Raw genomic sequence first — 70,741 nt, 5'->3', positions numbered from 1 at the left:
TTTGTTTTCTTGCTTTTTGCCATTGTTTAAAAGTTTTGACTTTTCCTTAATTTATCATCTTCGTTTTTCTTCTTCGTATATATTTGCTCCGTCCTCAATTTAAATATTTTAGTTTAAGTAGGCACAAAATTTAAAAATAGAAGGAAATGTTTGAATCTTATAGTCCTAAATTAAAGATGTATATAATATAGTCATGTACTAAAATATCATTTAAATTTTGTGTTTTTAACCTTGGTAGATATGATATTTGAATTGTCAACTTACTAAATATAAAAAGTGACACTCTTTTTTGGATAACCAAAAAGAAAAGTAAGACACTTAGATTGAGACGGAGGGAGTACTACTTTTGAGTCCATTTCATTTTCTTTTGTATATTTATTTTTATATATATAAATGTTCAAAAGGGACTAACACAACAATGAATGTTTGTACCAAAAGCTATATAAATTGTACACTTTAACCAACTACTTTCTTATTCCACGTGGACATATGTCATAGTACTGAATATTTATTCTTTTCTCATGTATACACGTATGCACTTCAATTTTAATTCTCCGACACATATTTATTTTCTCCGTGCACTTTCACTTGTTCACTTTTGACTTTTTACATTATTTAAGAATTAATAAATGAAATACTCTCTCCGTCCCTTATTACTTGGCCACATTATAAAAATATATGTCCAAATTACTTATTCATTTACAAAATCAAGATAAAATTAATTAAATATTTCCCATCTTACCGTCTTCGTCCCATATTACTTGGCCACATTACTAAAAATATATGTCCAAATTACTTGTTTATTTACAAAACTAAGATAAATTTAATTAAATCTTTCCCATTTTATCCGTAGTAATAAATGTTCTTGAAATAGTCAATTGTGATTAGAATGTATTTATTGGAGGGAGATAGGGTTAAAATAGTAAAATACATATTTTATTTATGGTTTCTTAAGGGGCGTGTAAAAGGGAAAGTGACAAGTAATATGGGACGAACGGAGTATATATTTTACCATAATATTTATATTTATTGATGTAAGTCTCAATAGCCTTGGAAAATGATATGAAAATGAGTAATTAATGTGAAGGGTAAAATTAATAATAAGAACAAAAATTTCTTTCTCTCGATATGTTAACATGGACAAGTAAAAGTGAATGGAGGTAGTGACTTTTATCCCCGTTTTCCTTCTTTGTCAATACTTTAAACGTGAAGAGAGGACGACCAATAACAATGCAAAAATTTGTACTAAAAGTTATATACATTGTACACTTTAACCAACTACTTTTTTATCCCACGTGGACATATGTCATAGTATTGAGTATTTATTCTCTTCTCATGTATATACATATGCACTTCAATTTTAATTCTCCTGCACATATTTATTCCCTCCGTGCACTTTTACTTGTCCACTTTTGACTTTTCTCGCTCTTTAAGAATTAATAAATGAAGTATATATTTTATCATAATATGCATATTTATTGGTGTATAGTCTCAATAGCCTTAGAAAATAGTTTGAAAATGAGTAATTCATGTGAAGGGTAAAATAAGAAGAAGAAAAAAAGTTTTCTCTTGATATGTCAACGTGGACAAGTAAAAGTGAAGGTAGGGAGTGACTTTTATCCTCATTTTCCTTCTTTGTCAATACTTCACTTATTTTACCCTCCTTTGCATTCTCTGATTATTGTTTCTTTACATTTATAAAATGTATTACTTTATATTTTCATTTCATAATTAAAATTTGGTGATTTACGATATATCATATATCTTTCTAATTTTAATTTCTTTGTAACAATTCTTTTTATCTATAATTGTTAATATAAAAAATTATAATATATTTTTAATTAATTTAATAAAAATATTTTATTAGTTTTGCTTTTGAAAATTCAATATATACAACAATGGTTCTTATGTTTGGATATGAACAATTAGTTAATTGAGGTGGATATCAACCTATCGGTATACATATAAGATATTAAAGAATTTAAAAGAAAAAAAATCTAGAATCAAAATATTAATTTTCCCTGATATTCTTGCTAATTTTCTTTTTCACATCGATGAACAACTTTCATTGTCATGACAATGAAAAAAAAGTCCGACTCTTTTCATCTCAAAAACTTAATTCCATAATATGTTTTTGATGGTACATAAAATACATTTTGTATATGTTGCTATATATAATAACAATTAGAATATTTTTAAAAGTTATTGTCAAAATACAAACCTTAAAAATTGGCTAATTAAAGTGAATAAACATGAGCACGGGCATATATCGCTAGTCTACGAATAAAAGAGAATAGAGGAGCTTCTGGTTATCGAGAATTGACGAAAAAGCCCTTGGGTTTTTTCCTTTTTGGTTCTTTTGATTATCCTCACTTACACACGTCTTCTCGGGTTTCTGCCGCGTGGTTATACAAAACATAATTTAAATATTTGGCTGCTCTTCCTGCTGTCACTCTCATCCTCATTTATGCTTCTCACCAAAAAAAAAATTCACACCCTCAATTTCTTCTTCCTTCTTCCTCCGTCTCTTCTGTTGTTTTCTACCACTGCTGAGTTTTGCTGTGAATCTATCCGTTGAGTCCTATTTTTTGCTCCTTCCTTTTCTTTTTGTGGTAGTTTCAGTTCGTGTAGTACCAATTTCAATTTATCCCGCTAAATTATTTCATCGTGCAAGTAATTGGAGTAAAGATTTTTAAGTGTGTCTTCTTCGTGCGAATTTACTGCCTAGCATATTTTGAAACGCTGGGATGCTTCTTCGCCTAACTTAAAATTGGAGTATGTTTTTTGATAAATAAGCAGTAATACTCTTCTTCCTATGTTGAAACCAATACTTAAATTTAATGATTAATTCCATCTGTTACATGACTTGAACATGTATGTAGTTCAAATACTTTATTGAATATGCCTTAGCAGTTCTTACCTAACCTTGAATAACTTATTTTATTCTGTGCTTGTTTATTTTAGCCTAGGTTCCTTTAGAGATATTGTTTGTGTAAAAATTACATACTCGATGTTTATATTAAATTATTATTCCATGAGTATCTTCTGCTATTTGTTAAAAAACTATATTTATAACTGATGTAGGTTGTACGTTCACCAAACAGTATATGGGGAACCTGATTGTGTACCAGTTCCCTTATGCAATGTAGTATGTAAAGGACACAAGATGTTATCGTGGAAAACTCCTTGCTCAAGAGATTAAAAAATCAAGACCTACCCCAGTAGGATTTCAACTCCACTACGCGAGCAACTTCAGATTATAATCGATTGTAAGCTAGGAATTAACTCCCATAACCCCTCACCCTTACAATGACTCTTTTGTAACCTAGGAATTAACCCCCGTAGTCCCTCAACACTAGCAATACTCCGATTGCAAGCAACTCCACTTGACTAACTCTAGCCAAGGACCCCTAATACACCTAGACTAACTCTAGCCTAGTGTACCACTCAAAAGCTCGTGGAAGTACACTTCCAGCAAGTACACTTTGAGACTTTTCAAAACACCTACAAATAGCTTCTTAACACAGAAGAGTAGGTTTACAATTTAAGCACAAACGAACAAAGACTTACAACAACATAAAGAACTTTAGACTAAATCTGTGTCTGGATCGGGTTCTTCAATTTTGCAAGTGACTTGTTCTTGAGAGAACTTGAGAACTTGTGATGGCAAGGATTTGCTCGATTTTGATTAGGTTTTCACGTCTACTCAATGTGTTGTCATCATGTTGTATATATAGTGGAAATATGTGGGATGGATAGAGACCACTCATTCACTTTGACCTAAAGAATGGGCTAACTCACAGCTGTACTTGTGTGCAGCAAGTGGCTCGGCTTTACAACCGTTCTCTACTGACGGTGCGAGGTTCATAGAGAGCAGGTTACAAACGAGGTCTCTATCTGGTTCTGAAATAGTTTGACAATCATCAAAACAAAAGACACTTCGACTCATCAATTTCCCCCTTTTTGATGATGACAAACTAATAGACTATGTTCCCTCTGAGAACTAGCTTCCCACTTGTTCCCCTTGTGAAGTAGACCATCATTGTTAAGGCACCTGCAACATGTTAGCAACATAATAGCATTTTCAACTGGAAGACTAAAATTTCCACAATATCATCACATATCAATCTTCCAGTTCTTCCCTCTTGCTCAGCACATCTTCCCACCAGTTCAGTTCACTTTCACCTTATGTTCAGTTCAGTTCACTTTGTCACTTCACAATTATATCTTCCCCCTTTTGGCATCATCAAAAAGATTAAAGCACAACCAATAAGAAGTTCAGATATATTAACTCAGGGCCACAGAGGCAACATAATCATGAGTCAGACAGAGGAAAGCAAGCTAGCAATAATGCACAGGAACACAACAATATGCCAATAGATAGATCAGCACAAGTGCAGATCACATTTTCTTGACTTTTGGCAGATTTGCAGTTTAACTATCATTTGTGTATACTGAAAGAATTACTGACCTGAGATATAGAGACCTGGTCTCTGATCAGAATTTTTTGAAGTATTAGGCCATCACTGTGAGTTGTGTAGAATTGCTTATGCTTGAATTCTCCTGATCCTTCCATGCATGTATACCTGTAATGGTACAAAAGTGAGTTAGATATAGCTAAAAAACACTTGTCAGCAGTGTACTTTGCACTTATTGTAGCCATTTTGAGTGATGCCTTTCTGCAGCCTTGTTCATCAGAGATCCTTCCTTTTATCATCACAACATGCACATCCTGCTATAAGGGCTTTGAGGGGAGACTTCTTAACCATAGTTGCACATTGGAGCTGTCACAGTTCATCAATTTATGCTGACTGCTCCTTCTTTCTCCCACCCTGTTAAGCGATGCTAGTGATTGGATTTGGGAACCCAAATCAGCTTGGGTCCTTTGTAGTTATAGAAGGGGTGAATCAGACTCTTTTTAGCCCATACGGGCAGCACATTCCTTCTCTTCTTCAAATGTCCTTTCTTTTGAGGACCTGCTCCTTTCACTCTGGTTCCCTTCTTGACAACACTCCTATTCTTTTGAACAACGTTAGCCTTTATCTTATAGGACTCTTGGTGACGACTTGTTTGCCTGCAAAGAGGAAATGGCTGATCTTTAGTTGTGGGAACATGTTTGCTGTGGAGATCATAGGGCATCTTCTCCTTCTCACAGCCAAGTCCTCTTCTGCAATTTCCATTTTTCTCATTTTTGGAGGAGATTGCGTCAGAAGACTAGGTCCACTTGAGAGTTTTGTCAAGGTCGAACTTAGCCCTTTTCAGATCTTTTCTTAGCAGTTCATTCTTCTCAATTTCAGCAGTAAGACTTTACTTTCTTTAGTTCATCTTCAAGCTTTAAGGAAGTCTCACTTGCTATTCCTCTTCTTTTGGAAGAGGTTTCCATCTCTTTTCTCACTTGACATTCCAACAAGATATTTTGTTGGTTTGTCTCAAACACCTATTTCTCCATTTCTTTTGTTATCACGCACAGACCCTCTTTATCCAGTTCTATTTCATCAAGAGCAAGATTCAGCTTCTTTCTCTCAGCAACCAGAGCATGATAAGCGTCAATTAACACACTTGACAGTGATATGAGTTTTTTCTTAGAGTAATCTCTTGGGTGTTTCTTTACATCGAAGAAATTTACCTCTTTGTTCTCATCATCAACATCATCTGTGTCATATTCAGCCGTGAGTGCAAGGTCTGACTATGCTCAATTGCTCCATCGTCAATTGCCATTATGGACAAGTCCCCTTTGTCATTTTCATCCTCAGACTCACTTGAGGAGTTTCCCCAGGCTGCAAGTGCTTGCTTCACAATCTCATCAGCGGCCTCTTTTCTTCTGAAACTCCTGTAGGGGACTCGGTTCCTCTTTTCAGTCCTGTTATAACTGTCCTGCCTGTTTTGAGGACAATCCTGCCTGTTTTGAGGACAATCCTTCATGAAATGACCAGGCTTCCCACACTTGTGACAGAAGTAGTCGTTTCTGCTGAGGTTTCCTGTTTTGGGGAACATGCCATTTTTCTTTATCATCTTGTGAAACCTCTGTGTGAGATAAGCTATTTTGGAGTCATCATCACTGGACTGCCCTTTTGCAGCTTTGAGAACCAGGCTCTTCTCCCTCTTTACCTCATTCTTTTCTGTCTTCTTCATGGTCATGTTCATCTCATACGTCTTGAGGTTTCCAATAAGCCCATCGACAATCAACGTATCTAAATCTTTGGCTTCAGAGATAGCATTTACCTTGCTATCGCAAGAGTTAGGTAATACACCAAGCATCTTCCTTACCATCTTGGTAGTGGTGATGACTTCTCCAAGAGAGTGGAGCTCATTGATTATGAAGGTGGTGTGCATCTCATGAATGGATTCACTCTTTTTCATCTTGAACATCTCATACTTAGTGGTGAGCATGTCGATCTTGGAGTTTTTTTACCTGAGTTGTTCCTTCATAAGCAGTTTAGAGAGCTTCCCAGATCTCTTTTACTGATGAACAAGCTGAGACTCGATTGTACTCATCCGGTCCTATTCCACACACAAGAATCTTCTTGGCTTTATAGTTCATCCACTTTCTTCCTGTCAGCTTCATTGTATTTTTTTCTTGTTTTAGCAGTGGTCTTTTTACCGTCTTCACTTGTGTGAACTGGGATATAGGGACCATCACAGATGATATCCCAAAGCTCTGAATCTTCAGCCATGATGAAGTCGTGCATTCTTGTCTTCCACCACCCATAATATTTTCCATTAATTCTGGGTGGCCTGGTGAAAGACGGTCCTTCTTCCATATTTAGTGGGGCTGCCATTTTACAGATTCTTTCTAAATGTTAACCTTTTAGAAAACACCTGCTCTGATACCAATTGATGTAGGTTGTGCGTCCACCAAACAGTATATGGGGAACCTGGTTGTGTACCAGTTCCCTTATGCAATGCAGTATGTAAAGGACACAGGATGCTACCGTGAAAAACTCCTTGCTCAAGAGATTAAAAAACCACGACCCACCCCAATAGGATTTCAGCTCCACTACACGAGCAACTTCATATTACAATTGATTGTAAGCTAGGAATTAACTCCCATAATTCCTCACCCTTACAATGACTCTTTTGTAACCTAGGAACTAACCCCCGTAGTCCCTCAACACTTGCAATACTCCGATTGCAAGCAACTCCACTTGACTAACTTTAGCCGAGGACCCCTAATACACCTAGACTAACTCTAGTCTAGTGTACCACTCAAAAGCTTGTGGAAACACACTTCCAGCAAGTACACTTTGAGACTTTTCAAAACACCTACAAACAACTTCTTAACACAGAAGAATAGGTTTACAATTTAAGCACAAACAAACAAAGACTTACAACAACATAAAAAACTTTAGACTAAATCTGTGTCTGGATCGGGTTCTTCCGTTTTGCAAGTGACTTGTTCTTGAGAGAACTTGAAAACTTATGACGGCAAGGATTTGCTCGATTTTGATTAGGTTTTCACGTCTACTCAATATGTGTTCATAATGTTGTATATATAGTGGGAGCATATGGGATGGATAGAGACCACTCATTCACTTTTACCTAAAGCATGGGCTAACTCACAGTTGTACTTGTGTGCAGCAAGTGGCTTGGCTTTGCAGCCGTTCTCTACTGACGGTGCGAGGTGCACAGAAAGCAGCAGGTTACAAACCAAGTCTCTATATGGTTCTGAAATAGTTTGATAATCATAAAAATGTCGTGTAGGACAACTATTGTGACAAAAATGTCGTGTAGGACAAAAATGTCGTGTAGGACAACTATTGTACCAACAGTTGTGACTAAAAACACATTATTAGATCTTCCCAAATCAAAAAGAGGTGCTCGGTCAGTGACAAAAGCTCATGCCAACAATACCAAACATCGTAAACTAGACAACTGTTTAGCAATGACTCCGAAAGGAAAAATGTTGTTGGAAAGACGCCTAAAAAATCGACAGGAAACAACTAATCTCCTTCGTGCAAACACAAATGATGTCAACTGCAATGGAACAACATCTCATATACGAGATGACCTTACAATTCCTATCTTTGCTTCAACAACATGTTAGAATATCAAATCCGTTATTCATTTCTTTACTTCTGCACACACATATTTATGAATCTAACATCTCTATGGTTACACCAATAATTCTAGTTAGGCAGTTACTGAGCATGGAGGTTTGTTCCCATTAAATCCGCTTGACAAAGGAAAAAATGTGATTCATCCTTTTTATGCTTTTGAAAAAGGTAAGCCCACGAAGATGCAGTGTCTCTTTACGTTTATGTGTTTGCTATCCATATTTATTCATCAAAAACTATTATGAACTAGGCTCAACATTGGGTGCCGCAAATGATTCGCATACTCCAGCCTTTGAAACAGTTACAACTAAAGGTTAGTGTGGCTATTACCCCTCACCAATTTTGCCGTTTCCTCTACTTTGTTGCTTAGAGTTGTTTGTAATATGCAGGCTTTGTAAAGAATAGAAAAACTACCACTAATATTAACCGACTACGCTCTTATTATGTTCCGTTACATAATATTGCAGATTTTAAGTTTTTCTCCGCCAAAAAATTTGAATATGAATCCCTGGATTTTGTTATGGCAAAGGTACGATCAGGTTAACCTCTCATCGTATGCCAGCTAACTTGAGAAATTTATATATGGGAAACAACGCAGAATCCAAGAATTTCCAAACGTATATTAGAACGTATAACAATTTGTTTGCCTTCACGTGGCTTGGTGTTAGTTATGACAAAGATTTAGCCAAGAGAAACCATGGCATCTGTACATTCAAAGTTTAGGGACAGATGTATCACCTGATAGATGCCTTTATCCCAGAGAAAGAAAGTTGAGAAATTTACAACTGTACTTTTATGATAACACAAATGAGCTTGGAAACAGAATGGCTTGCTCTGAGAAATTACATGAATCAATAGTATGCAACTGATGGATATACTAAAAGATAATCCATACTCAATGTTTCTCCGATCTTTAGCGAACATTCTGAACTTGCAAAACTTTCATAGAGCACTTAAATGTGATGCTGGATTGGATCAAGGAGTATATAATCTGCCTACTGCTACTGAGATTGCAGCAATATAGGTTGATGAAAACGATAATGGTACTACTCATGCACTGCATGTTCAAATTTATACTCACCGCGACATGACACAAAGAGTGAACTATTATTTCGGGTGTTATGATCCCTTGCAGTACCTGTTGTTATTTCCACACGGTCAAGGTGGTGGCATTCTGGTATTAAAAAGTTTCAAGGGGAAAAAAGGGTTCCTCTAAATCCTACTTTGTTTAAATTTGAACATTTGCCAAATATAAAAAAATTTGCCACTGTTGATGGATACCTTGATATGGAAGCTGAGAATTTGCAAAAAGGAAAACGCAAAAGAAATGCAGTTTCGGTTCGTGAGTAGTATTGTTATAAATTTTAGATGAGAAACGATGATGAAGATGAAATTTTGCATACAGAAAGATTATTGCAGCAGTATTCAGTTAATGAATATATAAAATTAGATACGCAAAGATTAGATTTTGTTTCATTCAATCAAGATTTATTCAGAATGGGTGTATTGCAAGGACTTATTGACATTTTAAGACTTGGTGAAAGAGATGCTTCCAATGTTGGAAAACAAACATTTCTTCCAAATTCCTTTACAGGAGGACCTACAGATATGCGCCAACGTTATATGGATGCTATTGCATTAGTGCAACACTTTGGAAAGCCTGATCTATTCATAACTATAACATGTAACCCATCTGGGCCACAAATAAAAGAACATCATCATCAAGTAATGAGGCACAAAATAGACCTGATTTAACAAGTCGAGTGCTTACAGCTAAAATAGAAGAGCTGAAGACAGATATACTAAAACGAAATATCTATGGAAAAGTTGTGGCTTTTATGTACACTATGGAGTTTCAGAAACGAGGTCTACCCCATGCTCATTTTCTTATTATACTAAGTAACGAGCACAAACTGTTGACAGTAGAGGCGTACAATGATATAATTAGAGCAGAATTATCAGTTGGTAAAGCAGAACCAGATTTGCGTAAGCTTGTCGCTAAGCATATGATGCACGGTCCTTGCGGTAGTTTAGACCTGATTAATTCTTGTACGAAAAAAAGGGTTATTGCAAGTTCAAATATCCAAAAATGTTTGTCGATCAAATATCGAAAGAAAGCGATTCTTATCCGGTGTATAAAAAAAATATAGGGGAAGTTGTGAAAGTAAGAGAACAATCTTTAGATAACTCTTGGTTGGTTCCATACAATCCATATTTGCTTGGCAAATTCAACTGTCATATAAATGTTGAAATTTGCTTCGACATCAAAGTCGTGAAATATCTCTACAAGTACATTTGTAAAGGACATGACAAAATTGCATTCTCTGTACAAAATAACGATACAAACATAGAGATAGATGAAGTAAAAGAATATTGGTCTGCTAGATGGGTATCACCTCTGGAATCAGTTTGACGTTTCTTTAGTTTTCCTATAAGTGAAATGTCTCCCAACGTTTATCGTCTTCAGCTACATCTTAAAGGCCAACAATTTGTTTCTTTTAAGAGCAATGCAAATATAAATATGATTGTGAACAATCCGATGATTAGAAAAACGATGTTAACAGAATTCTTCTATATGAACAAAATTGACAAATATGCTATAGAACTCAATTTATTGTACAAAGAATTCCCGGAACATTTTGAGTGGTCATCCAATGAGAAATTTTGGGCACGCAGACAAAAATGTTGTGCTGTTGGACACGTTGTCACAATTCATCCCACAGAAGGAGAACGATATTATCTTAGATTACTACTAATGCAAGTACGAGGACCGACATCGTATGCAGATCTTCTGACAGTGAATGGAGAGCCTTGTAGCACCTTCAGAGAATCTGTGGAGAAAAGAGGATTGTTACACTGTGATAACAGTTTAATAGAGTGTATGTATGAAGTTGCAGATTATCAGATGCCATATAGTTTAAGGTGTTTATTTGCTACATTATTGGTCTATTGCAGTCCCGCCAACCCAAGAAAATTATGGGAACAATTTGAAGAATCGATGACCGGAGACTATAAAGTGTTGCAAACTACTGAAAGAAGGGAAATTCGATATCAAGCTTTAAATCATATAAACAACATTTTACATTACATGGGTCATGATGTAAATGAATATGAACTCATCCCAGAAAATATCAGGTCTTCTGCTGTAGCAAAAGAGGCAAAAGTTGTTCATTTTGAAAGATCTATTACTGTCAGCGAATATGATGTACTCTTACATAAGATATTAAACAAGAATAAAATGATTGCATATAATGTGATTACCGACAGAATATTTTCAAATAAAGGAGGTGCATTTTTTGTAGATGGTCCAGGAGGAACCGGGATTTTTTTTTATATCGTGCTTTATAACTGTGTGATCTATGGGATATATAGCTTTAATGATAGCTACCTGTGGTGTTTCTGCTTCCATTCTCCCAGGTAGACATACTGCACATTCCGTTTTAAAATTCCTATTGACCTTGATGAAAATACAAGTTGTAACAATAGCAAGGAGAGCTCGCTTGCAGGTCTAATCCGAGATGCAAAATTGATTGTGTGGGATGAGGTATCTATGGCCAAAAAAAGAATGTTAGAAGTTCTTGATCATTTGTTAAAAGATCTGATGGATACAAGTGCATTATTTGGTGGCAAAGTTGTAGTTTTAGGAGTTGATTTCAGACAAACTCTTCCTTTTGTGCGATATGGGAAAAAGGAAGATTTCATTGCCGAAAGCTTGTTATATTCTAGCATTTGGAACGAACTTGAAAAATTGCAGTTATTTGAGAATATGAGAGAGAAAACAGATCTTGCGTTTTGTGATTATCTACTAAGAATTGGAAATGGACAAGAACAAGCCAGCTCAACAAACAAAATTGAAATTCTAGAGTCTTTGATTATCCCTTACACAACTGAAAGAGAATCGCTAGATAAGCTATTAGCAGCAACATATTCAAATTTGAATTCACCATACTCTAATCCATCTCCCACAGATTCCTGTATGATCTTGACAACAAAAAATTATTTTATCAATGAACTTAATGACATGCTTATCGATCGATTTACAGGAAAGTCAAAAACATTTATTGGCACTGACGAGGCTCTTGAATTTAACAATCAGACACAATTTAAAGATCTGCTGCACACTTTAAATCCTGCAGGTTTGCCTCCTTACATATTACATTTAAAATAGAATTGTCCAATTATATCTGTTGATACCTAATTTTTGACCTCCCATAATTTATTTTAATTACTCAGAGTCCTTGGATGATAAAGGGAGTGGACCATGCATTTTTAGAGGTCGAAATGATTTTATAAAATTATTTAGGTTAATATTTTGCCATTCTTATTTGGTAAAATAATTTCTATAATATTCTAAACCATTTAGGAATTAATTGGCATATTTTACAACAATTATGAGTTATTTGCTAGTTTAACCAAAGAGAAAGTAATTTTTAAATAATTGTTTATTTGATTGTTCAAATTGCCAAAAAATCAATTAGCAAATATTTTATTCCATTTAATCCAAGGAATTTGATTAATTAAAATAATTGACCATTTTACCCCTCAATCCTTAATTATGTATATTTATTGTGCATTTGCATAAATTGTTAGAATTGATCATGGTTAATCCAGTGTTTAATTGTGATTAAATTCCACAATAATTAGCTGATTAGTTAATTATGGTCTTGATTGAAAGAACCAAATTTATTGGTTCAAATCAATTAAGGTCACTATTACAAATTGGCCTTTAATTGTTTAATTGTTTTTGTTATGGCCACAATTGAAATAACCAATTCATGGTTTAAGGAAATTGGGGTCATTTTTACAAAATTAGCCTCTTAGTGGATTAATTGACTTGATTATGACCTTAATTGAATAACCAAATTCATTGGCTCAAATTAATTAAAGTCATTATTGTAATTTAACTTTAAATTGGTTAATAAGGCCAAATAGGGCCATAATTGAAATAACCAATTAGATTAAAATCAATTAAGGTTGTATTCGCAAAGTTAAGCCCATTTACATAATTAGCCGATTTTAAATCAATTAATCAGAATTATGTCTTGATTAGGTTGTAATTGGAATAATATGGTTAATAATCAACCATTTTAAACTTTACCTGCTTATTCCATTAACCCACCTTATCATTTATACGCGTATATACATTAAATGTACATATACATATACATTATATAAACATGTAAAAGGGCCATTTTCATTTCTTCATAATCTGGACCTAGTCTAGTCCATAAATGGACTAAGACCCGGCCCAAATCCTTTTAGTTTAAGGAGGATACCCCCTTTAACATTTCATTTCATACCAAACACACCCCGACCCCCTCATCTCCTTCCCCTTTTCACCTAAAAACCCAAGTAGCCGCCCTCATTTTATCTCTCTCTCTCTGTTACACCGCGGAAAAATTCATGTCAGTGCACAGTGAATGGATTAACGCAGGAAAAGAAGTATAGGATGTTTCCACAAGTAAGAAGTAGTACTTAACAGTTCCTATTAAGATCCCAAAGACGTTTGAGGCAAGAGAAGAAAGTTCGTTAGGAAAGGCGAAGTATACGTTGTGTTTCAGAAAAGATTTACGAAGTACCGAATTAATGTTGACTTAACGATGTCTTAAAAAAAGTTATCACACCCCTTATATTGTTAATGAAGTGTTAAACAAGTGTTAAGAAGGTTCCATAAGGATTAGAGGCAAAACGAGTCGATGAGGACAAGCTTCGGAAAACTATGGGTTGTACGGCTCACTATACGGACCGTACAAAAGACACGGACCGTATATATGACCGTATAACCTGCCCAGAATTGGGATATCCATTGGAACCATTATACGGTCACACATACGGACCGTATAAATTGTACAGACCGTATGTGTATCCGTATAATTGTATCAGGGCAGATTTTTAAGTCGATATAAGGGACCCCAAGTTCACTTATTTCATTTCATTTTTCTCTCCACACTTCATCTACAAGAATCCAAGGGAAATCAAGGATCAACTTCATCAAACCAAGGGAATTAAGTGCAAGAAGCTCACTAGGGTTCATCCAAGACAAGAAATCTCTTTGGAAGTGGAACTAGGGTTTTGCTGAAGTGAATTGTTTCCATCCAAAGATCATTCCCACACTATCAAAGGTAAGTTTTATGATCAGTTTATGTTGTTTAGGGTATTGAGGGGTTAAAAGACTTGGATTATGGAATGAGATAGAAAATGGGTTATAAGTATGAGAATAGTGACATTGTTGAGTAGTAGCTTAATATGAATCATGATTCTTGATATGTCGTGAATATAATTATGTTATAAATGATATTAAGAACATGGGAGAAACATTATATAAGGATGAATATAATGTTGTATTGAGACCAAGGTTATGGGTAATTTGAAATGGAATTGAGAGACATGAATAATGTGGGATGAAGGAAGATTGTTGGTTATGATACGATGAATGTTATTATTCACGTTTGGGAGTTGATATATGATATGGAGAAAGTTGTATAAACAAAGGAGATGCTGCCCAATTTTCTCTAGCTGTAGTTCAAGCATGCTTATGTTATCGATTATCTAATATTAGCACGGACTCTCTTGAGGGTAGAAACGTGAATATTGGAGGGGAATGCTCAAGCGATAGCGTAGCTAAACGAAAAGGTATGTAAGGATAGTCCCTTCTTTCTAAGGCATGATACTTATGATATGATTTTCCCTATCTTTCCATGACTTTCTTACATTCCGAACACTATGAGTCAATGTTGAAAAAGAGCTTCTTATGAGATAAAGATAAGAGATACGTTATGAGTACGATAATGATGATGAAGAGCCTAAGTTTAAAGATCCTTATGCGACCCTTTGATGTGGCTTATTGTTGTTACACTCACCTTATCATGTTAGTTCCTTCAAGGTGAGGCAGAATGCTTATGAATACTCCATAATGGGATCGGGGGTTCACGACCTTAAATCACCCCGATAGAGTATAGTTGTATTTGTGTTTTTATGCATACATTATGATAAGTATATAATGATGAGATTACACCGCGCCTATAGGTCCAGGCAGACACCGCTAAGGCGGGCAGCGTATACACCATGTCTAGATGGCATGGGCAGACACCACTAGTGGGCGGCATGAGTTGTTTACCCCAGACGCGGGAGGCTTGGACGCGGGCTAATGATGATCACACCGTACCTATATGGTCGGACAGCTTATATATATATATATATATGCATACATGATATGATGATGTTTATGAAGTAAGTTAGCATGCACTATTTCAATCTTAAGTGACAGTCAGTTACAGGTTGTTCCTTACTTGATGTCTCTTTATTTCATCGATATATTATTGTTGTTCATGCCTTATATACTCAGTATAATGTTCATACTGACGTCCTTTCTCTTTGGACGCTGTGTTCATGCCCACAGGTAAACAGGGAGGCGACCCAGATTCATAGGAGCTGATCAGCGGGATTACGAGAGCGCTCCATTATTCCGGAGGTGCTATTTGATTTATTGTTTTGTGTACATATTTGGGCACGACGGGGTCCTGTCCCGTCCTTATGTCTAGTACTCTAGTAGAGACTCGTAGATACGTATGTGTGGGTAGTATGGTCTCATGATTTCCTCATTGTATATATATATATATATATATATATATTATTTTGATAGCCCGAGAGGCTCATGTACATAAAGGTAGATATGTTTGAAAGTGAAAATGGTTTCCCTATGGTTAGAAGTGTGAGAATGATAAGTGAATGCAGGATGAGTATGATGAGTAGTAGAATGAGTGGTGCTCGGTAGTTAGCTCCGGGTACCCGTCATAGCCCCTAGTTGGGTCGTGACAAAAGTGGTATCAGAGCAGTTCAGTCCTAGGTTGTGTCTACGAGCCGTGTCGAACAGAGTCTCATTTGTGGGTGTGAAGCGCGCCACTTATAAACAAGAGGCTGCGGGGCATTTAGGAAAAATGACCATTCTTCTTCTTACTAGATCGTGCGACAGAGCCATGTTATAAGATTTTCTCCTCCCTAATTGTGCGTTATGATTTTAGTGATGCCGCCAAAGAGAAAAGCCGCAGCCGCCCCGAAGGGCAAGGCTACGATAGAAAGGCGGATAGAAAGGGAGCCGCTAACTAATGCAGAAGAAGGTGAATCACATAATGAGGCTCCATCTAACACCTCTCCTACTCCACCTATTATAGAAGAACATGAGGGGGCTTCAGTTCCAGCTCCTATGCCTACCGTTCCTCCACCGGCTGCTTCGGGTCAACAAATGACCGAAGCTATCCATTTATTGACACAGCTAGTTGCCGCTCAGGCACAACGGCAGGGTACAGGTTCAGGTGACAGGGCGAGTAGTACTCGAGCCCGGGATTTTATGAGTTTAAACCCTCCAGAGTTTTTCGGGTCAAAGCTGGATGAAGACCCGTAAGGTTTTATTGATGAGATGTTGAGGACATTGAAAATTATCCATGCCTCCGATACGGAATCTGTAGAATTGACATCATACAGACTCCGGGATGTAGCAGTCCTATGGTACAACAATTGGGTATCCTCAAGAAAGGAAAATGCACCTCCCCGGGTTTGACAATAATTTGTAGATGCCTTCATCCGTCACTATTTGCCACCCGAGGTTCGTCGGGCCAGAGCGGATAAATTCTTAAATTTGAAGCAGGGAAATATGAGTGCCCAGGAGTATAGCCTTCACTTTAACTCATTGTCTAGATATGCTCCGACTATGGTGGCCGATATAGGAGATCGAGTGCATAGATTTGTGAGTGGCCTACGACCATATTTATTCAAAGATTGCTTGACAGTTTCGTTGGAAGAGGGGATGGATATTTCCCGTATTCAGGCCCATGCCCAGAACTTAGAGGAGCAGCAGCACCCGCAAAGGGGTGAGCGTGATATTGATAGAGGGAAGAGTAAGAGGGCCAAATCTGTGGGTGCCGGTAGTGACTATAGTGGGGGATCGAGACAGTCACATTCTAGATATTCCGGCCAGTCGGAGACTAGTGCACCTCCCCGGTTTGCAGGCAGGAGATTTTACTGCTCCATTCATTCAGGACAGGGTCAGAGTTCGAGGGTCTCAGGTTCCCAGTTTGGAGGCGATTATAGCCAGAGGAGACCACCAGTACCACGATGCAGCCAGTTCTGTAGATTACATTCCGATCAGTGTCGTCGAGGTTCAGATGCTTGCTATGCTCGTGGTCAGGTTGGGCACATGATGCGAGACTGTCTATCGATGAGTGGTAAAGTTGGGGTTCAGCCCACAAGATCAGCAGCTGGTTCTTCTTCCGTACGCCCGATAGGGCAGACTCCCCAGATTCTAGCAGGTCGAGGTAGAGGCAGAGGGGGAGCGTCCAGTTCAGGTGGTACCCAGCCCCGAATCTATGATCTAGCCGGACGACAGGATCTTGAGTCCTTCCCGAATGTGGTTACAGGTATGCTATCTATATTATCTCATGAGGCCTATGCATTGATAGATTTGGGTTCTATGTTATCTTATATTACCCCATATATTGCTAGTCGTATTGAGGTGGAACCTGAGCCAATTAAACCTTTTGAGGTATCTACTCCAGTTGGTGATCCCGTGATAGCTAGACAAGTATACAAGAATTGTGTAATTGTAGTATGTGATCGTCAAACTAAAATTGATTTAGTTGAGCTGGAGATGTTAGATTTTGATGCGATTATGAGCATGGATTGGTTGGCCTCATGTTATGCCAGTGTCGATTGCCGAATGAAAGTAGTTCGATTTCAATTTCCGGGAGAACCCGTGCTTGAATGGAAAGGTAATACAGCATCTCCAAGAGGTAGGTTTATTTCCTACCTTAAGGTAAGAAAAATGATAGCTAAAGGCTATATTTATCACCTAGTCCGAGTTCATGACACCGAAGCAAAGCCACCAATTTTTGAATCCGTCCCGGTAGTGAATGAGTTTCCGGATGTATTTCCAGATGAACTCCCAGGCCTTCCTCCGAAAAGAGAGATTGACTTTGTTATTGATGTGTTACCGGATACTCAACCAATTTCTATTCCTCCTTACTGAATGGCTCCTGCAGAATTGAAAGAGCTGAAGGCTCAATTGAAAATTTGCTTGAGAAGGGGTTTATTAGGCCCAGTTCATCGCCGTGGGGAGCACCAGTCCTATTTGTGAGGAAGAAAGATGGTTCCCTACAGATGTGCATTGATTATAGGCAACTGAACTAGGTGAAGATAAAGAATAAATATCCACTACTAAGAATTGATGATCTGTTTGACTAGTTACAGGGCGCCAAGTGGTTTTCCTAAATAGATATGAGGTCAGGCTATCATCAGGTGAGAGTTAGAGAAGAAGATATTCCCAAGACAGCTTTCCGAACGAGATATGGCCACTATGAATTTCGAGTGATGTCATTTGGGTTGACTAATGCTCCGGCAGTATTCATGAATCTGATGAATAATGTATTCAGGCCTCTTTTAGACCTGTTTGTGATCGTGTTTATTGATGATATTCTTGTATACTCTCGGACAGAATCCGAGCATGCATACCACTTAGGCATTGTCCTTGGGATTGTTCGTACTCGGGAATTGTATGCAAAATTTTCAAAATGCGAGTTTTGGCTAAATTCTGTGACTTTTCTGGGCCATGTTATTTCAGCTGATGGCATCCGGGTTGATACCCAGAAAATTGAAGCTAGGAAGACTTGGCCAAGGCCTACAACGCCTACAGAAGTCCGTAGTTTTCTGGGATTGGCAGGTTATTATAGAAGATTCGTGGAAGGATTTTCCTCTATTTCAGCACCATTGACGAAGCTAACTTAGAAGTTAGCAAAATTTCAATCGACTGATGCTTGTGAACGCAGTTTCTTGGAGTTAAAGGATAGGTTAACTTCAGCCCCAATACTGACACTCGCAGAAGGGCCAGATGGTTATGTCGTATATTGTGATGCTTCCGGTGTTGGGTTAGGATGTGTGTTGATACAGCACGGTAAAGTCATTGCCTATGCTTCAAGGCAGTTGTGAAAACACGAAAAGAATTATCCAACTCATGATCTTGAATTGGCTGTGGTTATTCATGCACTAAAGATGTGGAGACAATACTTGTATGGTATACATGTTGATATTTATACGGATCACAAGATTCTCCAGTATATTTTCAAGCAGAAGGAATTAAATCTACGGCAGAGGAGGTGGTTGGAATTATTGAAAGACTATGACGTGAGTATTTTATACCTCCCCGGAAAGGCGAATGTAGTGGCAGATGCACTTAGCCGCAAATCAATGGGTATTTTATGTGAGGTCCCTCCGGAGAAGAAAGAATTAATTCGTGAACTCCACCAACTAGCCAGCCTCGGAGTTCGCCAAATTGATTCAGGCAGTGCAGGAATTGATATTAATAATCCAACTGTTTCATCCTTAGATATGGAGGTGAAAGAGCATCAATATGAAGATCCTCAGTTGAGCCACTCTAGGGATACATTTCATGAGAAAGAGAAGTCTCCATTTGAAATCTCTGCAGATGGAGTACTTATATACCGAGACAGGCTATGTGTTCCAAATGTTGCAGAACTACGTCGTCAAATTCTAGAAGAAGCTCATTTCTCTCGGTATTCTATTCACCCAGGAGCAACAAAGATGTATCACGATCTTAAACTAATGTATTGGTGGGATGGAATGAAGAAGGACATAGCGGAATTTATAGCTCAATGTCCAAATTGCCAACAAGTGAAAATTGAACATCAAAAGCCGTGAGGATTATTACAAGCCATGGAAATCCCTACTTGGAAATGGGAAGTGATTAACATGGATTTCATTGTAGGTTTACCTCGTTCCCGAAGCAAATATGACTCCATATGGGTGATCGTGGACACTCACGAAAGCAACACATTTTCTTCCAGTCAAAACCACACATTCAGCAGAAGATTATGCAAGGTTACATCTCAAGGAGATAGTGTGACTCCATGGTGTTCCGATGTCTATTATCACAGATAGAGGAGCACAATTTACAGCTAAGTTCTGGAAGTCTTTCCAAGAAGGTTTGGGTACTCAGGTAATCCTTAGCAGAACATTTCATCCACAAACTGACGGGCAAGCCAAACGCACTATCCAGACGTTGGAAGATATGTTATGGGCATGTGTACTAGATTTTGGTGGTAGTTGGGATGACCACTTAACCCTTATCGAATTTGCTTACAACAATAGTTATCATTCCAGTATTCAAATGGCCCCGTATTAAGCTCTATATGGAAGAAAGTGCAGATCGCCAATCGGATGGTTTGAAGTCGGGGAGGCTCAGTTAATAGGTCCAGAATTGATTCAACAAGCGATGGAAAAGGTCAAGATTATCCGAGATCGACTGTTGACAGCCCAAAGTCGCCAAAAATCTTATGCGGACAACCGTCGGCGAGACTTAGAATTCCAAGTTGATGATTGGGTATTATTAAAGGTATCACCGATGAAAGGTGTGATAAGATTTGACAAGAAGGGAAAATTGAGTCCTCGATACATTGGACCTTATAAGATTGTCCGTAGGATAGGCCAAGTAGCATATGAATTGGATTTACCCTCAGAACTTGAATCAGTCCATCCAGTTTTCCATGTCTCAATGCTCCGCAAGTGTGTCGGAGATCCTTCTAGGATCGTGCCGGTAGATGATATTCAAGTGATGGATAAGTTGACCTATGAAGAGGTACCTATTGCTATACTCGATAGGCAAGTACGGAGGCTTAGAAACAAAGAAGTAGCTTCAGTCAAGGTCTTATGGAGAAATAATAACCGAGAAGAAAGGACTTGGGAAGCGGAAGAAAATATGAAGTCCAAGTACCCGCACTTGTTTCAACACCCGGGAGATATTCAAGATGAGACATTAACATCATGAGGTATATAAGCTTTCTTTTCATGCTTTCGGACGCGTGTGGCCTTAAATTTATTGTTATTGTGTTGTCGCCTTGTGAGGCAATATTATTATGGGTTGTTGTGACAGGGCGGTAGTGCCATATTATAGGGGAAACTCTGGTGAAATTTTCGTAGAATTCCCAAGAACTTAACATTCGAGGATGAATGTTTTTAAAGGGGGGAAGAATGTTACACCTCGGAAAAATTCATGTCAGTGCACAGTGAATGGATTAACGCAGGAAAAGAAGTATAGGATGTTTCCACAAGTAAGAAGTAGTACTTAACAGTTCCTATTAAGGTCCCAAAGACGTTTGAGGCAAGAGAAGAAAGTTCGTTAGGAAAGGCGAAGTATACGTTGTGTTTCGGAAAAGATTTACGAAGTACCGAATTAATGTTGACTTAACGATGTCTTAAAGAAGAGTTATAACACCCCTTATATTGTTAATGAAGTGTTAAACAAGTGTTAAGAAGGTTCCATAAGGATTAGAAGCAAAACGAGTCGACGAGGACAAGCTTCGGAAAACTATGGGTTGTACGGCTCACTATACGGACCGTACAAAAGACACGGCCCGTATATATGACCGTATAACCTGCCCAGAATTGGGATATCCACTGGAACCATTATACGGTCACACATACGGACCGTATAAATTGTACAGACCGTATGTGTGTCCGTATAATTGTGTCGGGGCAGATTTTTAAGTTGATATAAGGGACCCCAAGTTCACTTATTTGATTTCCTTTTTCTCTCCACACTTCATCTACAAGAATACAAGGGAAATCAAGGATCAAATTCATCAAACCATGGGAATTAAGTGCAAGAAGCTCACTAGGGTTCATCCAAGACAAGAAATCTCTTTGGAAGTGGAACTAGGGTTTTGCTGAAGTGAATTGTTTCCATCCAAAGCTCATTCCCACACTATCAAAGGTAAGTTTTATGATCAGTTTATGTTGTTTAGGGTATTGAGGGGTTAAAAGACTTGGATTATGGAATGAGATAGAAAATGGGTTATAAGTATGAGAATAGTGACATTGTTGTGTAGTAGCTTAATATGAATCATGATTCTTGATATGTCGTGAATATAATTATGTTATAAATGATATTAAGAACATGGGAGAAACATTATATAAGGATGAATATAATGTTGTATTGCGACCATGGTTATGGGTAATTTGAAATGGAATTGGGAGACTTGAATAATGTTGGATGAAGGAAGATTGTTGGTTATGATACGATGAATGTTATTATTCACGTTTGGGAGTTGATATATGATATGGAGAAAGTTGTATAAACAAAGGAGATGCTGCCCAATTTTCTCTAGCTGTAGTTCAAGCATGCTTATGTTATCGATTATCTAATATTAGCACGAACTCTCTTGAGGGTAGAAACGTGAATATTGGAGGGGAATGCTCAAGTGATAGCGTAGCTAAACGAAAAGGTATGTAAGACTAGTCCCTTCTTTCTAAGGCATGATTCTTATGATATGATTTTCCCTATCTTTCCATGACTTTCTTACATTCCGAACACTATGAGTCAATGTTGAAAAAGAGCTTCTTATGAGATAAAGATAAGAGATACGTTATGAGTACGATAATGATGATGAAGAGCCTAAGTTTAAAGATCCTTATGCGACCCTTTGATGTGGCTTATTGTTGTTACGCTCACCTTATCATGTTAGTTCCTTCAAGGTGAGGCAGAATGCTTATGAATACTCCATAATGGGATCGGGGGTTCACGACCTTAAATCACCCCGATAGAGTAAAGTTATATTTGTGTTTTTATGCATACATTATGATAAGTATATGATGATGAGATTACACCGCGCCTATAGGGCCAGGCAGACACCGCTAAGGCGGGCAGCGTATACACCATGTCTAGATGGCATGGGCAGACACCACTAGTGGGCGGCATGAGTTGTTTACCCCAGACGCGGGAGGCTTGGACGCGGGCTAATGATGATCACACCGTACCTATATGGTCGGACATCTTATATATATATATATATATATGCATACATGATATGATGATGTTTATGAAGTAAGTTAGCATGCACTATTTCAATCTTAAGTGACAGTCAGTTACAGGTTGTTCCTTACTTGATGTCTCTTTATTTCATCGATATATTATTGTTGTTCATGCCTTATATACTCAGTATAATGTTCGTACTGACGTCCTTTCTCTTTGGACGCTGTGTTCATGCCCACAGGTAAACAGGGAGGCGACCCAGATTCATAGGAGCTGATCAGCGGGATTACGAGAGCGCTCCATTATTCCGGAGGTGCTATTTGATTTATTGTTTTGTGTACATATTTTGGCACGACGGGGTCCTGTCCCGTCGTTATGTCTAGTACTCTAGTAGAGGCTCGTAGATACGTATGTGTGGGTAGTATGGTCTCATGATTTCCTCATTGTATATATATATTATTTTGATAGCCCGAGAGGCTCATGTACATAAAGGTAGATATGTTTGAAAGTGAAAATGGTTTCCCTATGGTTAGAAGTGTGAGAATGATAAGTGAATGCCGGATGAGTATGATGAGTAGTAGAATGAGTGGTGCTCGGTAGTTAGCTCCGGGTACCCGTCATAGCCCCTTGTTGGGTCGTGACAAAAGTGGTATCAGAGCAGTTCAGTCCTAGGTTGTGTCTACGAGCCGTGTCCAATAGAGTCTCATTTGTGGGTGTGAAGCGCACCACATTTATAAACAAGAGGCTGCGGGGCATTTAGGAAAAATCTTTTATCTATCCGTAGCAACTTATCGTGTAGGTCCCTTTTCCTTCCTTTGTTCATTTTATTTTACTTGATTTTTATATCTTACATCCTACTATAGAAAACCTTAAGTCCTTTTTATCAATTGTCGCTTGTAAATCACAATATCATTACAACGACTCTATCATTAGTGCATTTGTCTCCATTCTAGTATCACATCGCCATCCTTTACAATGCCCCTTGAGTTATTTGCTCCCAATGTCACATGGTTCAAGGTCTTCGCGGATGATTTCCAGTACAGCCTCAGATGCCTGCTCAATTCGTATTCATTTATTTACCAGTCGTTAAACTTATTTCTGCACGACTCTCACTCTTAGTTTTAGAATCTATATCTATCAATCTTAGGGTCCATCATCCCAATCTCTACACTTGTATTCTCTTTACTCGCTTTCCCCCTTTAAGGGTTTTACTTGTACCATTCTTAATTCCGTTGCCTCACCTTCAAATATTTAATTCACATACCCCTTACTATACTATATCTCATTTATGTTGTTTCCCATAATTTATAACTACGATAATTCATGTGGGAGGTCTTAACATACTCATCTTGCAGTTTTGTAATCGAGTGATACGATTGGCATAGCAATCCGAACAAGAATGTATTTTACTTAGCTCCTTTGGTAGTTATAAGTCAATATCTAAATCCGCTCCAATTAACAATTTTTTTTTTTTCAAGTTGACTTCCCTTTTTGTCATTGCCTGCCATCATTTCTTGTCATTGAAGAACCTCTATGCTAGACTTTTCTTTAACAAGGTCTTATAAGCTTCCTCATCTACTGCCCCATGGCTCGCCTGTTGGTTTCATACTTGCATTCACCCTTTATTCATATGGAACATGTCACATCTTTAGTCGTTTCCTTGCTATACTTTACTTACTGTGTATCCCAGTTCTCGCTATGTCCTCATTATATCCTGATCATAATCAACTCTATAGAGTGACACTTCTTGGTATCATTTACAAATCTTGCTCATAAAATAGATTAAACCTTGCGAAGTGAGCATACTTAAACTGTTACTCTTTCTGATTATCCCTATTTCACTTACCACATAAGTCATTTCACCAATGTATTTACATTCATTATAGCCCTTCATATTCGTATCTCTGTCTCCGTGATGCCGTTACTTTATTTTGCTAATAAACTTATCGTATCTTCCTCGTGCTTATCCCTCCAATCAATACTTCAGTATCACACTCTATTGGAGTTACCCTTTTTCTCCTATGACATGCTTTAGTGCTACCTTATAACTATTGTTACTATCCATCCAATAGTATTTAACTCACCTGTTGTAGTTGTTAATGATACTCCTAACTTAATCTCGTCCTGCCATTACCTTGTTGCGCAACATCTCTTCTCGCTAGAACATGTCACAAGCTTATATCTTATCTCCTTTAGATTCTAGGAAAATTTCGGCAGAGTTTCTCTTGTAAACTTAACAATCCCGAACCTGCGCATAGCCCAGAAAACACGTCCGATGTCTCAATAGGACATATGTCAGAACACACATAATACGTAAACGAACAACACAAGATACTTACCATTAAAGGATATAAATAATAGAGCTTGTCTCATAGGTTGTGCCTGCACATTCGATCTATAATTCCAACATATATATACATATTATTTATATTCACTCGCTGTCAATCAAATTACTCGTAAATCATGATTATGGCTATAACTGGGTCACTAACAAGCGTAGACATCTCAATTTGCTTGATTGGCCCAGACGTTTCCTCCAACACAGTCAATAACATCAGAAGTAATATATGACGGCATAGGGCCCGAATCAATCGATGCATACATATCGTAAAAGGATACTGACAATATACCTGGAACAATATCAGGGAAAGACTCAAGATCCTGTCGCTCAGCTAATGCATGGATATGATGCCGGGATCCACTTGGACTAGGCGTCTCTCTTTGGTCTCTACCACCACCTACTAACATCTGTGGCCCTGGCCTTGGGGGGCGTACCGATGACGAAGAGCCAACTACCACTCTCGTAGTCCGAACCTTATCTTTACCACATAGCGATGGGCAGTCGCGCTTAAAATGGCCTGGCCGAGCACAGGCATAACAAACATCCGAGCCAAAGCGGCAGGGTCCCCGATGTAACCTGCGACGCTGAGTACATCGTGGTACCGAGAATCTCGTCTGACTAGAACCACTCCGAATTCGGGAACTGGAAACTATGAGACTCTGGGGTGACCTAGAATAAATAGATCCATCAAATCTGGGTCTAGGAAACTGCGGAGGAGCACCACTTGTCAAACGCACTGAGGGCCTAGAGAATTGTTGCCTCGGATCACCCCTAAACTCATGATCAAACCCTGAAGAATTATCTCCCTTTCTCCAACCCCTGTTATCGTGGCCCACATCCTGCCGCTGAGCCTGAGCGGCAATCAATTGAGTCAGTAAAAGAATAACCTGTCTCATCTCTTGGCCCGAGGCATCTGGGGGAGGAACGGGGGATGCTGGAGCTAAAGTTGAGGCTCCCCTTTGATCCTCTAAAGTGGGTGAAGTATGGGAAAACCGAGGTGGGGCCTTATTCTGGGGTTCGCCCTCCTCCATATCTATAGACGGCTCTCGCTCGAGCCCTTCTTCAACCACCATCTTGCCCTTCTGGGCTGCCGTAGCTTTTCCTTTCATCAGCTTTGCTGAAATTATAACGCACCGTTAGGGAGGGGATAATCTTATAATATAGCTCTATCGCACGATCTCTTATGATGAAAGATGGTCATTTTTCCTAAATGCCCTGTAGCCTCCTGTTTATTAGTGTGGCGCGCAACACACCATAAACAAGACTCTACTAGACACGGCTCGTAGACACTTCCTAGGACTGAATTGCTCTGATACCACTTTTGTCACGACCCAGCTAAGGGCCGCGACGGGTACCCGGGGCTAACCACCGAGCACCGCTCGTTCTATTACTCATCTTACTCATTTAATGCCTTTTGATCAATTTATATTCAAATCATAAAGAAATCATTTTTCGTTTGAAAAACATAAGTACTTTTATATGCATAAGCCTTTCGGCTATCAAAACAATACATATACGTAGCAGCAATCTCGTGAGACCATCTAACCCACACTGCGTATCTACGAGCCTCTACTAGAGTACTAGACATATGGACGGGACAAGACCCCGTCATGCCCAAAATATACATGTACACAAAAGAATAATCATAAGCACCTCCGAATGATGGAGTGCTCTCAAATCAGCTGCTAGCTCCTATGAGTCTGCGCCGTCTCCCTGTCTACCTGTGGGCATGAACACAGTGTCCAAAGAAAACGGACGTCAGTACGAATATTGTACTGAGTATGTAAGGCATATCAATGAAAATACGTCAATGAGATAAAGGAAGCGTCAATGAGATAAAGCAACTGTATATGACTGTCACTTATAAAAGGAAAAGCACATGCGGACTTACTTCATATCCATCATCATATCATATATTGCTGCGGAACGTGCAGCTCGATCCATATATCATCATATATAAATATATTGTCGCAGAACGAACGACCCGATCCATATATCATCATATATTAATATATTGCTGCGGAACGAACGACCCGATCCATCACCCATATATCCTGCGTCCGGGATGATATCATAAGATACCAGCTGATCAGGTGGCTATGCGTCTATAGCGCCTCACCTTTCCCCATGTCCCCTATGTACATATACATATCATATACACATATAATATACGTAGCATGCATGAGAGGCCAAGGAAAGTTATGTTTCTATCGGAGTGACGTAAGGTCGGTAACCTCCGATTATATTATGGAATAATTGTCATAACTTTGTCTCACCTTGAAGGAACAACTATTATAAGGTGAGACTATCAATGAAGAATAGCATTAGGAGAACATAGAATAAAGTCATAAATCTCATAAGGTGTCAATTCACATACTTTGGAATCTTTTAAAAATAGTCATCATCCATGAATAAAATCGAGAAATCAATAAGTAGCTCAACATTCTTATATCGTTATTGAAATCATAAACATGAAACCTTTAAACCCGGAATCATCATCATCATAATCAAGTAGGAAAATATTCTTATCTTTGACATCATCGTTGTCATTACAAAAACATGTCCGTCATTATAATCATAAAAGCTTACAAAATCATAAACCTTTGTTTTGGAGAGCTACAGACATTTTGGAAAACATTTACGGGTTATCAGGCAAGGAATCATAGAATTCTAATTTTTGAAAACAAAGAGGTCATGAAAGAATTTATGAAATCGTAACATAAGAATCATGCCTTTGAAAGAAAGGGACGAGCCTCAACATACCTTTCTCGTTTAAGCAATCTAGCGTTCGCTTATTCTCCTTCAATGTCACGTCTCTACCTTCAAAAGAGGATTCGTACTAACATTAGTTAATCAACTATAAGAACGCACCACTATTTCTAGAGAAACTTGGGCAGCACTTCCTTTGTTTATACTACTTTTCCCATGTTCTATATCAACTCCCAACACTCACAACAACAATCACAATATAGCAATCAACAATCATCATTCATATACAATGGCCATGATCCACCATTTCTCTTCATTTTTCCCACATTTATGGTTTTGGGTTTGCTATCGTATTTTCTCATGCATCACACTTATCTCATGGTTTACATGTCATTTATAACGTATTCATACTCATAACACACTAACATTCATGATTCAATTCAAACCTTCATCCAACAATGTCACTATTCACCTTTCATGACCCATTTCCTACACTCTTCTTCAATCCAAGCATTTTTACTTATCAACACTTTAATCATTATGAGAAAGTCATGAAACTTACCTTAGATAGTGATTGAACAAGTCTTGAGTGGAGCTACTCCTCTAGCACCAAAACCCTACTTCACTTCCCTTGGGTTTTCTTGTATTGAATGAACTTTGGCTAGGTTTCATACACTTGGGTTCATAGATTTGGTGTTATTGATCATGGATTTCCCTTGAATTTTCTTGTGGATGAATGTTAGAGAGTGTTCTAGAGGTTTTCTTGACCAAGAATGGTGAAAAATATGATGTTTGGTCGAGTTGGGTCTATTTATAGTAGTCCAGAAAATTCTGGACCGACACAACATGCGTCACACTTTGCGGGACGCAAAGCATGCTTTGCTAAACGCATGTTGTGTCGCAAACCATGCAGGACCTCAAGAATTTCACTGGCACACTTTGCTGCGCAACTGCGTGGCCGCATGTCGTGTTTGCTGGGCGCATGTTGCGCCGCAAAGTGCGCCAGAATGTGATATTTTGCCCAACCAGTCTGTCGTAGAATGGCTAACTTTTGATCCCGATATGATGTGATGGCCCACGACCTATGGTTGGAAAGATCTTTCAATTATCTACAACTTTCATCCTTAGCGTTTTTCCAAATTCAAACTTATAATGGCGTTTTGGCCCCTCCAAATCAGATCATCCGAAAATGTTTCCTTAAATCGCCCTTTTGGGATGGCTTATGCCCATACTTGGCTTATGGATCCTTCCCGAAACTTACTTAACACTTCATTACCAATATAAGGGACATTATAACTCTTCTCCAAAATGTCATTAAGCCATCAATAATTCGATACTCGAAATTCTTGCCCGACACATAACATATACCATGCTTTTCTTAACAACCTTCGTCTCCTACCTCAAATGTCTTTGAAATCTCATTTAGAATCATTAAATATTATTTCTTACTTATCAAAACATCGTATGCATCATGCCCTTCGTCAGTCAATTCACTGTGCATGAACGAAAAATTTTCCGAGGTGTAACATTAGTATTTTTGGGGGGTTCTATAAATAAAACCCCATTAAATTTAATTCAACAAGGTTTTTGATACCCAAAAGGCTTGAATCTTGAGGATTTAACTCAAATTTAGGCCACTTATAAAAAAAATAAATTAGACTAAGATTTTAAAGAAGTTGAGTCTTCCTAGTTCTAAAACTTTTTTTTTTCTGTTTGTATGGCTGAGTTCTTTGATTGGAAGCACTAAGGCTCCAAGTTCAATCTTGTTCGCGGCTGCACATAAAAAAGGTAACCATTTATCTTGTTGTTACTTTTCTTATAGTCTTCTTTGTTTAGTTTGAGTATTTGTAATTTGCTTAGTTTAGGTGTATTGTCAGTGTGAATTATAATTAGCTAAGGTGTTATTCTGAGAATATTGTTTGATACCTATGGTGTATGTGTGGTTATGATTGATCATTAGTATTCTTGTGATTTAGTTTAGACATGATATGATTCTGCCTTGTTTAAGCATGTTAGTGCAATCAACGAGCCCTTATCTTATTGCTTATCTGAGCAAAATGGTTCAAAATACTTGAGAAATGTTGAAATAAGGTTGAGTTTAGAAGAATATTGTTGGAGTTTAAGGTTCAGAACTTACTATGATCACTGGGAATAGATTTGAATAATTTGCCACTGTAAAAATAGAATAGGTGAAGTGTCAATGATATCTGTTGCTTGTCCAACTTCAATATGCGTACTTTGTTTGGCCATTAGATATCTAAGCTAATCGGTTCATTAGTCATGATTGGTAATTAAGTGGATTTTGTAAACTAAAGATGTCTAATCCTGTATAAAGAGTCAACTTCATTTAAGTACAGGTGATCCAGTCCCATGTAATCTTCTGAATTGATAAAATTAAATGAGTTTAAAACTTGTCTCACCATAAGTGACTTTGGGTAATCATCGTGGGGACAAGACTGAATCCAATTTACCCTTCCTTGAGTAAGTCTGAGATTAGAGGTCTTCATATTGTCTTAGCTATTTTCATGAGGGTTTTTTCTCCTAATTTTAAAAGAAATAAGGGGAAGAAGAGTGCAATCTGAGTCTGTCCAGGTATTGTATGTATATGCTGTTTGAATCATTATAGGAATTAGTGTTTAAATATTGGATAAGTAATGGACATGGTAAATAGATAATATAATTTGGTCTTGTCTTAAGGTTAAAGTTGTACTGTTCTGGCTTTGTTCTTAGCCTATCCTTTCTTAAAACCAACTTCAAAATGAGGTGTATATGTTATATCCCGTATTTTGTACATTCGGATATGTCAAGATAATTGCAAGAAGTTAAGGGCAAGGCTATATTTATGATCTTGTTTAACACACAAGTTGTTTATGAAAATTATTGATGTGGAAATATTAAGAAAGGCTAGGGGTAAAAAGGAAAATTCACAAGGTGGCTCATGGAAATATTAAGGTAAATTTGGGGTTAAAAGTTGATTTTGGAAAGTTAATAAATCTTGAACAAAAAGGGCCAAGTGGCCGTGTAATAGAGTGTGGGCCTTGGCCCACATGGATGCATTATATAATTAGATAAAAGATGACTAATTCATCACATTTATCATCTTCATCACTTAAGAAGTTTGAAGAAACTTGAAGAAGAAAAAAAGAATCCATATTCGGCCAAGGTGACCAAAAATTGAGGTCCAAAAATCTTGATCAAAAAATTATTTTCTCCTAGCAAATCAACCAATTGGAAGGTCCTCTTTAACGTGAAGTAGTTGTTGGAGCAAGCAAAACACTTATTTGTGCACTTTACCACCCTAGCCAAGTTGAGAAGTGTAGTGAAGAAAGGTAAGGTTTAATCTTCTTTTTATATGTTATGGATGGTTTGTGTATGTTGTAGTATGTAGAAATGAATGAAAATCATGAAATTATGTGTGTTGGGGTTGAGCCGTGTAGGTGGGTGCTTGGCCGTGTATGTGATGTGTTGTGTAGGAATGATGAACCAATTTTTACTTAGTACTTTGGTTGTTGTCGTTATGGATTCTATGATGAAGATGAAAGTTCAATAATTATAGTTGAAGTTGTAATTGTTGGAGAGTTGTTTTAGAAGCTAATGTGATCTTAATACCACTTCTTGTATTTATGGAAAATAATGTTATTAGTGTGTGAATTGTTGGTGTAGTTCATGAATTTGAAAAAAGGAAATGTGTTGTTATTGCTATTGTTGCATTTTGGAGGTTTCGGGTGGAGTGGCATATTGGTTAGATTATTTTGAATATTGTGCGGATTGTTTGAAGTGTTCTTGAGTATTGTTTGAATGGTTTCGGATTAGTATTTGAGTGTGCGAGCATTGGTGTTAGCTTGATTGTATGTAGTTGAAGTGAATGTAAATGGAATGCCGTCGGATTATGTAAAAGGGAGTTGCTAATGTTAGAATGTGTTTTGAATTAAGTGTTGATGTTGTTAGTATGGTTGTTGGTATTGTTGTTGATGATTTGGCCGAGTTGAATTCTCGGGGTTGTTGAATTTACAGGGGAAATGCTGCCCAAATTTCTGTAGACAAGTGCTAGCTTAGGATTGAATTCCTAAGTACTTGTAGCTAACGTTTGATATTTAATGACGTTATTGTAGATCTTGGGGAGCCCGAGACTTGAGTTGGGATTAGCTTAGGAAGCGGGCAAGGTATGTAAAGCTTACCCTTTCTTTCTTTTGACATGCCTTAGATGTAAATAAGATGTGATACAAACCTCGGGGTAACTCCTTTCATAAGATCCGAGCATGTCGACGATTCTTATTCACTTCTTGATGTTACACTCCTAATATAGTCGAACTATGGTCCTTAGGTCTTTTGTATAATTGGATAATGAACGTGTATACAAAACTTTGTTTTTTTAAAGGTCTTATGTCGAATAATGTCTCTAACTTTCTTAGACGAGAGCTCGGATCGCTCCGATACGTTCTTAGAGAGTTTTAAAGCGAATAATGTCTGTAACTTTCGTAGGCGGTCTCGGATTGCTTTGAATCGTTCGTAAAGGTTCCTATAGTAAATTGCCCATAACTTTCTTATACTAAATCGGATTGACTCAAAACGTGTTTATGATCTTTCAGGTGTCGGTAAGTGTACTTGTCTATCGTGTCTTAAAAATTGATTTATGTGCATATAGTTTCTCACTACTCTGCTCGTGCATGCTGTTATTATATCCTTCGCCGAGTCCCGGGCCGGTTTTGTCATCGTGCGCACTATGTTATATTCGGCAGTATGATGTGTTACGGTTCCCCGAGTCCCCCACTAGCGGGCCAGGTACCGTTTATGTATGTTATGGTGTTATGATGTGTTATGTTGCTATGATGTGTTACAGAGATGTTACGGGGATATGAAATCTTCTGGAGTATGATGTGCTGTGGCGCCAATGACGGGGTGGCGACCATGTTCCCGAGCCCTATACATGATTTTGACATGCATTATTTGCGCTTCAAAAACAAGCATTTTGGTATTTTTATTCTTGTACTCGTTTTCCATACTTCTTATTTCAGTTATGATCCTGATTATTGTATTTCACGCTTTATATACTCAGTACCTATTTCGTACTGACCCCCTTTCTTCGGGGGCTGCGTTTCATGCCCGCAGGTACAGACGCTCATTCTGGTGACCCGCCAGCTTAGCACATCTATTATGCTATTTTGAAGTGCTCCCCTTGTTCCGGAGCCTACATTCTGGTATAGACTCTTCCGTTGTATATATGTATGTATATGTTCAGGGGTACGGCGGGGCCCTGTCCCGTCATCTGATTCTGTTGTCTTTCTTAGAGGCTTGTAGACATACATGTGGGTTGTGAATAGTTACTGTTCAGTTATGTCTGTGTGATTTATGTCTTAAGCGGTTCCATTTGCTCTAACAGCCTTATCGGCTTGTATGTATATACGTATATATATTTCTGGGGCGATGTGTTTTACGACAGCCTTGCCGGCTTCTGTGTGATACTTTTATTTATATGCGACCTCTTGAGACGACGCCTGATCTTCATATCTAGATAAGTCATTTGTACGCCGATTCTGGTAAGTGAGTGTGTACGGGTGTCCAGCTCGGGCACTAGTCATGGCCCACGGGGTTGGGTCGTGACAGTATATGATTCTGTTGAGATTTTCATGATCAAAAGGGCTAAAATCACTTCATGACTATAATACTAGTGTAGGGTAGTTGAAGATGTTAAAACCTGTGTCATGATTGGTTTAAATGTTCAATTGGACTTGGTTTAGGGGATGGTATTTGGAGAAGCATAAGTGTGTATAAATGAGTTATAAAACACTTGACGTGAGGGAACCTTTTAAAAGGCACCTTAAGGAGAGGGTTAAGCATGAACAAGTATAACTTTGATCATAGCACTTCCCTCCAAATATGGGGTGCCATGGTATATCCTACATGTCTATGGGGTGTATATTCATATTGTCCATACACCTAGCCCTCCAACTGCTATCAATAAACCAAAGGGGAGGCGGGAACCAGAAAATGAATTTGTCAAATGTTGAACAAGCTGTTAAACGATGAAAAAGGAAATTGGTCACTTCAGGTTGCCAACTCCTAGAAACAGACCTGGTAGAAATCTTGGTGTCTAAGTCTCATTATGATATGAAATCCCAGGTCATTGGAATCATTAAGGTTGTCTTGTTTAAATAATTTGTCTAAAATAAGTAGTGAGTCTATCCATGAGTAGTTTTGGTTGATTTCTGAAAAATAAGAAGGGCATTGGTTAAGTCTGAGGTACTGATAATGAGGTTGAGTCTTGAAGTAAATACTAAAACAACCACGTCATTTAGTTTGTTGTTTTTTTTTGTGCCATACTTTTCCTATGAGGTCTTGTTGAAATTAGAGGACAGGGCTTTCATTTATCAAAGTGACAATGCATATTCTCCTTGCTACATGCATGTTCTTTCCATCGTTGAATTGACTAAAGTAATTGCTCATCCCCATAATGCCTATAGTTGTGCCTGAATTTGCTGAACTTTACCTTCCTCATGCTATTTTTGCTTGGTTAAGCCGTTGTCAAGCTCTTTCTTGTGTCTTAGACTTCCTGGTTCCTCAACTTCCCAGTGATCATTTGGGTTGTAGGCTCTTGTTGCAGTTTGGTATTGTCTATGCCTTATAAACCAAATATGTGTTGGTCTGATTTCATAATGATTTCCATAGGAACTGTTGGTCATTTGAAAACTGCATAAGGAGATAGCATGAGCTGTTTGGTCCGGTAAATATCTATTTTTTTTTTGGATTAATTTTAGCCTTAGTCTAGATTGGATGTGACTCTTAAAACTGGAAATAGTATTAGGAGGTTAGATGGTTATAAGGAAGATTTAAATTTAAGGAATAGATATACACAAAGTGTATAGGGATGGGTAAAAAGGGAATATGGATATACACACGATATACATTTGATACACATACCATATGTGTATGCCGTGGATATATCAAGTGTATATCTGAACAAAGCAGATGTATGCCATGAATATAAATGGAATAGACTTCTTTTAGGCTTTAATCTTAGCCCAAACTTAGACTTAGCAAGGATGTGGGCCTGGCCCATTTTAAAATAATATAAGAGCTATTCAGATGTCACTTAGCCCAAAATAGGAGGCAAATGGGGCTCGGGTAGTTTCTTTTATATTCAACCTTGGGCTGCCAAAGCCTAATAACCTGAAATAATATGTATATGCATATGTGTTGCCTTTTATATGTATGTTATGTATAAGTGTGATAAGTGCAGTCGTATATTTGCTAATCGGGGTCCTTTTGTTTGTCTTCCCTCCTCCTCTGCATGGCCACTCGGGCCGGTTCAAAGCCCAACAGGTCACTTCTTTCACAATAAAGGGTCCGAGAACGTGAAAGGGAAGCAAGTATTATAGACGTATATGAAGGCCCAGAACATGGGTGAAAATGGCCAACTAGGGGCTTGGTAAGCCCCTAGCCCAACTCACTTTTATTTGCGCATTTGTATTTTGATGTTGTATTTGTATTTGTATATTTGTAAAACGCTTGTACTTATTGGAATTTTTATGGTTATGAACTAGTCGTCTTACAACGGTGCTTACGCCGTTTAGTAGACCTTAAGTCCCCAAACAAACTTCAAAAACCCGAATTAAATATAATGATTTCAAGATTAAAAGAATAACAAAAAAAATGATTTTGATATAAATCAAATAGAAAAGCTTAAAAGATTTCAAAATTTACAAGTATTATAGTGTTTTCGTTTAACAAACCGGATCAACATCTTGGAAGCAAAAGGAATACATTTTGGCAAATTTCAGATAAGTTCTGGACTAAAGCCAAGTCTCTTACAAATAATTTGGGTCAAGCCTAACAAAAAATTAAAATAATAATAATAATAATAATAATAATAATAATAATAATAATAATAATAATAATAATTTGGGCTAAAACCCACCTAGAAACAAGCACATTTGGGCCAACCCATCTGATCTTCAAAAGGGAAAAAGAACAAATGGGCTAGGCCCACCGAACGCCCTTTTCTTTATTACAAATACATTTTGGGCTTAAGTCCATTCCAAAAGCAGAAATCAGTTTCATAAATACACGTATACAAGGATTCATAATAATAAAAGCAAACCATTTAAGTTAAATCATTTAAATAAGTGAAAAACGTTCGTAAATACTAGGTAAGGCGTTCAAACATATTATGCAGATTGGCCCGAATGAAAGTGTATGATTATAACAAAATATATACAAACATATGTGTATCAAAAACTAGAAGATTTTTACACTTTTTTTTTTATGTATAAAGTACATTATCCTTATATATAAAAGGAAACTACTCTTATCCGGATATTATAAGTCCGAACCTAAAATACCATATATAAGGGGGATATATTCAAAAAAAAAATTCGAAATTAAATGATGTGCAATAATGACAGTCTTTTATAAATGTGGGAAGCAAACATTAAATAAACAATTAAAGCAAATAATCATATACACTGGAATTCAAAGGTCAACCGTATAGTACGGATCCTTAATACTAGAGTGCCTAACACCTTCCCTAGGGGTTCACCAGAAGCCTTACCTAAAACTTTGAATTACGCAGGTTTTATCACTGTATTTGAATAAACCCTTCACCTTTGGTTTTCCTAATTTCCTAAAAATTAGGTGGCGACTCTTTTTCAAAACAAAGTCCGAAAGAACACCAATAAGTTCGAAGTAGCTTTCCGAGCGCTAATCCCACCCGCGAAATGTGAACCGTAACAATATTATTACGAAATTTGAATCCATGTGAAGGTTTATGTAATGGCACTCAATTGACCTGCTGTGATTTTAAGATTCATGTTATTAGTACTAAGATTACCACAGGTGATTTAAAAAATATGCATGTTTTTATCCCAAGAATACCATTATTATCATCACAGGATGAAAAAATGCCGGTTCAATTTAAAAAAACACAATTTCCCGTTAGATTGTGCTTTGCTATGACAATAAATAAAGCACAAGGTCAAACTTTGAATTTTGTTGGAATTTATTTGCGAGAACCTGTATTTTCACATGGTCAGCTCTACGTTGCCTTATCGAGAACAAAGAGTTCAAATTGTGTCAGGTTATCTGATCCGATCATCTACGTCAACTAGCCATGACGATCATTCTACCTGTAACATATAGTATATGACGAAATCATTCGGAAGGAAATTGTCTGACATTTTTGCTCTGTATTATACTATTCCCTCATTAATCTTGTACAGATAGTAAAGATTTTGATTTGTTCACAGGCAATTTTTTTCTTCATGCAGCTCAAACTTTACTAAAGATAATTCTTTGAAGCAGGTTATTCTCCACTAATACTGTACCACTCTATAGTAATTATATTAGTGCTTTTGTTCACCGACTGTTTGAAATATGGGATCATTTCAAGTTTGTGCTTTCATTGAGTCATTTTAATTTGTTAAAAACTTAAAATGTTAGTTTGCTCGCATTTACAACTGTCAATGTCTTCCTTTATTAGGGAATCATTGTGAAGCTTCATAACTGATGCAAGTGCTATTGCACTATATGGATAAAAAAAAGCATGCCGTTGGAACGATACAGAAGACTTTCAATAAAAGATAGCTCGGTGCTCTAAGTTCCCGCTATACGCTGGGTCCGAAGAAAGGCTTTCAACATACTACATAAATATTTATGTTTTCTTGCAAAGGTACATTTTACTCATAAGATGTGCAGGTTTCCATCCTTTACCTTTAGTATCTCTGGTATCATAATGGTCAATTTCTATTTTACAGAGGGACAATGCGGGAGAAAATGCTAAGGTCAGAGTTTATGTAAATATTAAGGTCAGTAATTTTGTAAAGAATATATTGAAGGCTCATGAAACTTTCCTCTTCTCAATATTAGATGGTGCGTTTGTGTATTCAGATATTATTATTAGTAAGCTTCTGAAATTCCTTTCCGCTTAGCTAATATGATGAAAGGAAAAAAAATTATCCTTTCCTGTGTTCATTGTAAATAAGTTTATGTATTACATATAATCTTTCCACATGTTTTATTCTTGCTCTGTTCTAAAATGCGCAAAGGTCGACAAATATGTCCTATCTCAGTATGTTCTATTTATTCTTGTATGGTAGAAATATTGGTTACGGTAAAAGTGATGATAATTTGACATTTTATTCACTTTGCAGATGAATGTTACCATTCCAGCTGCACCCAAATTGATTAACCTTAGTGACTTAAGAACCGAAAAAGGAATTTTTTAGCTCCGCCTGTGTTTGAATTACGCAGCAACACATCCCGTCCCAAGCCCCAATAAAGGAGGACGGTTTACTATCCATTACAAATCAAATCCTTCACTGCTCTATTTCATCTGTGTTACATTTCTGATGAGGGATCTGAATTCTAAATTGCTACCTTTTCACATTTTTTTCGGTTTTTAGATATATACTGCCTTTTTTTATGCTTTAAGATGCAGTTTCTGTAGTGTTTTGCCTGTTATTTCTTCTGTTGTTACGTGCTGTTTATTTTCACATTTTAAGCTAATGTATAATGTATAATAAATAACATAACTTAGTTCATGTTGGGCCTGGGCTATCCCCACTAGTGTATATATATACTAGTTATGTGACGTCCGTGCTAAGCCCGAACCCAAACTCAAGATATAAAAGTAGATATTTTAATTGGAAAAGGACCAAAATTTTGAAATTTTTAAAAAACTGTGCTTCACATCAATGAAACACTCTAAGCACTGGCGGAGCGCATCCAAGGGTCTCCGCTGGAAAATTACACTATATATACATAAAAAGAATTATTTTATGTGTTTATACTATGTGTTGAATTCCCCAAAACTTTTTGTATATTTACTTTTTCATATTTTGACACCCTTAATAAAGATTCTAGTTCCACCACTAGCTCTAAGCAACGCGGAAGCGGGCCCTAGCCGCTTTTCTCCACTTTTAAAAATACTGTTGCGGATATTGGTGAAAACATAGTTTCTGTTCACAGTGATTCTTTTTTAGTTTTTGTTCACAATAATTCTTTTTCATGTTGGGAATATATGGAAACAACGATATTACATGAAGTCGAAAAATGATCACAACGAGCACAATAAATCATAGAATTGCATTCTTTTCTTTCTTCTCCTTTCATTTGATTTTTTAGGAAGCCATGCAAATTAAATTAAAAATAAAGAAGCGTCAACAATTGAAGAACCACAGTATGTCGTAATAACAAAGTCACTGTAGGCTTGGCTATTTTACCTGTGAAGATCAATGGTTTGTTTAAATTTAAATAATGGGGGAATTATAACAGATGTATTTTGATTTGTATGCCATGTTCCTATGTTGAATTCAAAAAATTCAGCCTAAGATACTAGAAAAATTAGCTTTTTATTTGGTGATCTGTTAGACACACAGGTTAAACACAGGTTAAGGGTACTTTCTTCGTGGTTGAACTAATTAATATGAGTTAAAATAAAGGTTCCGGTTTTAATATCTAATAGTATGATCTAGCCTAGGGTGTGTTCGGTATGGAGGAAAATGTTTTCCACAAAAATATTTTCTTGGAAAATAAGTGAATTTCTAATTATTTTCTCATATTCGTTTGGGTAGCGGAAAATAAGTGAATTTCTTACTTATTTTCTCATGTTCTTTTGGTTGGTAGAAAGCATTTTCAGGAAAATACTCACCCAAGCCACACAACTCCACCCATACCACACAAACCCCTCCACCTCCAACCCCCACCCTACCCCACCCCACCTCTACCCCCACCCCCAATTTTTTTTTGAAGTTTTTAATTTTTTTTTTTCAGGATTTTCTAAAACATATACTTCTACGTGGATGGTGCTCTAAATGGACATTATTTTTAGAGTCGCCACCTAACTTATAGGTAAGTTAGGAAATCAGTTCGAAAGGGTTCATTTAAAACGACTAAGTTTTAAAAGAAACCAATCTATACCAAAGTTTGGGTAAGGCTTCTGGTGATCCCCCGGAGAAGGTGTTAGGCACCCTGGTATTAAGGATCCGTAAAATACGGTTGACCTACGGGTTTTAATAGTATGCCTTGTAAATATAAACTGTTTTTGATAAAAACTGCTTTCGTTTTATATTTCTGCAAATAAAGGCTAGTCATTCATGCAAAAACCACTCATTTTCAAGAAATAAAAATGGTAGAGTTTTGTCACGACCCGTCTAGAGGGCCGCGACGAGCAACCGGTGCTAGCCCACCCGGACACCCCCTTGACTTACACTTATACTTACATCTAGGTGAGCCACATAATTAAACATACATTTCTATTCATCATTCATGCTAGTCCCATTGGACGACAATGCTTTTATATCATCATTGACATTTATGCCACATTAATGTACATGAGCCGATAAGGCTATCAAAATGATATACAAAATATAGGCCGACTGGGCCAGACATATCTAACCATATACACATGTCTATGAGCCTCTAAGGAGAGTAACATATCACATGAGCGGGACAGGACCCCGCTATGCCTATAATTATGTACACAAAAGAATAAGTACCCAAAAGTTATGGCTCCGAATGAAATGGAGCTCTGCTATGTAGTCTCTGAGAATGTGGCTATGGATCAAGCCTGTCTCCCTGTGCACATGCGGGCATGACGCAGCGTCCACAAACAAAAGGACGTCAGCACGAAGAATGTACTGAGTATGTAAAGCATGGTCAATATCAATATAGAAGCATAATAAGCAACATAAGAAATAACACAGGGTGGGAGATGGTGATATCATCGTCATAGGCACTTACTTGCCTTTCATAGGGCTTTCCATTTCTAATGCGTATTTGTGTACTTACATCCAATTCGTATCCGTTCCAAATTTGTACTCGTATTCGTATACATACCCTTATTCACATTCATATCGTATCATATTCGTATTTATATCATATACATAATCATTTACATAGCATACCCGACCATGCAGGGTCGGTGTTTCATACATACTTGGCCAACCAAGGCTCAAGGTTACTCATACCTGGCCCTACCAAGACTTCAGGGTTGCATCTACCTGGCCCTACCAAGGCGTCAGGGTTATCCGTACCATCTGCAGAGGTGTGCGCGCGTTACATAATCATATACATACTTATTTACATATCTTACCCGGCGTCATAAGCTCGGGGTTCCATAATAGTCATACATAGGCACATATACATAATAGCTCATACGCATCTTTACTATTTACATCATTATCACAATCGCCATCAACATCATTGTTACTATTATCGTCATTTATCACATTTATCTTTATAGGCTTACTCGTCATACGATGGATTTAGTGCAATCGTGGCGTATCAAGAATCGTGAACTTAATAGCTCGGAAGATCAAATCATTTGAAGGATATCATAGTCCCATAAAAGATTTAGATATTTGGCCAAAGAATCATGCCTTATGAAAGAAGGGTTAGCCTTACATACCTTTTTCGTTCAACTATTCTACACTTGCGCGTTCTCCTCCAATGCTGGCGTTTCTACCTTCATTAAAGTCATACTATCATTAGAATCGATAGCTAGCATATATGACTAAAGCTAGAGAAAATCAGACAGCATCTCCTTTATTTATACGACATTCCTCCATAACGTATATCAACTCCCAAACGTCAATAATACATTCACAATACCATAGCAATAGTCATTATCCATCCACATTATCCACATTTCTTAGTTTACCTTCGATTACTCATATCCATGGCTATAATACACGACCATGTTCATTCACGTACATTGCTCATCTCATGTTCTCAACATCACTTATAACATATTTACATCACAACACATCAAGAAGCATAACTCAATCCAAACTATTTCTCAAAATGACACTATTCCACATTCATGACCCATTCTTCTATACCCTTCTACAATCCAAGTATTTCAACTCTTAATTACCTTAAACAACAAAGAAATATCATGAATCTTACCTTAGATGTCGTAGGGACAAGCCTTGGTTGAAAATGCTTCACTTGATAAAAACCCTAGTTTCACCTTCACTTGGATTTCTTACTTTGGAGGAACTTTAATGGGTTCTTTACACTCGATTCACTTAGCTTGATGTAGATGATCACTAATAATCCTTGAGTTCTTGTGGAATAAATGTAGAGAGATGTTTTAGAGAGAAGGGGTGAAGTGTGGAAATGAAATAATAGACTCGGTCCCCTTTTTAATAACCCAAAATTTGATCTGAAATGAACAGTCGTCGAAAGTGCACAGTGGTCGTAAACCCAGTTTACGGGCCGTATTTCGTGGTCGTATTTAAGCATAACAAAACCAGAAAGGTATGCTGGGGGTCATGGTGATTTACGATCACGGTTTACGGGCCGTATTTCAATTTACGATCCATATTCCAAGTCGTATTTAACCATGTGGACATTTGACAGAAAGTTGAAGTTTTGGAGGTTGAAATACGACATGGCAGTTTACGGGCCGTATACCACTTTACGGTCCGTATTCCATTTTACGTTCAACTGGCCAAAGTGCAAACCTGTGACTTTTCCACATTCTCAGAACCTATAGTTAGTCATTATGGATCATAACCTATCTCTTATTGTAGTTGCCTTTGGAACCTTATTTAGGGTCATCAATGTCATCTCATACTCATGGAAATATCGTATACTCGTACTCCTCACTAGTTCATTCACTTGTGCAACAACGGAGGATTTTCCGAGGTGTAACAAGTTTTGCCCAAAATTGGGCGTTTTGGGTTTCGGACTAGAACACCTAGGTTAAAACCCGAAGGCGTTAACCTAAGTAGAACGCCACGTAACCCACCCGAGTTTAGAAAAAGGTTTTTAGTTTAATTTTTTAAAGAGTTTTTATTTAAGTGTAAAAAATAGTTTAAGGCATACTATTATTGTCCATTTGTCAACTATATTTACATTTTTACCAATTTTAACCCAATTTTAGTCTTTTTTAGATTTTTCTAGATAGTCCAAGGTTTAGATAGTCCAAATCAGTCCAATAAGTCTAAATCAGTCCATATATAGTAAATAGTCCATAGGTTTATATCAGTCCATAGGTTTCAAACAATGTCCAAATCAGTCCCATAATTTATGAAATTGATCATTTTTAGTCCAAATTATACTAAATCAGTCCATTTTTTAAGCCACAAGTTGTATTAATTTTCCAAAATTGGTTTTTACATAGTATAAAAAATTTGAATTTTTTGGCGACTTTAAACATGTGAGATAATCTTAAAGGTTCCAATTCATAATTAACTACACAATTTGAAATTGAAATACACAAGTATGAGAGATAGAGACATGGGCCGACCAAACCCAATAGAAAATATGCAAGACTTGGGGTAACCTCAGATCCAAAACGTATGCTCCAATTTTGCTCCAAGTTGGGTTGACTCGATCTAGATACGTTAGTGGGCACCAACGGGTTTGGGTGGACAAGGATACAAACGGGTATACATAACATTAGTATACGCTCACAAATTAAACTAAATACAAAATTAAAGGGCTATAATAATTATTACACTGCCAAAAAATGAATTACAATTTTATTGGGCTAGGCTCATATATTATACCTAACAGCAGATAACGAGATGGCCCAGAGGTGAAATAGGCCCAAAATAGTAATGGCAGCTCGGATGCGAAATTGCAATGACAGGCCCACGTAATAAGCCCAAGCTATTCTTTGTCTCAAATTTTCTAAGGGTCAAAGTGTGATATGCATGATATACTATTAGTATACTACTCAATTTTCTTCTCAAATTTTTCTAAGTGCCAAGCTGTAATATACATAATATACCACCAATATACCTATCAAGACAAAGAGCAAAACCCCATGAAGGGCATACCCTTTATCCACCTAATGGAAAGGTAAGTCAACATTTTTTGTATACCCTCAAATACACCCAATATATATACTTATTCCCAGTTAATCCTTACTTCAAGAAGAACCAAAACTGTAACCAAAATCCCTCAACATCTCATTTTTAGGTAATCTTTGATTTCTAACTGATTTTAAAAGACACAAAAGACTCCAAAGAACTAACAAAGACAAATCAGTGATCCAACAACACTTAGAGGCAGTTTACCTAATCTCAAACCTAGAGCCTTACTACTAATCACAGAAACAATCAAAGTCTAACAGAATCCAAACAATGAAAGGATAAGTAATGCAAGACACAAAAAGTGTCAAAATGACTCAAAAACAACAATAGCATAGTCAAGAAGAGCATGACAATCTTTAGGATGGCCAAACAAGTAGCAGCAACATGGGAAGGGTAAGGAACAGGGGGTACAGAACAAAAAGTGAGGAAGAAAAGAAACAAGGCAAAGGACACAATCAACACACTCATAATCTTAGTTTCTAATTCTTTTTAGAAAAAAAAAATAGCTAAGGGAGATAGGGCAATGAATGATCTGATCAAGAGTTTGTTTTTTGGCCAAGAATAAACTAAACCAAATGCCAAAAAGCCATTTTTCTAACCCATTCACCACTTACAGAGGCAAGTTTTAAGGTCCAAAGTCATTTTTGTACCAATTTTAGCTTAAACAAGATTAGGTATTAAGCAGATTCAGAGTGCAGGTCCCCCAACTTTCCCAAGTCCCTAAATCCTAGTTTAAGTTCAATCATTGGGTCACAAAGGTCTCAACTTGTAATGACCCTTCCGGTCGTTATGGGAAATTAGGACTCCGTTGGGAATTATGAAGCCGCGGGTGGCTTTGTAGGGTGTCTTTTTGTATGTGTGCATGTTTTGTGTTGTGTTTTTGAGGCCTTGGATGAAATGTGGGGTGATATGGGGAAAACTGGAAAAAATCGAGCTCACTGCCCAAAATGAGCCGATGTGGCGGTAGGAGTACCACTGCGGGGGTTACTCGGACCGCTGCCAGTGGCCATCCATATTCCTTGGTGGCCACTGTAGCGGGCAATGTACCGCTATGGCAGTACCACTACAACGGTAGATGGACCGCCATAGCGGTCACAATGCTTTTGTGGTGGGCCGCTATAGCGGTACCGCTGCAGCGACGTGATGACCGTTGTAGCAGTCGACGTAAAACAGTAGCCCGAATTTTATATACTCAGTTTTATTTTCTCTTTTCACAAAATACCAACACACTTCCCAACAAGCACCTAGAGAGAATGTTCAAGCTAGGGCAAGATAACCTTAGAGGTAAGTTCCATTGCTTTTCATTCTATCATTCCCTTCCCCTTCATTATTGTAATTATATTCATGGGTCTTTAATGGTGAAATTGAAGTAGAAATCCTAGAATGTCAATAAACCTTCTAAACTTGATGTGTTGGGATTATTATCGCTTATTTATCATTTAAATGGATTTATTAGTTGCTATTTGTCATAAATTGAATATTTAGAATCATAAACTAAGTGATTTGAGACCTAGGGTTCTATAAAAATGGTGTCTTGGCCATAGAAAACTGTTTGTAATGGGAGTGTTTGATAGAATGTTGTATAAATTGATGGTAAATGAATACTAGGGGCCTTGATAGGTTGTTTATCACCAAGAAAATCATCCACCCTTAGAATGGGGGAAGGGAAGGGTATTCTTGCTTTGGTGTTTGTAAATTGAGAAATGTGACTCATTGAGCCTTTTATTTTTAGACCATGAGCGTATCGAGGCTTTGAGGAAAGGAAAGGCTATAACAGAGTAACCTGCGTGTTCCAGCTCTACTTTGAGGTAGGTTATGGTTTACTTAAGTTAGACTTTGGTTAGTTGATTGTATGTTTTGTGATCTCCTTAGGAGAAAGCATGTCTAGTTTTCGTGCATGGTATTGTGTGGCTAAATTTCGACGTGAATGTGATTGAGTGATTGTGTAGGCTCCGTGCCATTATTCCTGTGTGATTGAATCTACAGTGGATTTATTGTGATGAGAAGCTAATATAATCTTCTCAAGGGTACTGTGACATGAAATGATGAGTTGATTGTTGCTATTGGAAAGGTAAGAAACACTGTTCTGTAAGTGGTATGGAAAGGCACTCATGTGACATATATTATGGGCTCGCAGTCTGAGGATCGTTTAAAAAATGAGAGGTACTTAGATATGTCCCGCGACCGAGGTTCGTTCCGGGGAGGAGGTTTGTGCTAGGGTCTGAGGAGTGGATCCGGAACGGGTGGTACATGGATACCATGGGTCCCATGCAGGTCATGGCTATTGAGCTAAGACATCAGCTAACATGTATGTACAGCGGGTGAGGTTATTGTGGTAAATTTATTTCCGTTGTGACTTACGTGATAGTGATGCTTTACATCTTGGTGATTTGATTGTGATTGTTCTTGGTTGACTTGCTGTGAGTTATTGATATTCATGACTGTTGACTGGCTTGTTTTATTATACTGATTTTACGATATATGCATGATACTATTCTTAGTCGGCCTATGATATCTACCGGTACATAGTGTTTATACTGATACTACCTTGCTGCATTCTTTGAGTACAAATTTTGATACAGAGACCGTTGCTTGTCCTCACATCTAGCGTGGAGGATATTTGTTGACAGATTTTGGGTGAGCTTTTTCCCATGCCAGGCCGCCCGAAGATCTTCTTGCTGTGATGTCTTTTCGTACTCTGGACATTATGGATTACTTATTTGTTAGACTTCAGATTCTTAGACATGTTTTTAGCTTAGAGTCATGTACGATGACTTTCGGATTTTGGGAATTGTAATAGTTAGAACTTTCGCACTTATTTCAGTATTTATGGCATGACTTATTTTGTTCTTTGATGTTTGAATGAGTAATACTGTTTAGATTGGTTAATATAAAAATCGGATTGAATGGATAGGTGTCTTTTATGTTGGTTCGCCTACTAGGATTTAGATGGGTGCCAGTTATGTCGGGTTGGGTCGTGACGAAGTTGGTATCAGAGCTTTAGGTTCGTCGATCTCATCGTATAAGGACATGTCTAGCAGAATCATCTAGATCGGTACGGGGATGTCTGTACTTATCTTTGAGAGGCTGCATGACACTAGGAAAACTCCCTTTTCATTTTTCTTTCGTGCTACTTGATTCCAATTGGTATCTGCTGATTCAAATTGGTATCTGACTATCCTTCGTTCTCTCGCAGATGGCGAGAACACCCGCGACAACAGCTAGAGGTAGAGGTGGAGGCAGAGGAGCTGACAGAGGGGCGGCCCCAGCTGGGGGCGGTGTCCCAGTGGTTGACCCCGTGCCTCTAGTGGTCCTAATGAGGTAGCGGGAAATGCAACCGCACCTGCCCAGCCAGCAGCAGTACCAGTTCCACCAGGAGCTGCAGCTGCTCAGGGTATACCAGATGCTATGGCACAGGTGCTGCATTGGTTGCATGGGTTAGCACAGGCCTGAGCTATATCCAGCGGGTCCAGCAGGTAGGGGCGCAGGTTTAGCGGCCCCAGATCCGGACAGAGCACATGCTCCGGGGGTTCAAAGTTCACAGGTATATTTAGGGCGTCCGGTTCAGTCCACGATACAGGTGTCAGCTGGGGGCCCATCAGGGGTTAAATTATCAAGTTTCTAGTCAGCATGAAGGCTACACTGCTTCATCAGGTTCTGTTCAGCGGCCTACGCTGGACCGTGCTTGCTTCGAGTGTGGTGAGATAGGTCATATTAAGAGGTATTGCCCCAGACTTAGACAGAGTGGGCAGGGAACTCAGTATCAGACTTCCCAAGCTTCATTTGCACTAGATCGAGGGGGTAAAGATTACACACTGGTAGGGCGGGGCGGCCACACCGCGGGTAGGGGTGGTGCCCAGCCTAACCGAGGCGGTCCTCAGGCAGGTAGAGGTGGACAGCAGCCCGGTAGGGGCGGGGCTCAGACTCGTAATGGTAATCACGGTGGTTCACAGGCGACAGGGGGCGCGGTCATTTATACACCTTCCCAGGTAGACCCGAGGTTGAGGCCTCCGATGCAATTATCACAGGTACTATCTCCATTTATGACCGTATGACTTCTGTTTTGTTTGATCCGGGTTCTACTTTTTCCTATGTATCTACCTATTTTGCTGTGGGTCTGGATATGATGTGTGATACTCTTGATACCCCTATTTTTGTGTCTACTCGTATTGGGGATTCTGTGGTAGTGGATAACGTCTACCCTTTGTGTGCAATTTCTTTTATGGGGTATAGTAATTGGGTAGATTTGATGATCTTAGACATGGTAGACTTCGATGTTATTTTGGGTATGAGTTGGTTGTCCCCACATTATGCTATACTTGATTGCTATTCTAAGACTCTTACACTAGCCATGCCCGGGGCACCTAGACTCGAGTGGAAGGGTAACCTTAGTTCTCTCCCTAAGAAAGTAATATCCTTTGTTCGTGCTAGGAAGCTAGTAGAGAAGGGTTATTTATCTTATCTGGCACATATCCGTGATACCAATGTAGATACTCCATCCTTTGATTCGGTTCCAGTGGTATGCGAGTTTGCGAATGTCTTCCCTGCAGACTTGCCATCTATGCCACCGGATCGTGACATTGATTTTAGGATTGACTTAGACCTAGGGACTCGTCCTATCTCTATCCCACCTTATAGGATGGCACCTGCAGAACTCAGGGAACTGAAAGAGCAGTTGCAAGATCTTCTGAGTAAGGGGTTTATTCGCCCGAGTGCCTCTCCGTGGGGTGCTCCTGTGTTGTTTGTTAAGAAGAAGGATGGGTCTATGCGTATGTGCATTGATTACCGTCAGCTGAATAAGGTAACTGTCCGAAATAGTTATCCCATCCCCCGTATTGATGACTTGTTTGACTAGTTACAGGGAGCTTCTGCGTTCCATAAAATCGATTTGAGATTAGGGTACCATCAGTTGAAGATTCGGGCAGAGGATGTTCCTAAAACAGCTTTTCGGACCAGGTATGGGCACTATGAGTTCTTGGTTATGTCTTTTGGGCTTACAAACGCCCCAGTTGCGTTCATGGATTTGATGAACAGTGTGTTTAAGCCCTATTTAGACTCATTCGTAATAGTGTTCATTAATGATATCCTGGTGTACTCTAGGAGTAAGGAAGAGCATGAGAAATATTTGAGAATCACTCTTGGAGTATTGTGAGAGAAGGAGTTGTTTGCTAAATTCTCCAAGTGTGAATTCTGGTTGTGTTCTGTGTCTTTCTTGGGGCATGTTATTTCGAAAGAGGGTATTATAGTGGATCCTTAAAAAATTCAGGCAGTCAAGGAATGGGCTAGGCCCACATCAGTGACCGAGATCCGTAGTTTTATGGGTCTGGCTAGCTACTATCGTCGGTTTGTGAAAGGGTTTGCCTCTATTGCTTCTCAGAAAGAGATACCGTTTCAGTGGTCCGACGAGTGTGTGGAGAGCTTTCAAAAGCTTAAAACATTGTTGACCACAACACCGATTCTAGCATTGCCCGTGGAGGGCAAGGATTTTGTTGTTTACTGTGATGCTTCACGTTCTGGTTTGGGTGTTGTTTTGATGCAGGAAAAGAAGGTGATTGCTTATGGTTCTCAACAGTTGAAGGTGCATGAGAAGAACTATCCTACTCATGATCTAAAGTTGGCAGTGGTGGTGTTTACATTGAAAATCTGGAGGCACTAGTTGTATGGTGTCCATTGTGAGGTGCACACAGACCACCGCAGTTTGCAGCATGTGTTCACTTAGAAAGATCTGAACTCTAGACAGCAGAGATGGATGGAACTGCCGAAAGACTATGACATCACCATTTTGTATCACCCTGGTACGGCTAATGTAGTAGCTGACGGATTTAGCGGGAAGTCGGCTAGTATGAAAAGTCTGGCTCGTTTGATTCTTCTGAGCATCCGTTGGCTAGAGAGGTTCAGACTCTTGCTAACAGTTTTATGAGACTGGATATTTCTAACACAGGCAAGGTGTTGGCTTGTGTTGGGGCTCGGTCATCATTTTTAGAGCAGATTAAAGCTAAGCAGTTTGAAGATGCTAAGCTATGTAAAATACGTTATACAGTGTTGTGTGGTGAGGCCAAAAAGGCCGTGATTGATGAGGAGGGCGTGCTACGAATCAAAGGGAGAGTGTGTGTGCCGCGGGCGGGCGATTTGATCAAGACCAATCTGACAGAGGCTCATAGTTCGAGGTATTCTATCCATCCTGCTGCCACTAAGATGTATCGTGATTTGAGGTAACATTACTGATGGACTAGGATGAAGCGTGATATAGTAAAGTTGGTTTCTTAGTGTCTGAATTGCCAACAGGTGAAGTATGAACAACAGAAACCTGGGGGTACATTGCAGAAGATGCCCATTCCTGAGTGGAAGTGGGAATGAATAGCCATGGATTTCATGGTAGGTCTTCCGAAGACGCTAGGGAAGTTTGATTCCATCTGGGTTATTGTTGACAGGTTGACTAAGTCTACCCACTTTATTCCAGTGAAGATAACTTATGATGTGGAAAAATTGGCTAAGGTTTACATTCGGGAGGTGCTTAGACTCCACGGGGTTCCTATTTCCATCATGTCCGACAGGGGCACCACGTTCACATCCAGGTTTTGGGAGTGTTTGCATGAGGAGTTGGGTACGAAATTAGATCTTAGCACAACCTTCCATCCTCAGACTGACGGGCAGTCTGAGTGGACTATTCAGGTTCTTGAGGATATGCTTCATGCGTGTGTGATAGATTTCGGTGGGCATTGGGATCAGTTCTTGCCCTTAGCCGAATTTGCTTGCAATAATAGCTATCAATCGAGTATTGATATGGCCCATTTGAGGCATTGTATGGAAGGAGCTATAGGTCTCCTATTGGATGGTTTGATGCATTCGAGGTGAGACCATGGGGTACTGGCTTTCTGAGAGAGTCCCTAGAGAATGTGAAGGCGATTCAAGCCAAGCTTTTGGCAGCGCAGAGTAGGCAGAAAGAGTATGCAGACCACAAGGTCCGAGATCTTGAGTTTGAGGAAGGAGAGCAAGTGCTGTTGAAGGTCTCACCCATGAAGGGTGTGATGAGGTTTGGGAAGAAGGGCAAGCTTAGCCCCAGGTACATTGGTCTGTTTGAGATTCTCAAACGTGTGGGAGAGGTGGCTTACAAATTGGCTTTACCTCCGGGTCAATAAGGCTTTCATCCGGTGTTTCATGTGTCGATGTTGAAGAGGTACCACGGCGATGGTTCCTATATCAATCGTTGGGATTCGATTTTGTAGATGAAAATTTGTCGTATGAGGAAGAGCCCGTTGCTATCTTAGACAAGGATGTTCACAAGTTGAGGTCCAAGGAAGTAGCTTATGTGAAAGTTCAGTGGAAGAATCGACCAGTGGATTGGGAGATAGAGTCCGATATGCGTAGCAAATACCCTTAGCTTTTCGCCGAGTCAGGTAACTCCTCCCTAGTTTTCTCACCCTTGTCCGTTCAGGGATGAACGATGTTTTAACTGGTATCTGGTGTAACGACCCTTCCGATCGTTATGGGAAATTAGGACTCTGTTGGGAATTCCGAGGGTGCGGGTGGATTCGTGGGGCGCCTTTTTGTATGCGTACATGTTTTGTGTTGTGTTTTTGAGGCCTTGGATGAAATGCGGGGTGATAGGGGGAAAAACTGGATAAAATCGAGCTCACAGCCCAAAATGAACCGCTGTGGCGGTAGGCGTACCGCTGCCGACGGCCATCCATTTTCCTTGGTGGGCGCTGCAGCGGGCAATGTACCGCTATGACGGTCACAACAATTTTGTGGTGGGCCGCTGTAGCGGTCACTTGACCGCTATAGCGGTACTGCTGAAGCGGCGTGATGACCGCTATAGCAGTCGACGTAAAACAGTAGCTCGAATTTTATATACTCAGTTTTATTTTCTCTTTTCACAAATCACCAACACACTTCCCTACAAGCACCTAGAGAGAATTTTCAAGCTAGGGCAAGATAACCTTGAGAGGTAAGTTCCATTGCTTTTCATTCTATCATTCCCTTTCCCTTCATTTTTGTAATCATCTTCATGTGTCTTTAATGGTGAAAGTGAAGTAGAAACCCTAGAATGTCAATAAACCTTCTAAACTATGGGTTGGGGTTATTATCGCTTATTTATCATTTAAATAGATTGATTAGTTGCTATTTGTCATAAATTCAACATTTAGAATCATAAACTAAGTGATTTGAGACCTAGGGTTCTATAAAAATAGTGTCTTTGCCATAGAAAACTATTTGTAATGGGAATGTTTGATAGAATGTTGTATAAATTGATGGTAAATGAATACTAGGGGCCTTGATAGGTTGTCTATCACCTAGAAAATCATCCACCCTTAGAATGGGGGAAGGGAAGGGTATTCTTGCTTTGGTGTTTGTAAATTGAGCAATGTGACTCATTGAGCCTTCTATTTTTAGACCGTGAACGTATTGAGGCTTTGAGGAAAGGAATGGCTATAGCAGAGTAACCTGCGTGTTCCAGCTCTACTTTGAGGTAGGTTACAGTTTACTTAAGTTAGACTTTGGTTAGTTGATTGTATGTTTTGTGATTTCCTTAGGAGAAAACATGTCTAGTTTTCATGCATGGTATTGCGTGGCTAAATTCCTACGTGAATGTGATTGAGTGATTGTGTAGGCTCCGTGCCATTATTCCTGTGTGATTGAATCTACAATGGATGTGTTGTGATGAGAAGCTAATATAATTTTCTCAAGGGTATTGTGACATGAAATGATGAGTTGATTATTGATATTAGAAAGGTAAGAAACACTGTTCTGTAAGAGGTATGAAAAACACTCATGTAACCTAGATTATGGGCTCATGGTCCGAGGATCATTCCAGAAATGAGAGATACTTTGATATGTCCCGCGACCGAGGTTCGTTCCGGGGCGGAGGTTTGTGCTCGGGTCTTAGGAGTGGATCGGGACGGGTGGTACATGAACACCATGGGTCCCCTATAGGTCATGGCTACTGAGCTAAGACATCAGCTAGCATATGTATGTACAGCGAGTGAGGTTATTGTGGTAAATTTATTTTCGTTGTGACTTACGTGATTGTGATGCTTGACATCTTGGTGATTTGATTGTGATTGTTCTTGGTTGACTTGCTGTGATATTTTGATATTCATGACTGTTGACTGGCTTGTTTTATTCTATTCATTTTACGAAATATGCATGATACTAACCTTAGTCGGCCTATGATATCTGCCGGTACATAATGTTTGTACTGATACTACCTTGCTGCATTCTTTGAGTGCAGATTTTGATATAGAGACTGTTGCTCGTCCTCACATCTAGCGTGGAGGATATTTGTTGACAGATTTTGGGTGAGCTTTTTCCCATGCCAGGCCGCCCGAAGATCTTCTTGCTATGATGTCTTTTCGTACTATGGACATTATGGATTAGTTATTTGTTAGACTTCAGATTCTTAGACATGTTTTTAGCTTAGAGTCATGTACGATGACTTTCGGATTTTGGGGATTGTAACAGTTAGAACTTCCACACTTATTTCAGTATTTATGGCATGACTTATTTTGTTCTTTGATGTTTGAATGAGTAATACTATTTAGATTGATTAATATAAAAATCGAATTGAATGGATAGGTGTCTTGTATGTTGGTTCGCCCACTAGGATTTAGACGGGTGCCAGTCATGGCGGGTTGGGTCGTGACACAACTAGTCTCATGATCATCTCAGCATATAAGCAGTCCCATAGAAAACATTTCAGAGCTTTAAAATGACAGTTTTAACTTAGTTCCATTCCCAGAATTAAACAGATAGATCCAAACACAAATGTAAGATCAAGCAGGGAATGGAATATGTACGTTTTAGGATCAACCACATAGAAAACAAGTTTGAATGATAGGATAAGTTACAATAGAACCATGAGCAACACACTACAAACTCAAAACAACTAGCCTGGCCTTTTATCTATCAATTCTTCTACTTTTCATGATTTATTTCCTTATTATAGTTCACAGAACAAATGATCAGTACACACAAAAGACCAAACAGGACTCAGACTTTCTCAGAATCAGCATAAGCTTTTCAAGTCTTGATTTCTTTTTCAACAAACCTCTCAGTTTTTTAGAAGACTTCAAACCATACTTAGCAGTTTCAGGATTCACAAAGCAAACAAAGAGGATAATTTTACTTCCTTTAAACGTAAACAAATTCAGAGATAACAAAATGCTCACAAATGATGCAAGTTAGTAATATAAGCATACAAGAGTCCTTTCCTTATTATTTCATCAATCATTTAGTTGCGAAAAGGAGATTCAGAGAGTTTTATAGAAACAACTCTTAGAAGGGAAAAACTAGCTCAAATACAGATACAATCAAGCAAGCAAGGATTTCAATACTTTCTAGTCCAAATGTGTAAAAAAAAAACAAAGAAACAGGCATCATATTTCAAAGTTTTAAGGTTATTTTTAAATCTGAATTGATCATAGAGGGTCATATAAGTCTAAAACAAGTGATAGACCTCACAATCTTCCAAAAAATATACTCAAACAGACCACTTCAAGGGAAGATAAAGACTTAAACTGATTTTTCAGGGAGCCAGTTCTTATTTAAAGATCACTTGACCATTTTAGAGTCATCTCAAAACATCATTTAGACTAAACCTAAACTACTAACCAGTAAATACAAGAACATAGGCTTATTTTAAAAGACCTTAGACAGTTTTAGATGATAAACACATGACAAACATCTATAAGGCAAACCAAATGATCTATACTTCATTAAGGACCATCCAACAAACTTAGAAAAATGAACTAAATAACCATAATAGGATTGAAGGTGCTCAGAAACTACAAAATAGTAACCAAACAGTCTCAAAATTGGAAAGATATCACCCCAGCCCCTTAAAACTAACAGATGAAAAAATAAACAAGAAACAAAACTATCACCTACTTCATTTTAACCTTAAATCTACTAGTTAATACTAAGAAGTCCTTTTAACCTCATCATAGCAGTATCATATCATAGCAGCCTAAATATTTCCAATAAAACAGTGTCAGACAAACTAAAATTTCAATGAAACAAGATCACAACTCATAAATCTGAATGGAGCAGTGTCAAAACTCTAAAACAAATATCATTCCTTATTTCTATAAAGCTCCTAATCACAGATTTATCAACATAATCCAGAGATGATTCAAAACACATCATATCATTCTTATATTATCAAATATACATTATTAACAATCTTAATGCATATATACACAAAACAAGATCACAAATACCATAAACACATCCCAAAATTTACACATAATTACGATAAGCATCTAAACAGGATAAAATAAGATTGAAGTACATAGAATAGGGGATACCCCTTTGTAGGGAAACCAAAAGATCAAAGAGGAGGGGTTGGATCAACACACTTCAACACCAACACTTATCCTTTGAAAAACAACCCTTTGTTTTTTGATTTCTTGCTAGTATATTGTAGTATTTTTGAATAGTATAATATAGTATATTGGTATATTGTAGTAGTTTGTAGTATAATGGTAATGTATTTGATATAGTGATAGGATTTTAGTGAAGGGAGAGTTTTAATTCTCAGAATAGAACCTCTAAAATCTCCAAAAAATTCTTAGAAAAAGAGCCTCCCCCGAATGACAATCAACTCTTCTATTTATAGCCTAAAAATGATGCTAGGGATAGAAATGGAAAGATTTTAGGTCACTCAACCGAATTTCCCCCCAATTCCAAAAACCCTATCCTAAACAAATTCAAATTTAGTAAAGGACAAAAACGAATTTCAGCAAATTGTACCAATTCATACCTTATCCAACAAAAATCTCACAATAATCATATAAGACAACTAAAATGCCAACTAATTGTACCCAAAAAATACAATTAAAAATCAGAAAAATACTAGGATAGTACGCCTCATCATCAAATAGCAAATTTATCACCTTCCAACGGTACAATAGTGCCAAAATCGTACAAACAAGATAAAATCCCCAAAGTTAGTACTCACCGGAAGAACCTTCTAGGAAATTTCCCTAGGTTCTCTCATTGAGTGCATATGGTGCACAAGTTGGCTAAGGGCTCTAGGCCCTGCCCATGGCAACCATATACTTGAGAGAACCGAAGTAACAACCCAAAAAATGACTCAATTTGGGACAAATAATTAAAAATTTACATGAAATTGAACCTGGAAATCACAAGAACTCGTGATAGGGCACAAAAGCCCTCTCATATCTGGCCAAAAATGGCCGTGGATTAGTCATGGAGGCGGAACCCTAGAAATCGCTCCAAATCGCCTTCTTCAATGAGAAAGGGCGCGGGTGAAATGAAAAAAATGAAGTGGGGGGTGGAAGTTTGTTTTTACAAACTTTCATCCCTCTTTTTATTTATTTCCCCTCCCTTTCTTTTGAAAAAAATACAAAATGAACCCCCATTCTATTTAATAGATTATACATTATAAATGTATATATAGCTAAATATATTAATTATTTAGGGTAAATAAAAATTAAAACTTGTAAAGTTAAAATGCGAGCTTTAAAACGAACCTAATATTGACATAGTTCCGAGCAATATTTAAAATTGTGAAAATGCGGTCAAAATGAGCCGTAATTCATACGTCGTCTTAATTAACAATTTTCCTGAGTTAGACGGAGTGAGATGCATATCTTCTTTTCAAATCATATTTGTGAAAGTAAATAACTCGTAATTTTCTTGTAATTGTCAATTTTTATGAAATAATAATTAAATGTCAATTTTTGCAATTTTCTTAGGATTTTTGAAATTTTAATTTTTAAGGGTGTATCCTTGCTCAGTTTTTGACTCGGGAAATTTAAAACTTGATATACGCATCTTATGAGGTGAAAATTAGGTGTCAACAGTGGACCCATACCACACCAACCCCCACAACCACCCACCCCCACCCCTGCGACCCCCAAATATTTTTTTTTGATAATTTTTTTCTGGATTTTTCTAAACCACCACATCCCCCCCCCTCCGCGCGGACCCATACCACACCAACCCCCACACCCATCCCCCCTCCAATTTTTTTTGAAGTTTTAAATTTTCTTTTCTTGGTTTTCTACACCACCACAACCTCTCCCCCTCCCCCCCCCCCCCCCCCCCAAAAAAAAATTCTTAAAAAAAGTTTTAAAAGTTACTTTTTTTGGATTTTTACATCACCCACCCCCACGACCCCCCTCCAATAACCACACAAACTTTCAATTTTTATAATTTTTAATAAAGGTAAAATTAAATAGGAAGTAGAAAATTCGGGAGGGGGTAGGGAGTGCGTGTAGAGAATCAAAAAAGAATTTTTTTCAAAACATGCAATTTTTTTTTGGAGGGGGTGGTCGTGGGGGTGGGTGGGGTGAAAAAAAATTAAAAAAATAAACTTTTAAAACTCTTTTTAAGATTTTTTTTGGGGGGAGTGGTGAATGGTTGCGGGTGCTCCGCTGTCACGAGCAACAGTGAGGGAGAGGAGATGAAAGTCTCAGGGTCGCGAGTCGGGTTAAAAGAGGCGGGTTGAGTAATTTTAAATGAAATCGGGTAATTTTATGGGACTTGGTGTTTTCCATCCAATTAAGGGTATAGGTATAAACCTTGTAGACGGCAGGGGTATTTTTGTTCACTATCACTAATGGATGATAAAGTTGGCTAATAAAATAAAGTAGAGGGGTATATTTGACCCTTTTCCCTTCAAAATATTTGCAGCTAATCTAGGATCAATAATAGTGTTTACCGGCAAAACGGTACAGTTGAATTTATACACATGATTTATGGACACACAGATTATAATGACCCAATTATCAAGATTAAGAACAAGATATAACAGTAAATAAACAATATAATAATAGATCAATAGAAGCAAGGAAAGCCTGAGTTCCAGCGTATACTACTAAAAACAATTTTTTCCTATGCAAAAAACCGACCTCGTGAGGTCGGTTTAGTAAAAATAATTTAATATATTATTAATTAAAAAAAATGACCCAATGAGGTCGGTCTAATTTAAATAGTTTGGTCGGTATAGTTTCATTCTAATAAATTCCGACCTCATGAGGTCGGTATCTCTTTTTTCGAATGTTGGGATTATTTAAGGTCGGTTTATTTATAAAAAAACTAAAAAATATATATGAGGCCTATACCGACCTCATGAGGTTTTTATTTTCAACCTCACTTGAGGTAAGTTTTTTAGGTCGGAAAACCTTGTTTTTTTTAGTAATAGTAGTTTGTGAGCCAAGGCCACTAGAGAAGACTCCCTAACTGAGCTCGATTGTACAATGAAGAACAAATAACTTAAGGAAATTATTAAATATTCGTAGTATGTTTTGTATGCTTGCTAAAATCTGAATGTATCACAATAGGAATAAGACTCTCCATTTATAGTTGAATCATGAGAGACACGATCCACAAATCACGTCTTCTTAATGACGAATGAATGTCTGTCATAACGGAAAAATAACATCTGGAGAGGATTTCAAGATCTTCTGTAATGACCCTTCTGAGCTTCACTCCATCCGTTCCCATACTCAAACATATTGCCAGGGAAATCAATTTCAGCTCCTCCAGCTATAGTGTTACACCCCAGAAAATTTCGCGTTACTAACGCTGTAGACGGTTTAATGTGAGCTCAAGGAGGAGCAAATATTACAAGTATAAAGGATGAAATTCTACTGTATTAGCATGAGGATAGCATAAGTATGATATTTGGAATTCGTACAGTATGATTGGAATGATACGTTAAAAGATATAGCCCTCGTAACCGTAAGCTGAGGTGGGGCCCACATGATGGGGTTTTTATAAAGGACATATGAAAATTTATATGGACAATATATGTGAAGTTAAACACAACTCAAGAAGGACCCTTGAGCCAAATCCAAGTGGAAGCTCTCCAAAAAGATGTTTTTAAGTTACGTTTTCGGGTGATCTGACTTCGGGAGGCCATAACCCCATAATTATTTGGGAATTTGGGAAAAATCAAAAATGACAGTTGTAGATAATTGATTTAGCTTTCCAACCGTAGGTAGTGGGCCTTCACACTACATAGGGATAAAACGTTATGGACGTTTTAAGACAAAAAGGTCAAGCTAGGTAGTGGGCTCGGCCCAACCCGACTCCAAGTCGGGTCAGGCCCACTTCCCTTGCTATTTAAGGGATTCTTTAACCCTTATCATCCTCATTTCATACCAAAAAGTCCATAACATGGTAGAGAGAGAGTGAGGGGAGTTTAGAGAGATAAAGCAAGGGTTCGATCAAGTTCGAGGCCTCGAATCGCGAGACTCGTGAAGGATAAAGTGTAGTACGAGTTGTCGTCGTCGTTTTAAGCTAAAAATTGAACTTTGGGGATGTTGGTTTCGAGGTCTATGCTCATATAAGGTATTTTTAATATGTTAATGATGTTCTTACCATGATCATTGATAGATTTGACGGGTTAAAATAGAGAAAATGACGTTGAAAGTTCGGTTATAATTTTTGGATATCAAATGACTTGGGGGATATTTGGTATGATTAAATGGATAGAATTAGTTGGATATTGATATAAAATAATTGTTGATATTGTTTTTGATGTTGTTGATAAGTTGTTGTTCTTGAATTTGGGAGAATAAAGTGTATGAAGATATCATATATAAAGCGTATACGGGGCTGTTTTGGTGTATATCCTTGGGAGTTGATGCTTTGATTTTAAAGAGGCTTATATGAGATGGTTCTTGTTGTTGTTGATAATTTAGCTGAATTGGATATTTTGGGGTTGTCCAGTTTATAAAGGAAATGCTGTCGAAATTTCGTTAGAAATAGAGATATGTTTAAGGGATTGGTTATAAGGATATATAGATTGTTGGTAAATTAATATTGTTGATAGATTAGCGTGACCCGAAGATGGACTGTGGCTAGCTGGAAAGCGGCAAAGGTATGTTAAGGCTATCCGTTTCTTTCATTTTGGCATGATCCTTATCATATGAACGAACACAGTGAGCAAGCGAGTTCAAAGACTCTATTCTTAGATAGTGTAGATATATTTGTATCCTTGGCCTCCTATGTTTTATATCCATAACTCCCAGAGACTTTTCATACTAGCTTCTTATGTCACCAGAGGAGTTCAGAGTATCCTTTTATGAGTTTTACATGCATTTATATATATTATATTATATATGGATCGGGCCGTACATTCCTCGGCACTATTATATTATATATGGATAGGGCCGTACGTTCCTCGGCACTATTATATTATATATGGATCATGCTGTACGTTCCACAACACTATCAGTTATATTATAACCTATGCCTATTATATGCCACAGAGTCAGTTTCAGTCATATAGAGTTACGCAGATATTCTCAAATGTTAGCCACAGATGCATTCAATATTGAAACTGGTTTTCATGATTCATCTGTACTTGATGTTCTTATGCCTTACATACTCGGTACATTGTTCGTACTGAAGTCCTTTTTCCTGGGGGTGCTGTATTCATGCCACACAGTCCCAGATTGTTTTGCAGGTGAAAGTATTCAGCTAGGGTGGTTGGCTATCAGCTGGGATTGGCAAACTCCATTTTCTTCCTGGAGCAGTGCCGAGTCATTATGGTTATCATATGTGTGTATGGGTATGTCGGGACCCTGTCCCGACTCATATGATTCAGGCGTTTACTCTTAGAAACTTTGTAGACAATGTCCTATGGTTAGTATGTTGGGATGTCATGTGTTGAGTAAAGCGACAATGTAGTTAGTTTGACTTACTCGGTTTTTGATTAATTGAGTATCGTTCGCAAATTTCTATGGTTTGACTGAAAGTACTTTATTATATTTCCAAAATTTTTTATATGTCCAGTTTCATTGTGTTAATACCAGAGGGTTCGCTCAGCTCTAAGTAAGGGTTAGGTGCCCATCATGCCCTGATGAGATTGGGGTGTGACATATAGGAACATTAAAGAAGAAAAGTTGATTGGCCCCATTTGCTCTAATGAAGAAGACAATGAGAGTCAGTCAAATGAGACAACTGGTAGAATAAAACAGAGTACACATAATTTGGGACCACTTCCAAGTGTGAAAGGGAAAAATAGTAAATTGTAAATAAATTCTTTTATGCATTTCTTATAAAGAGTTTGTTATGAGAGTTAGGGTAGAAACTTCTTTGCCTTTCATTGAACTGCATAAGTATAGGATGCATTGTATAGTAGAATACAGAATACGAAATACAAGAGGAAATTTCTCTAGAACAATGTCTTTCAATTAATTTTGCTTCATGATATCAGAGCAACTTTCGATCTAGATCTAAAAGTTTTTTTTTTCTTTCTTCTATTTTCTCTAAAGAAGTTTTCTGCCTCCTTCAGTCCCATAACAATGATTGAAGTGACAGAATAAATTCAAAAGATTTATCTGCTGAGCAGATTTATGTTTCCCATCCCTTTTTCCTTTCTTCTTCAAATTCACCAGGAATGAATCTGATTAACACCAGTTTTTATGGCACTGGGTTTGGTAACTGCAGAAGAAGGGTTCTAATTTCCCTCTCAGCCAAAAAAAAAAAAAGTTGGAGTTATCAATGGTACATGCAAAATGCCAGAAAAGAAATCTAACTTATTAGTCCAATGGTAAAAAGGCAATTGATGTGGTACTTGCTTGGTTACTTAATGCTTGAAGTAAGGAGATTGTAGAAAATGTGTTGTATTCTCAAACAACACCTGAACTTTGGGAAGAATTAGAGGAGATATATGTACAAGCTAATGGAATAAGATTGTTTCAGCTATAAAGAGATCTAAACACCATGATCCAATGTTCTCATGATGTAGCTGGATACTTCACTAAACTAAAAGGATTCTACTGCTTATTTTGCAAATGAAAGGTCTCCACAAAAATGAACACCACGGAAAAAACAATTTCCCAACAAAGGAGGCAACAATCAGGGGTGACAGAAGAAAAAAGGAATGATCTATTCTGTAAATACGCAAAAAGACCAATTAGGTCATGGAAGAATGCTACAAATTGAATGGCTACCTTACACATTATAAGTTTAACATATAGAAGAAAGGAGGGAATTCAAATTCCTATGCTAAAGCAGATTCAAAAGATGTGCTCACTTCTGTGAATGCAGACAATAATCTCACCAAACTTCTGAGCAGTAATTCTTGTCACGACCCAATTTTACTAAGTCGTGCGGGCACCTGCCATTTCCCACCTCGATAGGCGAACCCTTTCCCAAATCATCCATTTCAACCATAATAAAGTAAAACAAGCAGAATAAGTAGAAGCCTGAATCATAAATAATCATAAGTGCGGAATATAAATACAATCCCCAAGGAACTGGTCTGACTCGTACAAGAGCAACTACGTAAATGCCTAGAAAAATACAAGTCTCAAATGCTAAACATATCTATCTGAATGGAAGAAAATAAAGACAGGGATATAGGAATCTTCGGACAACGATTCGTCAGATGCTCACCCTAGATACTCGCAAGTTAGGCCTCAGAAATGAGTCTCGAAAATGAAAATAGAACCTATCTCAAACTCTACACCCCGAAAAAGAGTGTAGCAAGGTAGCATCAGTACAAACAACACGTACTGAGTAGGCATCATAGGCCGACAACAATTAGTTAACTTATATTAAGAAAGAGATTGAAGAATAAACATGCTCACAATTAGGTATACATACCACACAGTCCAAGAATAACAACTCAATTACATAAGAATCAATAACCGAATCATAGACTATGGTGAAGCACCTAAACACAAGTCTTGCCAAGCTTCCCAAGATTTCACAGAATAACTACAAACACTCGTACAACCAACAATGTTACTCCGTAAGCTCAAGTCTCAACCTAGGAGAAAGTCTCTACTCCTCGAATGCATTAATTCCCAAGTATGTATTAATCAGGCACACGAAGATCTCAAGCAGTAACCAACTAGGAAGTCAATGTTCACGATCATCGTACGATACGATAAATAACCACAACCAGAAATCAGATGTATGGGCGAATGGAATGTGAATGCAATGCAATGATACACACATGTTCCAGGTGGATGATATCTATGACTCGACTGTCATGACCCATGGGGGACCAGCAAAGTCCATGTACTGCTATGGCGCACAACCCGATCCAAGTCAGTTTTACGGAATGTGCAACCCGATCCCAGTCAGTGTTGCGGTACGTGCAATCCGATTCAAGTAAGTGTTGTGGAACGTGCAACCCGGTCCAAATATATGAGTATGAATGCATGCATGATAGGGCTGTCAAATATGGCCCAAAAGATGATGGCCCGCCAACCCGCCCAAAATTTTATGGGTTGGGCTCAAGATGATTTCATATTGGGCTGATTTTAGCCCAACCCAACTTAGCCCATTTTAAAGTGATCTCCAACTTAGCCCAATACTTGCCCAATTCTAGCCCATTTTTAAGATTTACTTAAATTTGAGTTTATTACTTGAGATTTACTTTTTTTTTTCTTCTATGTATTCACTTTTCTTGTATCCTATATCTTATAAGTTTGTGGTGTGTTTGATACGAAGGAAAATAATTTTCACAAAAAATGTTTTTCTCAAAAATATTTTCCACGCAAAATGTTTTCCTCAAAAATATTTTCCACATAAAATCCGTGAAAATATTTTTCAGGAAAAGTATTTTTCACGAAAAATGTATATCTAGAAAATATTTTTCACGAAAAATATTTTTCTAGAAAATTGGCCCCTCAAAAAAACATGGTCAAGTTGGGCGGCTCATGACCCAGCCCATTTTTAGCCCACTTCAGCCCAAGTAACTTTTGGCTCAATGTTAGCCCAACCCATTTATTAACCCAGCCCATTTTGATTGTCCAATTTCAGCCCAACCCGCCCATTTGACACCCCTATGATATCAATGCCAACAAGAGTATATCAATGACAACCGTGCCATACATGGACACATATCCCAATATCAATTCCTTCCTCTTCACAAGTCAATAACTAATAACTGAGAGATACGGGTTCACAATCATAAATAAGTCACTAAGTATTCATATCAGAGTATCATGAAAGATGAGAATGAGCCCTCCATAATATCAATGAATGATGGCAATATATCAAATCAATCGTGCCACTCATGGACACATATCACAATAACAGTCTCAATATCTAGCTTTTCTTTGCTTCCCAACAACATCACACATGGTAAAATACGATCTCCAAATCATAAGGTAAATCACTAAGCAACAAGTCTGGAATCACTAACCTGGCTACAAGACAATAAATCACAGCAACAACTCAATAGAACACAACAAGGCGACAAGTCATAGTCAACAATAATACCAACCTAAGTATTCCATCCTAACTGCATACCCGAAGGCGTACATGCTTTCTCCAACAATCACTAGTTCTACATATGATTCGCTAATCGAAGTCTAACCAAAAGGTAAGCCGTAACCTACATGGAATTCTGAACAGGAGCCACGAACCGTCAAACCTTAGCCTTTCCCTTTCTTTTCACCTTCAAATACTCAAAGTCTAATCATAATTCGAGTTCTACATTAGAAATCAAGAAGAACAATACCCATATTGCTATACTTCTAGTTTAGGTCAAATTCTAACTCATGGAATTTGGGGAAACAGACCCACAAGGTAAAATGGGAAATTGGAAGGTGAAATATGCAATTCATGCTCTAGATGATCAAACCCACTATTCCATTGCTAAAGCAACTCAAGATTAAGCCTAATTCGGATATAAAGTGAAACCCCCAAATTTGGGTATGAACCCTAACTCTTTAATTCTCAAATTAATCACTAAAAATTGAAGAAATAAGCTTTAACAACAATGAATTCATCAAATTCTATGGTTATACTAGTCAATGTCATCATCAATTTCCATTTAGGAAGTTTAAAACCCATTTCAAGAAATTATCATAAAAACTCACCTTCCCTATTTGATTCTAATGGATTCCTAGCATGGATTCAAGCTTAAGGAATGTAAAAGAAAGATTTCAAGCTTAGGGAAACTTACCCTGAAGAGAATTCTGCCCCAAGCCTCTTCGATTCGCCTCAAAGTTGCTTAGGAGAAATAATATTTGGAATGGGGAATGAAAGGGTTTTAACTTAGCATAAAATAAGAATCTGGTCCCGTCATCCACTGCAGCGGTACTCTGTCCGTTACAGATGGCCCGCCATGGCGGTACCCCTCTCGCTGTCATGCATCCGCCATAGTGGATAACCGTCCGCTATGGTGACCTCTCTCAAAATCCTCAGCCACGCTATAGCGGACCTGACCCTATCTTTGGCGGGTTCGCTACTGCAGATCTGGTGTCGCTACGGCAGATGCCAGATACCAGAAAAACTCTAGTTTTTCACAAACCCAATCTCGAATTCGACAATCACCCGAGACCTCAGAGACACAAATCAGACATGCATTCACACATAAAAACACGCTACAGACTCAATCGCTGTCTTGGAATTCCCAACAGATATCTCTTTGACTGGGTCAATGTTATATCCCGCATTTTGTACATTCGGATAATTCAAGATAATTGCGGGAAGTTAAGAGCAAGGCTATGTTCTTGATCTCGTTCAATACATAAGTTGTTCATGAAAATATTGATGTGGAAATATTGAGAAAGACTAAGGGTAAAAAGGAAAATTCACAAGATGGTTTATGGTAATATGGCGGAAGGCTAAGGGTAAATTCGGAATTTGCAAAATATTTTTGTGAATTACAAGACTAAATACGAACAAAGAAGAAAAAGAAGTGGGCTTGAACAAAAGTGCCATGTTGGCCGTGCACTTGGAGTGGGCTTGGCCCAATTGAATTAATTATCCATGTGTATAATTAGATGACCAAGTTGTCATATTTGTTTATTTTTAAGAAGCTTCAAGAAAGAGGGCATGTGCCCCTCACATGCTTGTAGGAACTATATATATATATATATATATATATATATATATATATATATATATATATATATATATATATATATATGAATGAGTGGAAGAAAATCTAGATAATTCATCTCCCTTTACAACTTAAGAAAGAGAACAAAAGAGAAGGAGAAAATACCAAAGGCCATTCGGCCATATTTGGAAAAAGAAGAACCTTGAGAAAAAATTTTCAAAAGTTATTTTCCTACTAATTGGAAGGTCCCTAGCAAAGTGAAGTACTTGTTGGAGCAAGCAAAACACTTATTTGGGCAATTCATGAACCCTAGCCAAGTGGATAGGTTGAGGAACAAAGGTAAGGTTTAATCCTCTTTTTATATGTTATGAATGGTTTAGGTATGTCGTAGTATGTAGAAATGAATGAAAACCATGAATTTAGTGTGTTGCAAGTGGTGGCCGAATGGGATGGTTTGTGTAGAAAAGATGAATTAATGTTATTTAGTAGTTTGATTGTTGTGTTGTAGATTCCATAATGAAAAATGAAGGTTTGGTGGCTTGAAATGAATTTGAAATTGTTTGTGCATTATTGAAGAAGTTAGGGTGACATTAGTATGGTTTCTTATATTTGTAAGAATGAATTTGTTAATGTATGGGTGTTGACATAAATCATGAATTTGGAAGTGAGACATGTGTTGGAAGATTTTAAGTTGGGTTGTTGTAATTGAATTTGAAAGAAGAAAGTGTGTTGTTATGGTTCTTGTTACATTTGGAAGATTTTGGGTGAAATGGCATATTGGCTAGATTGTTTGAAATATTGTATGACTTGTTTGAAGTATTCTTGAATTGTGTTTGTGAGGTCTTGGGTAAGTATTTGAATGTGTAAGCATTGATGTTGGCTTGAGTATGTATGATGGAATTGGATGCAAATGAAATGCCGTTGAATTATGTGATAAGAGTTGTTAATGTTAGAATATATTTTGGATTGATTATGGAAATTGTTAGAATAATTGTGGCATTGTTGTTGGTATTTTGGACGAGTTAAATTCTCGGATTGTTGTTGATAAAATTGGCCGAGTTGGAATCTCAGGGATGGTGTATTTACAGGGGAAGTGCTGCCGAAATTTCGGTAGAATATAAGTGAATTCATTTGAAAGAATAAGACGAGTATATGTCGATGAATCTAATGATTATGTTAACCTTCTTGAATGTAGACTAGCAAGTTTGGATAAATAAGCGTAGCTAATAAGGCATGGCACAGGTATGTAAGGCTTACCCTTTCTTTTTTTGGCATGTCCTAGAGCTACGTAAGGTATGACATGACACGCACCTCGGGGTAATTCTACTCTTTGATTCCGAGTTTGGTTATGATGCCTATTCTCTTTTGTCATGAGCATGTTTCGTATGGTTGAGTCCATTGTATGATTACTAAATGGATAAGCTACTCCATATGGTTTTGCTATGTATCCGTGATTCCGAAACTTTGTTCGATATGCTTCCGAGGGTGTCTACGATTCTGATTCGTTTCAGGTATAAGTATGTCTGATATGATCGAGCTTATTATATGATTGAATAACTAGATAAGCATAAAGAATTGTGTTTCTAAAAGAGTTCTGTAAGATTTAATGTCCTTAACTTTCGTGAAATATGTTTCTAAAAGAATTCTGTAAGTATGATAGCACGTTTGATGATTCCATCGGGTCTTTGATATATTATGATACGTACATATGATTTCAAAAGCTCTATTTGATTTGATCCATAAAGATATCCGAAAGGTACGTGACATGATTATTGCTTCGATTTTTCAAAAATGGCTTCTGAAATGCTCGAAAAAGGTTCTGTACTTCAAACGTCCATAACTTTCTCATGCTAAGTTGGATTGACCCGAAACTTGTTTCTGAGCCTTCGGGAGTCGGTAAGTATGCTCGTCTATCGAGTCTTGATTTGTGTGCATATGGTTTCGCATTATTCTGTTCGTGCAAGTCTCAGTTTGGATTTCACTGAGCCCGGGACAGGATATGTTCTCGTGCGTACTCCACTGCATTGTTCACCGCGTCCCTCTCACTTGCGGGCCGGGGCATGTTATATATGATATGATGACATTATGATATGACGACGGGGCGGTGGCCCGGATGACACATTCACCGCATCCCGCAAAAGAGGGCCGGGGCACGTTACATGCATATATGATAAATGACACCGGCATACATGATTTCATTCACCGTGTCCCTCACCAAGGGTCGGGGCACGTTATATGCTTACATGATATATGATTCACCGCGTCCCTCACCGAGGGCCGGGGTACGTTATATGCTTACATGATATATGATTTACCACGTCTCTCACGGGAGGGCCGGGGCACGTTATATGCATATATGATATATGATATATGATTCTGTCATGCATGATTTGTGTTTGGAAAGTAAGCATTTTGGCATTCGGTACCTTCTGTACTTCTTCTGACATAAGATATCGGCATACATGATCTGTGTCTGGAAAACAAACATTCTGATATTCTGGATCTGCACCATTTTGACATACGACCTATGTGTACTCGATTTGTGATTGGAAATTGAGCGCTTTGGTAATCTGAATAATGTACTCACTCTTGTACTGTTTACTTCGGATATGGTTCTATTTTCTGTGTTTCATGCCTTACATACTCAGTACATATTCCGTACTGACCCCCTTTCTTCGGGGGCTGCGTTTCATGCCACACAGGTACACCCAGATAAGTGAAAGAAATTGCAGAAGATGTTCCAGTGAAGTTGGTAAGCTCCGTTTTGTTCCTGGAGTGTTGCCGAGTCAGAGTTTGTATGATATGCTTTCTGGATTGATGTTAGAGACTTTGCAGACAGAGTCGTGGGTATAGTATGTCAGTTTTGTAAGCGGCTCCATCAGCCGTTATGTCATTCTGTATTATGTGGTAAACTCTATATGATTACAGATTTTGTCTGATTTGGAAACATCGATAAAGAAAGATTTTGAAAGCTTACGATGTACTTTACTTTTATTTGATTTCAGAGTCCGAACAAATTATGTATGTATTAAGAGTCTGTGGGTTCGCTCGGCTCCGGATGTGGGTTCGGGTGCCCATCACACCCTAAGGAGATTAGGGTGTGACAGTCAACACCCAATGGTCAAATACTAACTTTCCAATCAATGACCCAAAACGCTCCCAAGCGCCTCGGGAACCGACCCGAACATCTCACCAAGTCACAACGGTCATTCGGACCTCTCGGAATCAACAGAATTTCAAAAAAGGTCTATTTACCCAAAAGTCAACTTTGAGTCAAACATACCTCACTTAAAGGCTCAAACTCCCAAAAGTCACACTAAAACCCGCCTGATGACCTCAGGAAAGGGTCAATGGGGGTAAAAGGGTCAAAAATACTATAACAACCAAACAGGTCGTTACATCAGATACCAAAAATCAACATGACAAGTTGACTTAATTAGTTTTTTCCGACCATACGGAGTAGAGATGTTGGTTCAGCAAATTCTGGGGCATCCATTAGTGCAAATCTAGATGATATAACCACTGCTTATCACATTTTTCCCCTTTTCTCTAATTATCAAAACAAAGATAATGGTGACATCTTTGCTAATTTGTTTTTCACTTTCACCAATACCACCTAGATCATTGACACAGGTGCTACCCAACACATGACTTTTAATTTATCTCTTTTCCATTGTTTAATAGTCAAAATTTTGCCTTGATCCTTTTATTGAGTCCCTAGATTTTGCAACGTGCTTACTTGAGCATTATAGCTTAGACTATGATAGTTTGCAACACCTACTTCCTATCCTATGGTGTAACCAATCTTCGCCTAAGGATGAAACACGTTACTGTACACGTTCTACGCTAGCGTCTCTGTAGAATAATAAATTACAGGTAAGTAAAGGACACATGATATTTACGTGGAAACCACCCGGCTCAAAAGGTGATAAAAACCACGACCCACAGACCTGTAGGATTTCCCTAACAACTTCACTACAACAATGAGCTAACTCCAAGTTACAAATTACAACCTTTGTAATCTAACTCCTACCTCAACCTTGCTACCCAAACAAAGACTAGCAAGCTATCTTCAAGTAGGAAGTTTACTACTTGGTGTTACAACATTTGTACCTACTTTAATGCTTCTAATAAAGCGGATAGAGATACAACTCGATAAAACAAACCTAATACACAAATCTAGACTTCAGAACTGGGAAATATTATTCAATAAAACAGCTCCATCGATCCGTCTCTGTGTAAAAGGGACGCAACTCCAGATTCTTGAATATGCTGGATATATCTTTTGACAACACAATATTCTGAACTCTCTCTTTTTGAGTGTGCAAACTTCTTCTTGGAAAGACCTATGTATTTATAACATTGATGCTCCGTAAGTCGGTGAACAAAAAACCCTTTCCTAGCTGGTCAATGACACGCATGTAGGGTTTGTGTAGTATTTGCATTCTTGCCTTGTTGAGTCCGCTTCTAATATTAAAGAAGGCTTACTAATCCCTACAAATATGGCAAGGAATCTTTCATACTTTTTCACCAAGTTCTTTCCATAATTCTGCAAATCCTAGTTGCTGTAGGACTTGCCCCGGAACATGTTCACGAACCTGTTTCATCAACATTGTTCTTCTGCCTCTGAATCTCTGTGCTATCTGAGATAGAACACGTTCTCAAACCTATTTCATCATCCCTTTCTCATTCATACTTCTGACTTCTTCTTGAGTCTGCTTTTGGTATGAATGATAGAACATGTTGATAGACTTGTTTCATTGATCATGTGTAGCTCTGTGTCTATCTTCTTCACATGCATCTATTAATTGCTAGAATAAATCATGTCTTCAACCTTGAATTACTCTTTGACTTCTGATTTTGTTCTTGCTCTGTGATGGATTTGCAGACCTAGTTCTTTTGTTAACATGACTCACATGCTTTGTCTGCAAACTCTTTAGCTGAACAATTTCTTCCTTTCGACCATTGTCTTCTAAGTCCGAGTCACTTTACTTCTCTTCTTCTTCGTTATCTCCTTATGTCTAGGTCATTCATCATTGCATCTCCTTTGCTCTGCATCTGTCTATGTTTGTTCAGTTTTCTTGTCACTTCTCACATGTGTCTATACCTGATTTCTTTTCATTGTAGGTTCACTTTGTCAATCATCAAAACCTCACATGCCAACAAATTCCCCTTTTTGATGATGACAAACCATGTTCTCTTTCGTCTAGTTTT

At 38.0% G+C, this 70,741-nt stretch overlaps 1 protein-coding gene across 1 annotated transcript; it reads left to right on the top strand.

Annotated features, from left to right (window-relative positions):
* The first annotated feature begins 10,494 nt into the window (after positions 1 to 10,494).
* Positions 10,495 to 49,396, top strand: LOC132637494 (uncharacterized). Its single transcript, XM_060354574.1, has 5 exons — positions 10,495 to 11,259; positions 11,476 to 12,190; positions 47,066 to 47,134; positions 47,395 to 47,558; positions 49,280 to 49,396. The coding sequence occupies exons 1-5, from the start codon at positions 10,495 to 10,497 to the stop codon at positions 49,394 to 49,396; spliced, it is 1,830 nt and encodes a 609-aa protein (XP_060210557.1).
* The last annotated feature ends 21,345 nt before the right edge of the window (positions 49,397 to 70,741 follow it).

This window comes from Lycium barbarum, chromosome 4, assembly GCF_019175385.1.
Source record: "Lycium barbarum isolate Lr01 chromosome 4, ASM1917538v2, whole genome shotgun sequence".
Classification (NCBI taxonomy): domain Eukaryota; kingdom Viridiplantae; phylum Streptophyta; class Magnoliopsida; order Solanales; family Solanaceae; genus Lycium; species Lycium barbarum.
The sequence above is the reverse complement of the archived record's forward strand: the minus strand, read 5'-3'. Positions and strand labels throughout refer to the sequence as shown.

What these genes read in the sequence shown, in the direction of transcription:
- LOC132637494 (XM_060354574.1), top strand. Translation starts at nt 10,495, where the DNA reads ATGTCTCCCAACGTTTATCGTCTTCAGCTACATCTTAAAGGCCAACAA. An exon ending in GCACACTTTAAATCCTGCAG is followed by an intron (nt 12,191 to 47,065) that starts GTTTGCCTCCTT and finishes CTAATGAGGTAG; the next exon opens with CGGGAAATGCAACCGCACCT. An exon ending in GGGGTAAAGATTACACACTG is followed by an intron (nt 47,559 to 49,279) that starts GTAGGGCGGGGC and finishes GTTTTGATGCAG; the next exon opens with GAAAAGAAGGTGATTGCTTA.